Below are 60948 nucleotides of genomic sequence, written 5' to 3' on the forward strand. Positions count from 1 at the left end.
GCCACTGCACTCCAGCCTGGGTGACAGAGCGAGACTCCGTCTCAAAAAAAAGAAAAAAAGAAAAAAAGAAAAGGTCATGAGGATGGGCCCCAAATCCAGTGTGACCAGTATTCTCATAACAAGGGGAAATCTGGACACAGAGACACAGACAGGGGGAAGACCACATGAACAGACACACAGAGAAGATGAATATCTATCAGCCAAAAAGAGAGGCCGGCAGCAAAGCCTTCCCTTTGAGCCCTCACAAGGAACCCATCCTTCAGAGACCTTGTCTTGAACTTGTAGCCTCCAGAACTGTAAGACAATACATTTCTGTTGTTTATGCCACCCACTTTATGGTATTTTGTTACAGCAGCCTAGCAAACCAACATCTGGAGATATACAAGAGGCAGAAAGAGCCCTGGAGAAGGAAGACCTTTTGTGAGAACAATGAAAGGAGCATTAATTCTAGAAGCAAACAAACCAGGGTTGAGACCCTGACCTTGCTATATTACCCACAGTGTCAAGACACCTAATCTCTCTGTACCTTAATTTCTCATCTGTACAATAGGGATAACATTTTCCTCACAGGGGTGTTCTTAGAATAAAACGTGAAAAACTACAGTCTTTGGCTTATGTAGATCCAGGTCCCATAAGGCCCCTCACAACCAGTTATAATCACCACTGTAAATTCTGACCACCTACCAAATACTGACAATAATGAGCATGAGTCACTTTTATAAAATAACTACAAAACACACACTGGCCTGAGGCTGCCATGCCCTCTAGGGGATTCTGTACATGTTATGATGAAAGCTTCCATTCTCAGCTCTTTCTGCTCCACTTAATTTATCACGTGCTCTGTCTCTCTGACTGCAGACCTCAGTTTTATGCTTAGAAGTCCCTCTTCACCATTTCTCCTGCCAAACTTGGGCCAGGAGGGGATGGTCCATTCAGCAGCCCTCAAGGCCTGCCTCTCACCACCTCACTCTCATGCTCACTCTTGTAGACTGCCATATAGACTTTGAGACAAAAACTGCACTTCTGTCTTTTTGCATTGCCTGGTTTAAAACAAAACAAAACAAAACAAAGGTTATTACTTAAGCTCCCTATTTGCACTCAGAAATGGTAATAATCCTCATAAAACCAAATGGAAAATACCTCCAGTGACAATAAAGCCCTATTTTGTTCAGAATTGTGGAGAAATTAGCTATTTTGGTTAACTGCCCACTCCACTTAGAAGTTACCCTATTGGAACTGAAGCCTAACTTTTAAAGAATTAGAATGTAAATCAAATACACCAAATGCCAAGAGGCTGGGATGGCTGGATCTTTACTTGGTTCTTCAAAGGTCTTACAGAATTTGATGGTGTTTTGGGGACACTGTCAGGGCCTTGGTTATTGCTGAAGTGTTCTAATAACAAAAACTGGAGGTGATTTGTGCCTCCTGGTGGTATGAATTCTTTAAAAAGCAGGTTTTTAAATAGATATGCAAATGCAAATATCCATACAGCCAAGGGAAGCTCTCCTGGGACCCAAAATCAAATCCTTTTCATGTTGGAGCTCTCTTGGGTTACTTTCAAGGATGCCCCGGCTCACACCACAAAGGGACCTCCATTCTTTTCTCTTTATTCAGGCTGCATTGCCACACATTGTATGGAGCTCACCTCAAATCAGCCCATATTTATTAAGCTTCTCTTCCCAGCTCCACAAAAAGAGAAACATTAGATGCTACTCCTGCCTTCCAAGGCGCTCCAATTGAGTTGGAGAACTGCCTATGTTATTAAATTCTGCATTGTGTGCGCTGAGCTTGAAGTGCTGAACAGAGTTGACTTTTATGATCCCTACCCTGTGCTGCGTGTTTTACATAGATTACCTCACTTAATCAGCTCATATTCTGAGTCATATTATTATTCTCACTTTACAAATGAAGATTCTCAGTCTTGACAGAGAATATGTAACTGGCCAAAGGTCAAAGAGCTAAGTAAATGTCAACTTAGGTATGAAACCCCAGTCAACACGACCCCATAGCCTGCTTCACCCCCCTAACACTGCCTCTTTCACCTGTCTGCTTATCTAAGTCCTGTAGAGCAGGTGGCCACAGCAAAAATCCCACAAAGGATCAGAACAACTCCTTTATGCCTTTTTTCCCCTTCCCTTTTTGATCCCCACATATTCCACCCACAGCTCCTACCAGTCTCTCCCAAGATTAGATTTTTAAAAAACAGAGAACTAAGAATAAGGGCTTCTCAGGAGCCCTTTTCTTATACTCTGAAGCAAACTTCACTGCAAATTTAAAAAGAAGGTGTTTGCTATCTTTGCTTCATTGGAAGAATAACATTGTCTCTCAATGAGACCATAACTTTGTCTTTATTTAAAAAAACCAAAAACAAAAACGCTGTCATATAGGTCTGCTTCTCCTCCTAAATTAATTATGAACTATTCTTTCTTTCCTTCTTACTACTTTGCTGGCAGAAATTAGTAAAAAAAAAAAAAAAAAAAAAAGCCAAATAAAAACCAAAAAATTGAGAACCTATTGAGTTCTCAGGGACCCCAAGTTAATTTCTCACAAGTTGATAAAGTGAACATTAAACAATCAGGCACTTGGGGTGATTAGAAACAAACAAACAAAAAAATCAGAACGAATACTTCCATATGCATGTCCTGCAGCCCCGCCCAGCCAGCTAGACGAGGTGGCTGGTATTTTTCTAAAATGAACAAAACTGACATAGAGGATTTCAATTCTCCATAAGTTGGCTAGAGGTCCCACTCTGCTAAAAATCAGAATATCCAATGTGATTTTTAATTGCCTTGCTAATAACCACCTTTCAGAAAATTGAAGAAGAGGGAATTTTTTATCCAAAATATCCGTTAGCAAACAATTGCAAATTTCACAGTAGGTGAGGAAGAAGTGATGTGGCCTAGGCATAGGCCCTGGCTTTAGAAAACCATGTTTCAAAGAGCACAGAAAAATGCCAAGAATAATCTCATGGTCATAGAAAGACATCATACTATGGATGAAAAGCAGAGCGAGGAGGGAGGTTTTCAAATGTAAAATATGACCATAAAATAAAATAATACAATGAAAAGCAGGAGTGCAGCTGCAGATGGAAACCAGCAATAAATTCTATAACATTCTATGACAGTATAAACAAGACAACAAACAGTACCTTAGTCAGCAAAACCATAAGAATAGCCTGAACATGGAAAAATAATGACAGGATAATCAAAGGCCAGAAAAGCATTATTTCAAGGAATTTGGGGTGGGAGAAGGGGGTATGGTCAGTGAAAGAAGAGGAACAAGAAAAAGATTATGCCTGAAGTTGATGACTTGAGTTAAAAAAAAAAAAAAAAAAAAGATGCCAGAGGCCTGGTAGAGTGGCTCACTGCCTGTTATCCCAGCACTTCCGAGGTTGAGATGGGAAGATTGCTTGAAGCCAGGACTTCAAGATCAGCTGGGCAACAAAGCAAGACCCCAGCTCTACAAAAAAAGTTTTAAATTAAATAAAAAAGTTTTAATGACAGAAAGTTGAAGGGCTCAAGCACTATTGTGCTTTTATTTTCTATCAAGAATGACCTTCAACCTGAAAAAGCTAGAACAAATGTAGTTGAGAGGAAAATGAAGCCTAACATAAGTGAAAAGATAGGAAAAGAAGCTGGGCACGGTGGCTCACGCCTGTAATCCCAGCACTTTGGGAGGCTGAGGTGGGCAGATCACGAGGTCAGGTGTTCAAGACCAGCTTTACCAACATGGTGAAACCCTGTCTGTATTAAAAATACAAAAATGAGATGGATGTGGTGGTACGTGCCTGTAATCCCAGCTACTCAGGAGGTTGAAGGAGGAGAATTGCTTGAAGCCAGGCGGCGGAGGTTACAGTGAGCCGAGATCGCTCCACTGCACTCTAGCCTGGGTGACAGAGTGAAAAAAAAAGGAAAAGAGAACCTTGGTTTTCAGTGAGTTCACAATACCAGACCCAGAGGAATTATATCCCAGAGGACTTACAAATAAAAGAAACTGCAAATGCAATAACAAAACCATGTTACATAGTCCTTGAGATGAGCAAATACTCTAATTTTCAAAAAGCGGGCAAAAGATCTACTTTGACTTCAGACCAATGCAACTGAACGCAATTTTACAAACAACCATAGAGCAGATTACTACATAAATAGTTGGTGAGCAAAAGTTCTAATTTTTTTTTTAGTTTTAAGCAATAATGTAGATACAGATATGGCAAACTAGACTGTGTTTAGGAACAGAGCTTAGTTTGAAATTAAATGAAATTTATAATAAAATGACATACTTAATGTTATACATAATTTTTTATCATACCGCATGGCAATCAAGCATAAATGGAACCCTTCCTACTAATAGAAATGATTAATATTCTTTTAAAGCATCATTTCTAAAGCAGGGAATGGGGAATGGGAAACAGAAGTCAGCCAGTGGCTGCTCCACTACCGATCATTCCAGACAGATCTTAGGGAAGGGGTAGCTCTGCCTTAAACGACGCCAGTCCCAGACTCCAGCCTCCATCAAGTCCTAGGACTCAGTAGGTGAAACTGGGTAACCATGCCCTCTGGGATTCTCTGTGAAAGTAACCCCAGATAAAGTGGTTCTAAGAGTTCAAGGGATATACTCTGATGAAACAAACAGTAAGAGGAAAGCCTCCCATGCAGATTTTGAACACCCAGAAGCTGTGGGATTGGGTTAGTTAGAGCAAGTGGCTGAGGCAGAGGAAGGAGCAGACAAAGGGGAAGTGGAGGCATGAGTCAGCTGTCAGCTGCTTTGCGGGTGTCTGTTATTTAATACTGAATGTTTGGCCGGGCGCGGTGGCTCAAGCCTGTAATCCCAGCACTTTGGGAGGCCGAGACGGGCGGATCACGAGGTCCGGAGATCAAGACCATCCCCGCTAACACAGTGAAACCCCGTCTCTACTAAAAAATACAAAAAAAATAGCCAGGCGAGGTGCCGGGTGCCTGTAGTCCCAGCTACTCCGGGGGCTGAGGCAGGAGAATGGCCTAAACCCAGGAGGCAGAGCTTGCAGTGAGCTGAGATCCGGCCACTGCACTCCAGCCCGGGCGACAGAGTGAGACTCCATCTCAAAAAAAAATACTGAATGTTCAGGGAATGGGAGTGGAGTGGAGATACTAGGATGAGCCTGAGTGGAGAAGTGCAGCTGGGGGCAAGAGGAGGAAGGAAGACAGCTCCTGGGAGCAGAGGCAAGGGGGAATGGCAAGAGCTGAAGGAAGGATGCCACAAGAGAAAACTGCACAAGAAACAACATTCAGACTATGGAATGAGTCCTGAGTTTCAAATACACTGCCTGGCCCTTGCTTCAACAATCCACTGTGTTTGTGGGTTCAGGGGAAGGGAGGCAGGATGGGCACGATGAAGCATGACTGGCCACGTGATAATAATTGTGTAAGCTGAGTAATGGGTATAAGGGTTCACCATTCTATTCTACTTTTATGTTTTCATTTTTTAGTGTGTGTGTTTTTTCCCCTAAGCTACTAAGGGTTTACCATTTAACTCGGGGTTTAAAACAAACAAACAAACATAAATTCTGTTCTATAAAACCTGACACAATCTTGCCCCTCTCTTCCTGTTACTGCTCTAGCATCCTTTTTGCCTACCTGCTCCCTCACTCTCCGCTATTCCCTGAGCTCACCAGACATGCTCCTCTCACCCTAGGCTTTGCAAGAGTTGGTCTCTTTCCCTAGCATTGACTCCGCTCAGACATCCACACAGCTTACTCAGCTTCTTAAGGAGATGCACTCTGCCCCGCCTATGGAGAACTGCAGCTTGCCCCTCTGCTCCACCTTCTCTGGAACTCCTAATCCTCATCACCCTATGTTTACTTTTTCCTAACACTTATCATCTTCAAACATATATATATATATATATATATATCATGCTTATTATCTTTCATCACTGGAATTACCAGAGGGACAGGAAATTTTTGTTTTGAGGTTTTTTTTTTTTTTTGGTTGTAGTTCAGTAACTAGAATGCCTGGCACCCAATAAATTTAAGTAGAATGAATGTAGAAAGTTTAAGAACTACTCAGAAGCCTGTGGCAAGGGAGGGTGTAGGTGTCTTTGGCCTTGTCTTCTTTAATAGCTAGAGTAGCTAAGACCCAACTACTCCCACCCTACTCTTCTGTGCTAAACAAAAAAACTAGGGCACCCAATTTCTGAAGAGGAGTGAAAAACTTATACATAGCTCATCTGAATTATTGCCCTCCTCCCCAGCTTCTAGGCAGAGATTTCATAACTTGATTTTAAGACATCTAAGGCTATTTCCAGCTATAGCTTGTGATATCACAAAATTCTTAATCAAGCTCTTCATGATAAAGTGAGAAATTTCTGTCTAAATTATAAAATAATTGGAAAACTTCTCAAAACCAGGGCTGTGTAGTTTTTCAGAAATTTTAGGCTTTGGCAAAATGCATATTTTTAAGAGAAAGTTATCACATAACAAATGTTTAAAATTGGTTTTGTGATTTTCTGATTAGGAAGAATGTAGGCATCAAAACCCAATTTAGAACTACCTGGTGCCAAGACTTTTTGTACATGAGACAATTTCCAATAGGCTTATCCCTCCCTGCATTGACAGCTATGTCCCATGGCTACGAAGTTACTCCTACATATCTCCACAAACCAGCTATGGAGTTGAACAAATTACCTTCTTGAGCCGGTTTTCTTACGACACAGAATATCCTGTGTGTGTGTGTGTGCACGCGCGCACGCACACGTCCTCACATATTTGTGTGTACCATTCTACTTTCAGAAGATGGACAAAATCTTGTGAAATCAGATAAACAATAAAATAAAACCCACCCCAAAAAAGCTAGGAATCATTGCCTTAAGTGATAGCATAAGTATTTGCAAGCATGAGAAAGGGATTATCCAAAACTCCTTTAACGGTGTTGTTAATGAGAGAAAATACTATTTGATCTATCCACAAGTGATTGCTGAGCAATGTGCTGCAGCATATAGTACAGATGCTGTTCAGAGTACGGATGACCTTTCCAGAACTGACCAAGGTCAGAATATAAACTCAGGGTAAAATGGTCAGGTTTCTCTGGCTTGCATTTCCACAGATGAGGTCTAGATGCCTTGTGAGGCTCCCAGGCTGAGGTAAGAGTGCCATCTGGAGGATCTCCATTTCAGAGAGAAATGTGTTTGCAAAACTGACTGTAAAACAGGTCACCAAGTCAGGATCCACATAGAAACAGGAACCATTAGCAAATAATTGCATGAATTTATGCTGTTTGCACACTTGCCTTTTTAATAAAACCTTTCCTTTGGGAAACTTTTCTTGAATTTCATCTCTCAAAGTCATTTGTATAGTTCTTGTTGCTCTTGAGGAAGGGGGTCTCTTCTACTTGGCCCATAGATCCACTGAGTCAAGCCTCTTACAGTTCCCCTTCTCCCATAATCTACACACTTTTCCTAAAAAAAGGTTTGATTCCCAGGTGGTACAGGTACCTCAAGATCCCAAGAAACTCTCAGGCTCCCCATCAGAACAGGTACCCTCAAGGGTCATGGAACAGTTGCCATGCCAACTTCCACATGCTCAATTAGATGATTCATCTCTAACCAGAATGAACATGCACTTAATCATCAGCTATCAATAGCCTTGACCAGGGAAGAGGATAGAGTCTGCCTACTCTATGTGCCATAATACATCACTTTTAATGGCAAAAATTGCAGTTACTTTTGCACCAACCTAATATATTCATTAGGTGAAACAGTCCCGAGGGACTGCATCTGCTTTGGCTAAGCGCTGCAATGCAGTTTTCTGTGTTACTGTGAGGAAGGAGTGAAAGGCATGCTTTTCAGTTACAAGAGATCCTACCTCCAAATTACTGTACCTGTCAGGAATAGCTTCTATGAAGAAAAGAAATCTGCCGTTCTGTGTAATCGCCCTGTGATGCCTTTATTTCAGTTCTACCCTTAGTTCCCCATTCTCTCAATTGCTGAGAAAAGTAATGCTAGCTGAAATTACATGAATTTTCAAAAATGGGTATTTTCTTCACCTGTGAAAATGTGCCCTTCTTCCTCTCTTAGAAAGCCAACTTTTGTTCCCCCAAAAAACAAAGCTGATTCAGACAATTCTTTTTTCTGCGTTCTCATAGTAGGACATGCAGAATATAGATAAATAGCTTGTTAACCACAGATGAATTCTTTCACAAAAAGAAAACCAGTCTTCTTTCTTAATAGTTCTTGTATGACCCTTAAATAGGAAAAAGAAAGACTAGGCAACCAGAATGACATGATTAAAGGGGCTGAGCCAGAACTAAGAAAAAGGTTAAGGGCAGGAGGAAAAAGTTTGTTCCATGTCTGCAAGGAATTGGAGGACCATCTGCCCGCAAGGCTGAGGATTAAGGAAGCACACCCACTGGATTAGCAATTTTTTTTTTTTGGAGACAGGGTCTCACTCTGTCGCCCAGGCTGGAGTGCAGTGGTGCAATCTCGGCTTGCTGCAACCTCCACCTCCCAGGTTCAAGCAATTCCTCTGCATGAGCCTCCCAAGTGTCTGGGACTACAGATGCTCACCACCATGCCTGGCTAATTTTCGTACTTTCAGTAGAGATGGGGTTTCACTATGTTGGCCAGGTTTGTATTAGCAACTTTCTTCAGACAGCACCAACTCAAAAGAACCTAAAGGTCATACCCCTTATCCTCTTTTCAGGACAGGAAACTATATTTCAGTAGGAAGAGATACAATTTAGAGTCCTAGACAGGTCCAGAATAACCTTAATATATTCCTCCAATGGCTGCAAAGAGTTAAAAACACAAAAAGCTGAATTGAAGGCTTACCTATGTCCAACAAACAAAGGATTAGGCTATGAAGACCAGAGTCAGCATGTCATGGCACACACATTCCAGAGGAACATTGGCAATTTAAGACCTTTGCCATCTGACAAGATAAAGAAACAGTGTTGAGAAGGAAGAAAAGTCCAACCAAGAAAATAAAATTTAGTTGAAATAGCAAAAAAGTGCCAAAAATGTATGCTTAAAGAAAGTCCTAGGAGTTCCAAGAATTCTGAAAAATTATCAGGTAGTGTTCTGATGAATGAAGATGACCAGTCAGTGAGTCCTGTGTGACGGTCATAAACCTCAATAAAAAGGATGGCATAGAACATAAGAAATCTTGTTGGTCTCTTTTGTCAAAGCTCCCATGTTATTAAAGACACTCATCCTTAATTGCAAAAAGCATTATTTATTGGAAAGAAATATTACAGGAAGTCACCTTAATTCCTGCAAGGCCAAATATGGTGCCAATTCTTCCCTTCCCTCCCCCTACACCCCTAAAATATCACCCATTTGCTCAGAAATTCACTACCCCGACTCCTGGAATCTCCCGATTCCTCACTCCAAAGCCAAGGCCTGCATTTACAATGTATATGTTCCCAGAGGGCTCTGGAAGCAGCATGAAATAATGCTGCCTGACAGTTTGTTAGCTAATCAAAGGAAGATGGCTAGAAAGTCAATGAATTGAGGTGCTTTACTTGACAATTTATCTTAATAAACAGTTCTTAAACAAAGCCTCATACAGGCCAGTAGGTAAGACGTTCTTCTGTAAAGTCAAACTTCCATGATGTACTGGTTCACCAAAACCAATGGGCAATTCAAAGAAGTCTTTAAGGGAGTAATTATGCCAAGCGAAGAATCCACATATTCAAGACATAGCTTTCTTAAGAAGATGGAGCTATTTAATTTTAGCAAGGGCAGCTGCTCTTCTTTCTGTGTTCTGAAACAAGGCACGAATTAAAGCTTTTACTTCACTGGAAGAGAAAGCAGCTGCCAGGGGTCCTTTTCCATCTGCCCACCTGCAAAACAAAAGATAGAGTTTCATTTCCTATTATGTCTCGGAAGTATAAGCAAGACTTAAAAATTGCCTATTTGATCCAAATGCTTATTTGCTTGAAACAGAAATAAAACAAATTCTGGGCATCCTTCCTCTTCTTTATAGAACTACCCCACAATGTCTTTGACCTCTTTGCTCACCCACTACAACTGGTATCAGCACAGCCAGATGAAAAGACCAAGTGAAGAGTATGAGACTGTTCTCCCTTATTCTATACCAAGTCCTCTTTGAACTAATAATTATGACCATACTCTCATGCCTTAGGCTCTGTAACTGTATTACAAAGTAAGCCACAGGCAACCAATTTTAACTGACGAAGGACTAGTGTAAAAATATATAAAGAAGTCCCATGAATCAATAGTGAAACCACAAACAACCTATTAGAATAAAGGGCAAAAAATATGAACAGGCATTACATAATAGAAGAAACATGAATGACCAATGAAAACATGCTCAACATCATTAGAATTTATGGAAATGCAAATTAAAATGACAATAACCTATCATTGTACGCCAATTAGATCAGCTGCAATTTTCCAGTCTGGTAATTCCAAATACTAGTGAAAATGAGACTAAATAGGACAAATAAACTATGAAATATTTGTACAATGGAATGACACAGTGGTGAAAATGAACTGCAGCTACATATACCATCAAGAATGGATTTCAGGCCAGGCGTGGTGGCTCACGCCTGTAATCCCAACACTTTGGGAGGCCGAGGCAGGTAGATCACATGAGGTCAGGAGTTCAAGACCAGCCTAGACAACATGGTGAAACCCCATCTCTACTGAAAATACAACAATTAGCCGGGTGTGGTGATGGGCACCTTTAATCCCAGCTACTCGGGAGGCTGAGGCAGGAGAATTGCTGGAGCCTGGGAGGCAGAGGTTGCAGTGAGCCGATATCACACCACTGCACTCCAGCCTGGGTGACAGAGTGAGACTCCATCTCAAAAAAAAAGAATAAATTTCAAAAACAATAATAATATTGAACAAAAGAAGTTACAGATGATTCTACTTATACCAAGTTCAAAAAAAGGCAAGTCTAAACTTTGTATTATTTAGGAATACATGTAAATGTGGTAAAACTATAAAGAAAGGCAAGGAAATAAATAGCATAAAAGTCAAGATAGTAGTTACCCCTCATGGAGAGCATTTGGAGAAGGGTATACATGGATTTTCAAAATACGGGTATTATTTTTCTTAAGTTGGGTAACAGGTACATGAAATTTATTCTTTTTCTTTACATTGTAAATATAGAGTATATCTACTGTATTCCTTCATATGTATATTTTACAACTTTAGCCTTATATTTACAGAAATCTCTGGGGAAAAAAAATTTCCTAGGCAGTAAAATGAAGTTGAGTTATACTGTTATAATTTTTCTTATAACAAGGAATTAATGATCATTCTTAGACTGCAAGAAGGCCCTTTAACACATAGAAAAATTCTTATCTACTGCCCACTGGAGCCTACTACTTAAAAGCATCTTTGTTACCCACTAAGGACTTGTAAATAATAAATGAATAAATCTAAACTTTCTATGAAATGTGATTGGAGGTATTCTGACGTGATTTTTTTTTCAAATAGAGATCTTGTTTACATTGTACGAATGACTAATATTTGCAGCAAACAACTCAGACACATCTAGGATGACTGGTCCAATATAACCAGACATCTGTAGTAAACCAAGCTAAAGCAGACAGACAAGTACCTGCAGGGATGGAGATGACCTTAAGGCCTCTACAGAGAGTCCTCTATGTAAGGTATACATACCAACCAATAATCTACCAAGACAATATGAAAGCATCCATGAATGCATAACCGACCCGCATCTATTCTGTTTTGTGCAATGGCCTCTGCACACTATGATATGATATAGCATACACTCACTGGGCACAGCAACATTAACTGATGGTGTTGAGAGAAAACATCATCCACTACATTTAAGAAAAGATGAATCTCTACTAGGTACATGGTCCTTAACCTTTAAAACTACTGCACTCCCTGCAGAAAGACTGCGATCAAACAGTAGTTTGATGCTCAATATTTCAGACAGATAAAAGTCACTTCTCTGTTAATATATTAAAATAATTCTGAAAATTCATCCAGGCTGGCTGCAGTGGCTCATTCCTGTAATCCCAGCATTTTGGGAGGCCAGGAGTTTGAGACCAGCCTGGGCAACATAGAGAAACCTCATCTGTAAAACAAAACAAAAGAAAACAAATCAAATCAAATAAAAAATAAATAATAAAATGATAAAATAAAATAAATTAGCCAGGTGTGATGGTAGGCACCTGTAATCCCAGCTACTCAGGAGGCTGAGGTGGGAGAATCCCTTGAGCCCACGAGTTTGAGTCTGCAGTGAGCAATGATTGAGCCACTGCACTCCAACCTGGGTGACAGAGTAAGACCATGTCTCAAAAAAAAAAAAAGCATCCACTGTTCCTTAAAGTGAGCAACAATTTCCATCCAGATGTCAGAAGGCTGTAATTCTTACAGTTGCCAGATCATTTGTACAGCATGCCAAAACCACATATTCAAAACCAAAATAATATGGATAAGAAGTCGTTATGTTATCAAATATGGGAAAGTGGTAATGAGATCTGCACTATGATAGATCATGAAAAGGCCCCAGCTACTCCTACTCATTATGAAAGTCTTTCATGAGTAACATCAGCAAACAGGGAAAAGCCCTGCTATCAAGGGCACTATTACTCTTTGTAGCTATGGAGAGTTATATGCCTCTATAGAAGGGTTACACATACCGATCCCCAATTTCTTGCAAGCTGGCTTGTAGCATCATCATCAATTCCTTGAATGGCATCCATTTTGGCACATAGACTGGAACCTCTTCTTGATATTTCTTGTTCTTGCTTTCTTCAGATAAAGGTGCAAATACTTGGGGTCCTTCATCCATCACTGTTTTGCATAAGGAATATAATCTATCACCATCTTCAGTAGATATGTCCTGGTTTTGCACAGAGGAAAGACAATAGAATAGAATTGGGCCAGCTCAGAAGTGGGGAAAGGGCAGCAGATCTTTGATGTGTGCTGTCCAGGTGGGTTGGCTACAACAATATGTTTTCCAACCAATTTAGCACAACTTACTAGACGCTACTTTTCATCAGCTCTCTGACAATACTTTTATATAAGAATGACACAAAATATGTTTCAACAGATTGTCAGTAATTTAGTTTGCCTGCATGAAAGAGCCCGTTTCTCCAATAGAATGTCGCACAGCTTGTTGCAAAGCAGGGGATGTGATTACAAATAAGGATTTAGTCAATCTATGATTTACAGGCATCAGCTGGCCAAGTCCAGCCAATTTTCCTGAAGAATCACATGTAAAATTTAAACTGCAACAGTGTGTTGGAAAAATGGAACCTGCACAAGACTGCATTCACTTTACTAAATCAAATTATTGAGTTTACTTGCAAATTAAATGACTTTACACTATGCAATGCATCTCAGGACCACTACCCAGTTTCTAACTTCCTCATTCATAATCAAGATGGTATGTTGACAAATAGTTAAATCTTACTTTCGTATAAAAGAGATTAACCAGTTTCTAGTAAAATAGAAATAAAACAAAACTGAAAGACAAAAAATAACAGCATGAGTTAGACATGAAACATGAACAGTTTCTTCAACATCACTTTCTCAGCAAAGTCACAATCTGGGACATGAATTGCATCTGAAGGCTGGGGTAGCATCTAATGGCCCTTACCTCTAGGGCAGTAATTTTGCCAATGATCTCAGAAATTGCTGTATTGAGTAAAGTCCCCATAGCCTTGCAATATATATTCACTGGCAGGACATCCTGCCACACAATTCCAAGTCTCTTTAGTTGGTGCAGTACCTGTAGAAGAATACAGCTATTTACATGGAAGAAAGATTTTTGTGACTCATATTTTCCAGATTTACATTTATCATTTGTGAGTTTATAGCGAAAGTGGCATTATGCCAAAATGAAGTAAAGTAACTAAGGATATATACTTCTTGAACATTTAACCATAGTGATATCCCTGGTAGATGAAAAGCAGATTCATCAACCTGAGGATAGGAAAACTGCAGCAAAAAGATAAATCACTTAAGAAAGGGGAACATTAAGATAAAAGCCAATATTTAAAATTCCCAAATCTAAGTTCAGGAATCAACTACGTGCTACAAGAGACTTTCTAGGTAACTAGTTGCAATCATTGAGTCAATGAAAGGATAGTTTCCTGTTGTCTTGGTGGGAGAGGGGAAGAAAAAGTTCTTAAACATGACTGTAAAAGGTATCTAGATTTTCCAAAGGTGGGGGTGCAGGGAATCAACTGAGTACTTGTTACATATTGTTTTCTGCGTAAAAAAAAAAAAAAAAAAAAAAGGCGTCTAAGGATAGAATACAAATTTCAGTGCTAGCAAGAGCCTCCTACCTGCCGGACTGCTTTACTTGCTACAGAATAATTCTCTTCATCGTCCATATTCGAAAAGTTCCTAGCACTTGATAATCTTTCCAGAAGTTCACCTTTCTGTGCCCGCATTTGGGCCAAAAAGCATTCTGTCCCTGTGATGGAAAAACAGAATAAAAAATTTTAAAAGCTGTTCAATTACACACTGGAAAACCAGGATAGACAAGAGATGCATAAACCATGTATCTGTTCTGCCTATATAAAAATAATTGCTAGATAATATCATAAAGCTGCCCTAAAGCTACTAGAAACAATCACCTTGAATACATTAGCCCATTTCTCAAACCCAACCTCCAGATAATAAGTCTTTTCCAGTAGTTTGCTTAGAGCCAGAGTCAGCTAAGAAAAATTACTATAGAAAAAAGAACTACGTATTATTCTGATATATCTACACCACCTAAGGGAAAAGTCAAGAACTGAAAAACTAAGTGAACCATATAGATTCTCTGCTATGATCAACATATTGATTTACTCCACATTTCATTTCTTTTGCCTTTTAGTAATCCCCAGTAAAACTAAGGGAGGTGTAAGATGGGGGAGCTGTCTTGCGGTTTTGCAAAAGAAACTAGCACTGACATTGGTGAGCTCTTACCAACAATATAAACAGAAATGTCACAATATAAATCCTATTATGTGTCATTCTAATGACATAATCCTGATCTGGCAAATTCAATGCACATTAGCACTGCAGTTTGGAACTCTAACGTACCATGAAATGATCTTACAAAAAAGTAAAAGTTGGCCGGGCGCGGTGGCTCATGCCTGTAATCCCAGCACTTTGGGAGGCCGAGGTGGGCGGATCACAAGGTGAGGAGATCGAGACCACGGTGAAACCCCGTCTCTACTAAAAATACAAAAAACTAGCTGGGCGAGGTGGCGGCGCCTGTAGTCCCAGCTACTCAGGAGGCTGAGGCAGGAGAATGGCGTAAACCCGGGAGGCGGAGCTTGCAGTGAGCCGAGATTGCGTCACTGCCCTCCAGCCTGGGCGACAGAGCAAGACTCCGCCTCAAAAAAAAAAAAAAAAAAAAAAAAGTAAAAGTCTCCCACAAAGACTACACTCACCTTATACAATTAAATAACTGGAAACACTTGCAGATTAAATGCCCTCCCACTTTCCGATACAGCTCAGGACCACCATTCTAATTATCTCATTCAAAAAATATAAAGATACTATGTTGACAAGCTGCATAATCCATATGCTTTCCTACATTTAAGGTATTAGTTACCAAGTCTCCTGAAGCCAGGTACAAGATCCACAAAAGTAGCAGTGCCATCACAAAGAATGGGGGCAAGACGCAATCTGAACTGATGCCCGAGGGTCAACAAGTGGTGAGCAATGTACATACAGTTGTTGTGATGAATAGCGGCCAACTGGGGAAGCTTTTGAAGGTTCTCCCTAGGCCAGAAGGAGAGGTAGACAAACAAAGAAACCACCTGTTACTGAAGCTGGGGTTGATGAAACTCACAACTTCTCTAATGTATTTCTAGGCTTTAATAACTGTCTGGTTTCTAAATGCTACACATAACAAGATACAATCTCATCACTCCCACTCCTAGAGGGAGGCTGTTCTGCCTGAATGGGATCTTATCCTATAAAACTATCCTGGTGATTAACAAAAACGAAAGATTAAGGGAGTCAAGATGTTTGCCTGAGTCAACGTTTTGCTCTGAAAACCTAGCAGAGCTATGTATAATAATGTCCTTGAAGTTTTACACGGATACATCTATGGAAATACAGGTTTACTTCACCTTTCTCCGAATTCCTACTTCATTTATATAATGAAGTGTTCAATTATTTTCTAATTCACTAGTTTTCAAAAACTAAAGATTAGAGTCATCTGGGAATTTTAAAAATATATAGATGTTTAGACCTTACCCCAAACAAATTAAATCACAAGCTCTAAAAGTGAAATCACAGCATTTATGTTTTAAAATTTTCCCAGGTGATTTTAATTTTCATCCAGGCTTGAAAATTACTGCTTTAATTCTTCTACACATATAGTCTTATCTACCTAGCTTGGGAAGAAATCTTATCTTTTATTTCTGCTATCTACCCACTAACAGTCATTCAATTAACAGTTTCTAGTTTGCTAACTCAATATAAAACTAGGATATACAACTCAGAAGCCAACAATCAAGATAGTCCTTATTTTGGCTACACATCAGAATCACCTGTGGGGCTTAAAAACAGAAAAAACAATGCCTGGGTCTTACATCAGTCATAAATCAAAAGCTCTAGGAAGAGGGTAAATATGTATATTTTTAAAGCTCGGAAAGTTATTCTAAAATACTGCCAAAGCTTGGCCGGTGCAGTGGCTCACAACTGTAATACCAGCATTCTGAGAGGCCAAGGCAGGAGGATCACTTGAGCCAAGGAGTTCAAGACCAGCCTGGGCAACATATACAGACCCCATCTTTACAAAAATAATAAATAATATTAGACAGCGTGGTGGTGTGTGCCTGTGGTCCCAAGTAGTTGGGAGGCTAAGATGGGAAGATCGCCTGAGCCCAGTAGGTTGAGACTGCAGTGAGCTATGATTGCACCACTGCACTCCAGCCTAGGCAACAGAGTTAGACTCTGTCTCAAAATATGAAATTAAATGAATGGAATGGAACTGAAATGAAATGACATAAAATAAAATACTGCCAAAGCTGAGAACCATTATCTAAGGACAGTGGTTCTCAAAATGTGGTCCCCTGACAGGCAACATCAGCATCACCTGGAAATCTGCTAAAGCTCTAAGCCCCACTCCAGACCTACTGAATCAGAAACCTTGGGCATGGATTGAGCAATCTGTGTTTTAACAAGACTTCCAGGTGATTCTGACGCACACTAAAGTTCTGAGGTTATACAAAGGAGAAAGAGAGGCAAATCTAACTCCACAACAGTGTGAAAAATGTTTCCGAGCCACGAAATGTCTAAGCCAACTGTCTTTGAATCCCCAAGGACAAGGCTGTCAGCTAATGCAAATATGTTTTCTCTTTACTTTTGCTTAAGTAAAAAATGAAGCAAGAATGTTAATAGTAAAGAGAATACAAATAAAACCAATAAGGTTCACAATAAGCTTTTATAATAAAAACAGGTGAGCCTAGTTAAAAACATCCCAATAATTCAAAAATCTGAACTAAAAAATACTTTAAATAGTAAACAGCTTTTGGGTTTTTTTTTTGTCTGGTTGGTTTTTGTTTTAATTAGAGACGAGTGTCTCACTATGTTGCTCAGGCTAGTCTCGAATTTCTGGCCTCAAACAATCCTCCCACCTCTGCCTTCCAAAGTGCTGGGATTACAAGTGTGAGCCACTATGCCTGGCTGATTCTCGTCTTTGAAATTCAGAGTTCTTGGCTAAGCAATAGTTTTGTTGACATGTTATCAAAAATATTTATGAAAAACATCTAAACATTTTAATTCAAATAATAAAACTGAACTAGAGGCTCAGTGTTGAGTAAAACAGTTCTGAAAATGCTTAGCATCAAAACAAGGTAGTTCTTTTGAGTTTTAAAATGTGCATCACTAACTACACTGCAAGATTATAAAATCCTAATTAATTTAGTAATAAATGACCAAATCCTTTAAATATGCGTTTTAAAATTATTTACTGCATTTTAGTGTGAATGTTAGTAATCAAAATATCTTTAGTGGGAATATAAAATTATTTGTTTTAACTTAACTTACACATCTTAGACATACAATTATTATATAGAAATGAGATACAGTGGTACTTACTTGTGATATGTTGGTACAACATCATGGAATAAATGGAAGATATTCCTCACTGAGTAGAAAAGTTGAACAGCACTAAAAAGAAAACAGACTTAACAGAAATGCCTAAGAATACACTAAAAACAAGAAAAAAAATTAAACTAAGTGCATCTTCAGTGAGAGTCATAAGCTAAAACTATAGTTGCAGAGAACACCTGCTTTGGTTGCTGGAAAACACCATTAATCTAGATGGAAATATAGTCTCAACCAGTATTTACTAACCAGACTACAATTCTAAACACCTGGATCCATTAATAATTGTAAGAAGAGCAGCATTCAACCCAAAGCCTCTTTTCTATTTATCAATTTCTGTTCTGCCAGTACCCAGAGTATCCCTTCAGTAACAAATGGAGCTAAGCCTCAAGCAAATGTCATCTACTCACTGATGCACTCTGCAAAGGGCAAGGTATCAATAAAAGCACTCACTTGGTTCTTTTAGAATCAGTCTGACTTTCAGCTTTCACCTTTTCTCCTTCTTTCCTCAATGCAAGGAGGTGAATCAACATTTCTAGGATAGAATCTAGCCCTCAAGATATTTTGCCCTTTAAATCTAGCCTTAAAACACCTACAGATTATTATTAAAATGCACTTTTAAAAGGCAAACATAAGGTTTGTGTAGCTTACCTCTACATAAGAATATCTTAAGCTATGTACCTTAAAAGCTTACAGGGATTTTATAAATATTTAGGAAAATAAGTCACACCCAAAAACCCTGTTACTATTTGATTATTATAATACCTGATTAAATTATTTCATTTTTGTGCAGAAGCTGCTGTTTGAGTTTGATAATGAAAAAGGGGGTTGTTGTACTGTAGCTGTGGTTTTGTTTGTCCTGTTAAAAACTATTACTTTTAATGGAAAGAATGTCCACAGATAGTCAGTATACAAATACTATTTGGTGTCTTGTGTTCTCAAAAAGTTTAAGAAATATTGCCCTGCATCTCTGGTCTGATATATTTCAGAAGAGTGCCATGTGAAGAAACTGTCCTATATTCATTTTGCCAACGGTCACTCCTATGTTCATTTTATTCCTTCTTACAATTAACTTTGAATGGACATGTGAATGTAATGATTCATTAAAGTCAGAGAAGTATCTTGGGAGACATGTTCTTTCTAAAGCAGAATAAAATAAAGAGGTTTGCTCGTATGTGAGATAAAAACTGAACTCTGGAAGTCCATCTAAAGATGCAATTTGATTGGGTCAAACCCCAACTGAAACTGTTTTCTTTATGAAGATAGGAAGAATGAAATTGTTAAGCACAGATTCAAACTAAAGAAGCTTTTATAAACCTGCGCTGCTATCAACTTGGTCTATGCTCTGCCATTTTCTTCTCAATTTAGTCTAAGAGTAGGGAAGAAGCTTATTAGACAAAAACAGATTCCGTATAAGATAATAGAATAGAACTTAAGGTAACATGAATGCAATATAGATTAGAAGTCATCTTGAAAGAGTGAAGCCAGGTCCTTGGCATGTTCCATTCTTTCCCTTCTACCTTTGGCTGCCTAACAAATTGTTATTGCTTTAAATATAAACATTTAAAATGTAAATTAATTAGGGACTGGGTTTCAAAAGGTAAAAAGAATGTTAGGCTAAAGAGCCCAAGTAAGCTGGAATAGAAGATATGACTATTACCCACTGCCACCACAATAATAAACACTTAAGTATTAATCATTTTCCAGGTAAGAGTCTAAGTTCTTTGCATGTGCTTTCTTGTATAATATCATTCAATTCAAATAAAAAGTAAAAGTAAAAATTCAACGACAATTGAAGAGCTTTTGTTAAAAAGTGATTAACAATTTTTAATGTCAAAAAATCCATTTGTGCATCCATACAAGTGCACCTACTTCTTATACCTTGCTCATACATCTACGCTATTGCAAATAAAAGTCAGAGATAGACATAAATCTGTGTGATGCACTGGGTTTTGTTTTGTTTTTTTCCAGAAAAAGCATTAACTTCTAGGCTAAGAAAACCCAAAGAATTCCAGCTAATTTTCCTGATAAACATCTAGTTAGGTATGCATTTAACCAAGTCATTGCCATTTTCACACAACCCAGAATTCGTACCATTGATCACTACTGGTTGTTGCCTCTAGTAAAGTCTGATAGGCAAGCTCCATTAATTTCTTCACTGATTCACTGATCCGGCATGTGGGCAAGGAAAAGGAATGTTGGTCCAATGTATTTTCAGGCTCTAAATTCACCGCTTCGTTGTACTGAGTATTGGACACTTTCTGTACTTCCAGTTTGTTATCCTCATCAGGAGTGGGTAACTCCGGCACATTTATCTTAGAATCAGGAATAATCTAAGATTCAAACACAGAAATATAGAAAATATATTGTTTTCAGAATAATTCAAATATAAGCACATGGTGAAGAATAAGATACTGCTTGCTTTCATGGTACAGCTACGGCTCTACAGAGTAATTAGAAGATTTCAATAATTATGACAATGTTTTAATGACTGCTGAATCCTAAATGAAAGCATGTCATAAGTGATAAATAATCCCCTTAATCCCCTTTACTGTGACATTCTTCTAAGTGTTCTTTTTGAGATAGGGTCTTGCTCTGTCACCCAGGCTAGAGTGCAGTGGCACAATAATAGCTCACTGTAGCCTCAATCTCCCCTGTAGCTGGGACTACAGGCACCACCACCCCAGCTAATTTACTTTTATTTTCAGTAGAGAAAAGGTCTTGCTATAAGGCCCAGGCTGGTCTCGAACTCCTGGGCTCAAGTCATTCTCCCTCCTTGGCTTCCCAAAGTGCTGGGATTACAGGCATGAGCAAACGCACCCGGCCCCAAGCATTCTTAATCTTGCCTGAAATAGCAAAGCTGTGCAACTGGCCTAAGATTTCAGCTAAATAAAAATACCTTCAAAAATAATTTGTCTCATACTAGACTATTAGTATTACAGAGCAGCATAATTTGGGGTTCCATTGTCTAGATTCTTGAACAAATTATTTTGTACCAGGCACATGTGTTGGTTTAGTCTAAGAAATAACTCATTCAAACTAGCATATCCTCCCATTATTAAAAAAAAAAAAGCTTCAGCTTCAATCAAAACTTTCCTTTGTTGGGACTAAATGAAAGAACAGTAGGCTGTGAATGTGAAAACAGTAATATTTTTTACCCTAACTTTTAACAAAGTCATTTAACCTCTCTGGATCTCAATTTTCTCATTGTAAAATAAATAATATACTAATAATGGCTTTCGAAACTTGTTTCTCAAAGATGCTTCAGGGGTTTTAAAAAAAAAAAAAGATTAAGCATGTAGAGGCAGCAGGTTCCCTACTCCCACTACAAGAATAACAGCTTTGCACATACTGGACTTTGACAGAGATTTTCTGGCAGAAAAGGTTCAAAGTCTAATAAAACTATTTAAGTCAGTGGACTTGGCTTTCTAATCTGTAAAATGGTCTAATAATATCTACTTCAGAGAGCTGTTATGAAGTTTAAATGATAATACAAATATCAGGGGCTGGGTGGTCAAAAACTATGGCTAAGATCAGAATGATGATGAAAAAATTTACTTACAGAGATGATTAAAAATGCTAATCTTTGTCTGAAAAATAGTGGGCCTGGATACATAAAATTCAAAAAAGTGACTTCATGAGGAGGGACAAAGGAAACTAAGATGGAAGAATGTTAGACCTAATAAGACGTCTCTTAAGACAAAATCTAAAAACCACACAACAACAAAAAATATAACTATAGATCTTTTGGGAAAACAGTTAGTACACATAGGGGAATAAAGAGAATTGAGAAAAAGACCATGAAAAGCAATTAAGTTGAAAATGTTTTTTAGAAAAGGGAAGAGGAGCTTTTTCAAAGTTGGGAAGTTTAGAAAATCTAATTCCAGGGCCTAAATGTCAAGAGAAAGAACCAGGTTGGAATCTAAAGCAGTGGTTCTCAATCAGGGACAGTTCTGTCTTCCAGGGGGCATTTGGCAATGTCTGGAGATATTTTTGCTTGTCACAACTGGAAGAGGTGCTACTGGAAACTAGGGAATAGAGGTCAGAATGCTGCTAAATATCCCATAGGACAGTCCCCCACAGCAAAGAATTATCTGGTCCCAAATGTTAACACTGCCACTGCTGAGATATCCTCACCTAGAAGAAGCTACATTAAGACTTGAGTACTCAGGAAAAATGCCGTTTTACATACTCTCAAAATTACTTGAGTAGGAAACTCAGATTATCTAGTTCAATTCTCTCACAGTACAGAAGAGGAAAATGAGGTTCAACAAGGTGAAAAGATTAAGCCCAGAGTCACAGAGCAATTCAGTAGTAATGCTGTTTACATCAAGGAGTTGTGAGATATATATGAATTCATTTACCAAAGGTACTTAGTAAGCACATGAGCACTACATACTAGTAGTATGTATGTACCAGGTATTTTCTTAGTGCTGGAGCTAAAACAATAACAAAACAGTCAAAAAAAAAAAAAAAAAAAAACACAAAACTCTACCCTCATGGAGCTTACTTTCTAGAGGGAGAAATAATAAACAATTCATATAAAATGTTGGTTGATGAAAAATTAAAAAAAGAAAAATACAGCAAGGAAGGGGTATAGGAAGGAAATAGGGGAGGTTATAATTTTTTTTTTAAGTGATCAGAAAGTACTTTTTAAAAAGCAAATCATATGATATGCAGTAAGAATATTCCATGCAGAAGTAACACGTGGTTCAGAGATTCAGAAACCAAGTAGGCCTAGCACATTCAAGGAACAGAAATAAGTCCCGGGTGCCTGCAGCACAGTGAAGGATGAATGCGATAGAAAATAGAGTCAGAGAGGCAATAGGAGGCAGATCAGATAAGGCCTTGTAGTCCACTGTAAGGCTACTGGGTCTTCTCTAAATAAGATGGGGAGCCACTGGACTTTCTGCAGAAGAGTGACATAATCAATTGATATTTATGTTAAAAGAAACCACAGCCCAGTTCTTGGTATTGAGTAGATTTCTGCTCAACAATCCACAATTACTTCAAAAAGTGTTAACATCTGTGCATTTCAAATGGCTAATTAAATATTTTGTCGAAGTGGACACAATAATAGGGTACCCCAAGGAAAATGGGACACAGCAAAAGAAGGGATGAAGAAGAAAAGCCTAGTTCCCTCAGTGATAGCAGAAAATGGCTGAAGTCTGCTGATAAGGGATTGCCTCAATCTATGTTTTGCTTTATACCCAATTCAAGGTATATACATTATTTCATATGTGTAAGATATGAATAAAAAAAAAAAGGTTAAGAGTCTACTGCCTTTACAGGTAATTATTTATATCCTATCTTTTTATTTACCTGTTTTATTATTTTAGCTTTAAAACTAGTCCCTCTATTAGATGAAGTCAACATTTTCATAATAGGATATAATTTCTGGACATAATATAGCCCAAGTGTACCTGTCACAAAGTTGTGTCCTAAAACCTTCAGAAATAAAGATGAGAATAATCTACTGTCTCACTTCAACAATAATAATCCGTTACATGTATGTAGACTTTTTCAATTTTTACAAGGCTTTCAAGTGCATTATCTTATCTGCACTTCATAATACCCAATGGAAGAGGTAGAGATTAGGACGACTTTAACGGGGACAAAACCAATGTAAAAAAGATTAATAACTTGACTCAGCTCAACAACCATCATCCTCTTTTCCACTTTACTATATGCATCTCAAAATGAGTTGCTTTCTCATATACAATGCTTCATATACAATGCAATATAACCCTGATACCTTCACAGTGTTATGAATTTCAGAGGTCATTAGATTTCTGGCTGCCACAATTACATCCTGGCACTTCTTGTTTGCAAAATGAGAATTGATGTTACGAGCATATTTCAGCAAATCTGTAGTATCTCCTTTTAAAAATCTCATTTCCTTTAGGGCATTTTCAAATTCTTCAGTGGATTGTATGATCTGAGATACACAAGAAAACAAAGAAAAGAATCATATACATATATTTCATTACAATATTAGAATTTCAAATCCAATGTATAAAAAATAAGAACCAAGCTGTTCATTTAAGATTTAGAATGGACCATCAATTACTGGGTATAAAAATATACATATTTCCAGCCTTAATTTATTAGAAAGAATATCTTCAATAGAAATGTCTGACTCGGAGATCGAGACCATCCTGGCTAGCATGGTGAAACCCCGTCTCTACTAAAAAAAAATACAAAAAACTAGCCGGGCGCCGTGGCGGGCGCCTGTAGTCCCAGCTACTCGGGAGGCTAAGGCAGGAGAATGGCGTGAACCCGGGAGGCGGAGCTTGCAGTGAGCTGAGATCCGGCCACAGCACTCCAACCTGGGCGACAGAGCGAGACTCCGTCTCAAAAAAAAAAAAAAAAAAGAAATGTCTGACTCTACTTGGTAAAAGTACAAAGTTAAAATAAATATACTTATTTTAGCACTCAAGGAAACACTAAAAAGAAGCAAAAAAGTAAAATGTCACACAATAGCTATTATAGCTAATATAAGTATAAATGAACATAAAGAAAATATATTTAATAAGAAAACAAACTTCTGCAGTTAAAGAGGTAGGAAGTCAGGAGAAAAACGAAGTTATATGGAATTTGTCTCTATTCCTTATTAACAATTTGCTTAAAGGTATAACTAAAGAACAAACTATCTCCAAGGAAAAACAAAAGACAGCAATAATAATCAACAGTGTCTTAAAACCTTCTGTGCTATCGCGACTCTTTACCTCTTCATATTGCTGTAATTTGCTGCTATTTGTTGGAATAGAATAAACCAAACAGTTTTTGATGAGGCACTCAGACAAGTCCTCCCAGATCATGTCTCCAAGCATCTCAGCCAACGAGACAGTAGACGTTTTTTCATTTTCCAGGTCAGAGTCAAGTGACAGATCTGAATTTTTTAAAAAAAGAAGTTTTAAACAAGAAACCATTTGCAGTCCTGGAATATTCTTAGGTTTTCTAGAATTCTTTAATTTTAAGATGATGGGGAAGAAAACAGCACAGATAATTCTACAGCCTTCTCAACTGACTGCGTGGGACAAATCATGACACACAATTATTATTATTTTATTTTCACTGCTTAAATGAATTGTCTGTACTATATTACTGCCTGTTCTCTGTAACAATGAGGTATTAAGCCATCTACATTATAATCATCTAGTGCTAAGCTGCTGATCTGATTTGACAAGCACTCAGAAGTTCTGCATTCTAACTTGAAACTAGTTTAGAATAAAATCTCACTTATTTAATAATGAATAAACATACTTTATTCATCTATGCATAGAATCTGAGTGTTTGTATTTTATAGTAAAACATAACTAGTCTATAAAACAGAGTATTTCAATACCTCCTCTACAGTATATGTTATGGTGGTTTTTTCCAACACATATTGAGGATGATGTTTAGAACATCCTATTAATCAATTAAATAATAGTTAAGAACCAGTGGCCAATGTAGAAGGAAGAGGACTCATAAAAGAGACTAGCTGTTATGAACTAGTTCTGATTCACAAAGGAAGACTTAGGGGATTAAGAGCCTTAGAAGAGCAGGGCACAGTGACAAAGCCATTCCGGAGGCTGAGCTGGGAGGATCACTTGAGCCTAGGAGCTCAAATCCAGCCTGGGCAACATAGCAAGATCAAGTCTCTTTAAACACAAACACACACACCCACACACACCTGAGAAGAAAGTGAACATATTATCTCAAAGCCTTTAAGATACTTCACAACGTCTAAAGTCTAGTCTGCATTGTCCAATATGATAGCCACCAACCACATTTTGCTACTAAACACTTAAAATGTGGCCAGTGTGACTGAGAAATTCAACTTTTTAAAGTTTTGATTAATTGAAATTTAAGTTTAAAAATAGAAGCAGGGGTGTGTCCTTATAAAGGGGCAGCACAAAGGAGCCTTGTGGTTTTGGAACAGTTCTGTATCTTGACTGTAGTGGTGGTTACATGAATTTACACATATGAAAAAATTGCACAGAACTACACAAACACACACACGAGCATGTAAAACTGGTGAAATCTAAATAAACTCAATGAATTGTACCAATGTTAATTTTCTGGTTTTGATATTGCACTATACTGCACTATATATTACTATATAATATTTAAGATGTTAACACTGTAGAAAATTGAGTGAAGGAGGCACAAGACCTCCCTGTAATTTTTGAATGGAAAAAAAATTTTAAACCAGCAGGGTAAAATACTTTTCCATTAAACACAATTTCATTGTTTTGATAGAACTACATTCCACTGCATCACATAAAATATTACTGTTGTATTGTCAAGCACTCAACAGGCACAAATGTCATTTCTAGCATTTCATATAATACATTGCCAAACCAGTCAGTGTCAATAGACTGATTCCATCATCATTTTTTCTCCAGACTGATCCTATCACAGTTTTCTTTCCTCTATGCACTAGTATAACACTGTAATGTGTTTATTTGAATATTTTATGCATAGAGCACAAGTTATGGTGATACCTACATAAATGGTAATAGGTAGTTAAATTGAAATACTTATTTTAGTTATGATATTACTCTTTTTCTAGATTAAGAAAATATGTACAAATTTTAAAATTTAAAACAAAGCATACTATTGATACAGTCAAGTAAAGATGGAGAAGCTGGTAGTACCACTGAAAGAGCAAAGGTAAAAAAGACTAGAAGAAAGCATGTCACAAATTTCACAATCAATGGCAGCTGCAATTTGCTACAACAGGGTAAAACAAAAAAGCTGCTTGCTTGTTGTATACAAAACTTTTTTTTTTTTTGAGATGAAGTTTCGCTCTTGTTGCCCAGGCTGGAGAGCAATGGCGCGATCTTGGCTCACTGCAACCTCCGCCTCCCGGGTTCAAGCGATTCTCCTTCCTCAGCCTCCCGAGTAGCTAGGATTACAGGCACCCACCACCACGCCCAGCTCATTTTTGTATATTTAGTAGAGACGGGGTTTCACCATGTTGACCAGGCTGCTCTTGAACTTCTGACCTCAGGTGATCCACCCGCCTTGGCCTCCCAAAGTGCTGGGATTACAGGCGTGAGCCACTGCACCTGGCCACAAAACATTTTTTAAGACAATAAAGTGAACAATATTAAGGGACATTTTCAGCAAATACGTTAGGAATTTGATGCTTCCTGTGAAAAAAGAATTGACAAAATTAGTCACCTGGAATCAGAATTAAATGTCCAATAAAAAGTGTGATTTTAACAGGGCCTGAACTTCTAACTTTCAATAACTTGGATTCTTGTATTAAAAAAAAAAAAACCCTTTTTAAATGGAAAGCTAGCAAAAGAAGTGATTATTTTTTAATTTTCTTAAAAATTATAAGGAAAAGACATGTTTTTTAAAATGTAAAAGATCTTCAATGAAGCAACCACAGAATACAGTCCACAAAATATAATATCTTTCTAACAATATCAAAGATCAATTGATTCAATTTCTGGAAAATTGCAAATACTTTCCTTTTGTGTGTGTGTGTGTGTGTGTGTGTGATTTTATGTACAAAGAGGCATCATGGTTTTGCATTAGGTAGATGCCTTGGATAATCCTTTCAAGGAAGATCATTTAGTCCAACTTAATGAAACCAATATCCTTCGCATACTGACGGAAACACTGGTGGCACATATTGAGGCCATATTTTCAGATCAGACCATGCTGGTTTGAGCAGACACGACAAAAGCAAGAATTCTGGCCGAATTTTCACCAGTGGCTCCAGTACAGCTGCTGGTGACCTATCTTGCTCTCAGGAGTGTGATGAGGTAAAAAGGCCAAATACTTTTCTTTAGCTGTAAATTATACTTTGGGTACATTTTTTCTAAAGGGACTTCCAAATTTGCAAAGAAATATTATCAATTCACAGCCTAAAAAATCAATCTCACTGCACAGTTTTTGTCTGTTTTGCATAGATATTTTTAACCTTTCACATTTGTCAAAGAATTTCAGCAAGATATGAAAAAATAATTTTTATTACAACGAATAGTGTTCTAGTTCTATGTTAGGGGAAAAAAAATCCAGATTCATTGGAGTTTTAAAACAAAAGACTGGCTGAGCGCGGTGGCTTATGCCTGTAATCCCACCACTTTGGGAGGCCAAGGCGGGCAGATCACGAGGTCAAAAGTTCGAGACCAGTCTGACCAACGTGGTGAAACCCCGACTCTACTAAAAATACAAAAATTAGCCCGACGTGGTGCCGTGCACCTGTAATCCCAGCTACTCAGGAGGCTGAGGCAGGAGAATCTCTTGAACCGTGGAGGTAGAGGTTACAGGGAGCCAAGATCGCACCACTGCACTCCAGCCTGGGTGACAGAGTGAGACTCCATCTCAAAAAAAAAAAAAAAAAAAGACTAATGATTTCCTTATTGCTTCATTCCATCACGTGACAGATACCTGTGTTCAGTTTTTTATCTGAAACATACTCTATAAAAAGTTTAATGAACATTGTTAAAAGTATTCAGTTTACATACATGCAAATACTATTAATTATTACTGGTTAATGGAACTGTTGAAAGAAACAGAAGACAATAAATATGATGAACTTATGTTCTTTGCCAATGCTCATTACTTGAATCTGGAAGGGTTTTAGAAAGATTTACTACATTGTTATCTTCAAGGCTTTGTTAAAACAAAAAAATGCTTGCCAAATATTCAAATAATCAAAGATTTAAAAAGGCAAAAAACTTGTTTTCGTACTTACATCATACTGCACATGAACAAGATGTGTGTGTGTGTATGTGTATTTGGCAAATACTACTATGGACTAAATACAACTACTATGGACTAAATTGTGTTCCTGCCCAAATTCATACGTTGAAGTCCTAGCCCCCAATGTGACTAGATTTGGATATACAGGCATACTTCATTTTATTGTGTTTTGCTTTAATGTGCTTCACAGATAATGGTTTTTTGGGGTTTTCAAATTGAAGGTTTGTGGCAACCCTCCATTAAGCAAGTCTATGAGCACCATTTTGTCCAAGAGCATGTGCTCACTTCATATATCTGTCACATTTTGGCAATTCTTACAATATTTCAAACTTTTTCATGACTTTTGATGTTACCATTGTAATTGTTTTGAGATGCCATGAACCACACCCACGTAAGACAGTGAACTTAACAAATGTTGGGTGTGTTCTGACTACTCCACTAACCAGTCACCCCTTTCCCTCATACCCCTACCCTTTCCAATCACGTCTCTGTCTCCTAGGGTTTCCCTATTCCCTGAGACACAATACTGAAATTAGACCAACTAATAACCCTACAATAGCTTATACGTGTTCAAGTGAAAGAGTCACACACCTCTCACTTTATATCAAAAGTTAGAAATGATCAAACTTAGTGATAAAGGCATGTCAAAGGCTCAGGTAAGTCAAAAACTAGACCTCTTGTGCCAGTTAGCCAAGTTTTGAATTCAAAGGAAAAGACTGGGTTTTTCTTGTGTGTTAACATTGCTTTAAATTCCTTATTTATTTACCTTTACTTTTTTTTTAACTTTTATATTAAGTTCAGGAGTACATGTGCAGGTCTGTTATACAGGTAAACTTCTGTAATGGGGGTTTGTTGTATAGATTATTACATCACCTAGGTATTAGGCCTAGTACCCATTAGTTATTTTTCCTATTCCTTGCCCTCCTCCCACCCTCCACCCTCCAACAGGCCCCAGTGTGTATTGTTCCCCAGTATGTGTCATGTGTGTTCATCACTTAGCTCCCGCTTATAAGTGAGGACATGCAGTATTTGGTTTTCTGTTCCTGAGTTAGTGGGAAAAGTTCTTGAAGGAAATGAAAAGTGTATTAAAAGTGTATTGCTGAACAGATAGATTATAAAGTAAAACAAGCTTATTTATGGATAAAGTTTTATTTTTTGTTTTGTTTTGTTTTTTTGAGATAAAGTCTTACTCTGTCACCCAGGCTGGAGTGCAATGGCATGATCTCAGCTCACTGCAATCTCCGCCTCCTGGGTCCAAGCAATTCTCTCACCTTAGCCTCCTGAGTAGCTGGAATTACAGGCACGTGCCATCATGCCCAGCTAATTTTGGTATTTTTAGTAAAGACAGGGTTTCACTATGTTGACCAGGCTGGTCTTGAACTCCTGACCTCAAGTGATCTGTCCGCCCCAGCCTCCCAAAGTGCTAGGATTACAGGTGTGAGCCACCGTGCCTGGCAATTTATGGAGAAAGTTTGAGTGGTCTATGTGGAAGCTCAAACCTACCACAACATTTTCTTAAAGCCAAAGCCTAATCCAGAGTAAGGCCTTAACTCTCTTCAATTCTATGAAGGCTCAGAGAGGTGAGGAAGCTGCAGAAGAAAAGGATGAAGCTAGGAGAGTTTGGCTCAGGAGGTTTGAAGAAAAGAAGCTGTCTCCATAATATAAAAGCTCAAGGTGAAGCGGCAAGTGCCAATGGATAAGCGACAGCAAGTTCTCCAGCAGGCCTAGCTAAGATAACCGACAAAGGTCTCTATACTAAACAACAGATTTTTAGTGTAGACAAACTAGCCTTCTATTGGAAGATATGCCATCTGAAACTTTTATTGCTAGACAGAAGTCAATACCTGGCTTCAAAGCTTCAAACAATAGGCTGACCCTCTTGCTAGGGACTAATGCGGCTGGTGACTTTAAGTTGAAACCATGTTCATCAACCATTGCAAAAATCCTAGTGCCAGGCCGGGCGCGATGGCTCACACCTGTAATCCTAGCACTTTGGGAGGCCAAGGCAGGTAGACTGCTTGAGGCCCGGAGTTCGAGACCAGCCTGGGCAACATAGTGAAACCCCATCTCTACTAAAATTATAAAAATTAGCTGGGCGTGGTAGCACACACCTGTAATTCCAGCTACTCAGGAGGCTGAGGCAAGAGAATCGCTTGAACCCGGGAGACAGAGGTTGCAGGGAGCTGAGATCATGCCACTATACTCCAGCCTGGGCAACAGAGTGAGACTTGTCTCAAAAATATTCCCAGGGCGTTAAGAATTATGCTAAATCTACTCTGCTTGTGCGCTAGAGATGGGATAAAGCCTGGATGGCAACACATCCACAACAGCATGGTTTTTCAGGATATTTTTCAAAAACAGCATGTTTTATTTTGTTTTATGAGACAGACTCTTGCTCTGTTACCCAGAAGTGCAGTGATGTGAACACAGCTCACTGCAGCCTCCAACTGGGCTCAACTGATCCTCCTGCCTCAGCTTCCGAAGTAGCTGGGACTACAGGCACATGCCACTATGCCTGGCTAATTTTTTATTTTTTTAATAGAGGCCAGGTATCACTATGTTACCCAGCCTGGTCTCAAACTCCTGGCCTCAAGCAATTCTCTTACCTTGGCCTTCCAAAGCTCTTGGATTACAGGTGTGAGCGACCATGCCCAGCCAATAGCATGGTTTACTGAATATTTTAAGGTCTCTGTTGAGACCTACTGCTCAGAAAAAAGATTTCTTTCAAAATATTACTGCTTACTGGCAATGCACCTGGTCGCCCAAGAACTCTGATGGAGACAAGCAAGGAGATTAATGCTGTCTTCATGCCTGCTAACACACCATCCATCTGTAACCCATGAATCAAGGAGTAATTCTGACTTTCAAGTCTTATCATTCAAGAAATAAAATTAAAGCTGCCACAGTGATTCCTCTGATGGATCTGAGCAAAGTAAACTGAAAATCTTCTAGAAAGGATTCACCATTCTACATGTCATTAAAAGCATTCACAATTCATGGGAGGAGGTCAAAATAGCAAAATTAACAGAAGTCTGGAAGAAGTTGATTCCAACCCTCATGACTTTGAGGGGTTTGACTTCAGTTAAAGAAGTAACTGCCAATATACTAGAAATGGCAAGAGAGCCAGAATCAGTAATAGAGCCTGAAGATATAACTAAATTGCTGCAACCTCATGATAAAACCTGAATAGATGAGGAGTTGGTTGTTTCTAGTGGATGAACAAAGAAAGTGGTTTCCTGAGACACATTGTACTGCTGGTGAAGATGCTGTGAACATTGTTTAAATGACAACAAAGGATTTAGAACAGTCCATAAATTTAGTTGATAAAGCAGTGGCAGGGTGAGAAGAATGACTCCAATTCTGAAAAAAGTTCAACTAGGGGTAAAATGCTATCAAACAGCACTGCATGTTACTGAGAAATCTTTCAAGAAGGGAAGTCAATTGATAAGGCAAGCTTCATTGTTGTCCTGTTTTAAGAAATTGACACAGCCATCCAACCTTCAGCAACCACCATCCTGATCAGTCAGCAGCCATCAACATTGAGGCAAGACACTCCACCAACAAAAAGATTATGACTCACTGAAGGCTCAGATGAGTTAGCACTTTTTAATAATAATATATTTTTAAATTAAGGTATGTACACTGTTTAGACATAATGCTATAGCACACTTAATAGACTACAGTACAGTGTAACTACAACTTTTATATGCACTGGGAAACCGAAAAATTTGTGGGACTCGCTTTACTGGGATACTACTTTATTGCAGTGGTCTAAAACCAAACTCACAATATCTCTGAGTATGCTAGTAGTCCCTTTAAGGAGGTAATTAAGGTTACATGAGGTCATAAGGGTAGAGTCCTGATCCAACACAACTGGTGTCTTTATAAGAGAAAGAGACACCAGGATGCAAATGCAGAGAAAAGGCCATGCAAAGACACATCAAGAAGGCCATCTACAAGATAAGAGAGGCTTCAGGAAAAACCAAACCTACCAATACCAGAAGAGCAATGAAGATAAGGAGAACTTAAAACTATGTCATTCAAAAAATAAAAATGTTTACACTGGTGATAAGATGTAGGGGAAATAACAGCAACTGTAAAGAATATGAAAATCCATCATGTGTAATAGGAATTAGACTCATTCTATATGGCTCCACACTATAAAAACAGCATCAATAAAGTAGACATTGCAGGGTAGCATATTGTGACAAACTTTTAAAATAACTACCCTAAAGATTTAATTTGCAAATTAGCATTTTTGTAGTAGTATTTAAGAGTACAGGTAAGAAATGTGAGTTTTAAAAAACAAAACAAAACAAAAACCTGCCTGGTACTCAGAACTGCCCAGGGGCAGGATAAAATGCCTCAAGTTCTCTCTCACTGAAAGTGTTCAGATTGGCTATCTGACCAGTTGATGGAATATTATAGAGGAGATTCAGGCATCTGAGATATTTGGACCAAATTATCTCTCCAATTCCTTCTAATCTTTGGATGCTTTGTTTACAACTTCATTTATATCTAATGAAAACAAAATTGTATTCCTCCCCAAGGGGAGGATCTGGGAACAAGAAAAACTACCTTGGATTTCCGAAGTTTATGCGAGCCTTAGGATTTTTTCTTCTCTGCTCTCATCAAAACTATAGAAAAGTCCTTGCTTTACATATAAATTATTTATATATAAATATACAGTATATGACTACCAGGAAGGCCCACAAACAATAGGAGCATTTCTTTTTTACTTTAGCCACAGCAGGAATGGTTAGCCAGGCTATTCAATATGACAACTGAGAAAAGTACAAAGAAGGTAAGTCAAATAGACTTAAAAAAAAAAAAAAAAAAAAAAAAGCAGTATTGAAACACAAGAGACTTCACTTTTAATGGTACAATAACCAAAAACACAATTTAAGGAATACAGAAACTGGCTGTTTCTAGTGTGAATACACAAAGATCAACAGGCTGAAATACAATTTATTTCCTATGTTAAACCAAGTTTGTTTTTATCAGATTAACAGGAGTTTCTATGGAAATATGTAAAACAACACTTGGTTCATTTCTTCTTCTCCTATAACTAAAGTACGAGTTCCAATTTGTGATGGTACTGGGAGTCCAGTGAGAGAAGTGCATCCTAGAATTCAACTAAAATAATATTACAAGTACAGAATCTGGGGTACCACTGATGGCCCTACTTGTCAATATAGTGCAGAGAAGGAATGCAAAACAGGCAAAAAACAAGACGGCAACTCCTTTGCCCCTATGGCACAATTTACCCACTTCTGAGCCTACTTTCTCACACATTATAGGCATTTCTACTTTAAAATAATATTTACTTTTAAAAACAATATTTACTTTTCCAAAATATAAAAACACTGCCTTGGAGATACATACCTAGAAGCTGTTTCTGGAGTACTTCTAGTACCAGTCTGATCTTTGTAAAAACTTCAGATGGTGATGGATATTCCAAGTTAGTCATTATAGATTCAAAACGAATAACTATGTTAGGCTGGCTTTCTATCACAGCGTGAAGGGATGGACAAGATGCCAGAGGCCTAAGGATATACTTCAGCAGCATCTGACCTGAAAAATCATATGAACATTCACCAAAAAATCACTGTAAGACACTTCTAGGCCAGGCACGGTGGCTCACATCTGTAATCCCAGCACTTTGGCAGGCCAAGGCAGGTGGATCATCTGAGGCCAAGAGTTCGATACCAGCCTGGCCAACATGGTGAGATCCCATCTCTACTAAAAATACAAAAATTAGCTGGGTGTGGTGGCAGGCACCTGTAATCCCAGCTACTCGGGAGGCTGAGGCAGGACAATTGCCTGAACCCAGGAGGTAGAGGTTGCAGTAAGCTGAGATCATGCCATCGCAGTCCGGCCTAGGTGACAAAAGTGAAACTCCATCTAAAAAAAAAAAAAAAAAAAAAAAAAACTTCTAAAAAGTAAACCTGTCAAAAAAAAAATATGAATCTTTGAACCTAACAACCAAAATACATATACCATGACATTACACACCAACCATTATGCAGTGTAGGTTTTACCACTGAAGTTTCCCAGATTGTCTACAGATTTTTATTTAAATTATTCAAAAACCAAATAAAATAGGAACAGTTTTAAAAAACAAAAAAAGCCCAATCCCTTAATAAAAAGGATCATATTTATGACAATTCCCTTTGATGAATCAAGAGGCCAGACCCTATATTAATACTCTCCAGAGAATATTTTATCATCTTTTCTGTCTTCCCTTTAATACTGGGCCTTAGGAGATTTTGTGTAAATGAAACAAAGTAGCATGCCTTACCAAATGATTTAAGCTTGCTGTGTAGTTCTCCAAGAACAGAAAATGCCAAGAGGACAGAACTGATGGGTGGCATAGGGGTCTTCTCCTCTTTGTGTGATTGTTCAGTGTATAAATGAAGTTCAGTTTGTAGGTAAGATTCCAAACTGCTGGTATCTAAGAAAAAGGAAGAAAAACATCAGCTGTCTCACCAATATGAGATGTTCCCACTTCTATTCCTCAGAGTTCATTCTCTGATATTTCCAATGCAGTTCTATTACAATATACTCCTAATGCAACCAAATATGAATTATGACATACATGTCCTTGGCATCACTTTAAAAAAGGAAATGACTTTTTGAGGTCAGGTGAGGGGACTCATGTCTGTAATCCCAGCACATTGGGAGGCCGAGGCGGGAGGATCACTTGAGCCCAGGAGTTCAAGACCAGCCTGGGCGATGTAGTGAGACCCTGTTTCTAACAAAAAATTTAAAAATTCATCAGGCGTGGTAGCACACACCTGTGGTCACAGCTACTGGGGGCAGGGTGGGAGAAGTAGGTGTCGCTGAGGCAGGAGGATCGCTTCAGCCCGGGAGTTTGAGACTGCAGTGAACTATGCTCGAGCTACTGCACTCCAGCCTGGGCGACAGAGCGAGACCCTGCTTCAAAAAAAAAAAAAAAATGAGGTCCTAGTTTCACAGGCCTTACTTTCTATGTTCTTTCTGCCAAACAAGTTTAAAAAGTAGGGTGTGTTATAACAAATAATTCAACACACCTGCCCTCTTCTCTTAACTAATATTCTACTTGAGAACAGAATCTAAAATTTCCAGGATAACTCCCTTCAAATACTGATATACATACACATATGCACATGTGTCTATGTACACACATAAGTACACAATGAATTTGTAGGCCAAAGTGGACATAGGAAAGGGAACGGGGGAGACAGTTTCTCCTGAAATACACTAAATTTCAAAATCCAATGTTGGAAAATACACCAGGTACAACAGCATGTCCTTTAAATACAGCCTCTGAAGTTTTACTCTAAGGGCAAACAACACACCAAAGAGGGCTCATACCCAGAGGTAGGCAGAAAGGCTGAGAGCCAAGTAGCATAAATCAAAGCCAGGGCAGAAGTAATCCCATTTCTTCACCTTGCAAAGCACTCCCTAGCTCATTATTTTCCCCAAGGACTGGAAAGAAATTGAACAAAACCCCTCCTCTACCCACAAGCCTACTGATTCATCTTCTTTCCTAAGCAAGAGAGAGAATGGGTAGATAGCTCCTCTACATTTTCCAGCCAAGATAAACTGCTGGGATTAGGGCTGTCAGGAACGAGCACGTCCTACAAGGCAATGGAAGCAATGCTACCACCTCCTCTAGCACACTCTCACCACATGACCCCAACTACCCTATCATCTTTTCTCACATTTCCAGGGAACGGGACAGCTAAGAGGGATGTAAGGGAAGCAAGGTGAGAGCACTTTAGGGACTCAGATGAGCTGGTCCTAAGTAAGCATCTTGCTAACATGAACACTCAATACAGATATGGAAGATTATGAATGAACCCTCATCTACCAATACAAAACTGTAGAGCATATTCAGACACTACACTGGTTCAGGCAGATGAAGCAAAGCAGTCCACCTGAGGTCAGCAGCACCTTTTGATGGTGGGAACTTCCATACAATCAGCTTCTGCCACTCTTCTCCAAGGTGATAAAGTATGTTCTGTTTCTGTATTGTGAGCTCCATGCTGAGAGATTTCAATATTTTTAAATCAAAGCATTTTCTGGATTTTAATAACTTCAAGCATTTCTGTGCCTGGTAATGAAATGAAATCACTGTTAAACATTCAATCTGGGCTCAGGGCAATTAGAATATATTTGCATAATGATAAAAAATACAAAATTTACTGAAAACAAGAAAAGCACTTATTGCTCATGCTTTGGGGAAAGCATTTAGTACCTCTTCCAGATGCTGAGCACCAGTGACATATTTCTTCTCTGTTAATGCACAATTATATTCTTCAATAGCAGTGGAAAACTGAAAAGTGAAGTATAATATTTTATACATCCTATTATTTCAAGTCTGTTTGCTTTTAAAATATTAAGAAATGCTCCCACTTTCCCTCCCTCTAAAAAAAAAAAGAAGAAGAAAAGAAAATATGAAGATAAAAAAACCCCATTATAGTCAAGAGATAGCCATTGAATACTGAGACCTTCCCACCACCAAAATACTAAGGTTCAAGTTGAGTTTACTGACCTCCTGCAACTGTTTAAGCAAACTTAGGACAACTGAGTCTCTTTCCAACTGCTGCTTTAAGTCTGTAAATTCACCAGTTGATACATGAAGATCCCGGCAGACCTAATTCACACACCAAAGACAAGTACTTTTAAGCTATACCATACCGAAGAAATAAAACATTTACAGCAAGTCAATAAGCTTTACTAGGTCAACATAATTCATGTTGAAATTTAAATGCTAGTTAAGACTGGAATAAAAATCACAGAATGTAGTAGGAAGATACCCTAGTATCCAACTAGTCCAAACCTTTATCCTATTGCAAGAATACCCATTTCTTTCAATATAATATCCTCAAGTCACCATCTATTCTTAATTTAAACAGGTATCTTTCATCAGAGAGCTCATCCACCTGGATTACTAGAAAGGTATCCCCACTGCCAAGTGATAACTCATTTTAGAGTCAGACAGCTCTATTAGGATTTTTTTTTTAATTGAAACAGGGTCTCACTCTGTTGCCCAGGTTGAAGCACAGTGGTGCAATCTCAGCTCACTGCAGCCTCAACTTCCCTAGAATCAAGCGATCCTCCCACCTTAGCCCTGCTGAGTAGCCAGAACTACAGGCACGCACCACCATGCCTGGCTAATTTTTGTATTTTGTGTTAAAGATGGAGTTTCGCCATTTTGTCCAGGCTGGTCTTGAACTCCTGGACTCAAGCGATCTGCCCACCTTGGCCTCCCAAAGTGCTGAGATTGCTGGCATGAGCCACCGCACCTTGTCAGAAAGATTTAATATTGAGGCAGAATCTACCTCTCATTCTGTCCCACCTTATCAAATGACTTTACATGATCAATTATTCCCTGTCTCCTAAAATCTCCAGTTAACCTCTCCCTAATTTATCTTCACTCATTCGTGAAATATATATTGACTGAATACCTGTAAGTGCATGGCTTATCCCATCAAATTTAAATATGTTAAAATTTCTCCCATCTTTTGGAAAAATATCCCTCCACCTCACCAACTACCCTATTGCTCAGCAACTGCTTTATTTTTCTCCTCCCTCTCACAAACAGCTTCCTGAAATAGTGATCTATATTCACTGTCTTTACATTCTCACCTCTCAGTCACTCTATACCTCACTGTGATCTGGTTCCTAACTGTTCTTGCCAAAAAAAAAAAAAAAAACACTAAACTCCTCATTGCTAAATCCAAAGCATACATTACTAGTACAGTCGTGTGTCACTTAACAATGGGGACACATTCTGAGAAATGCATTGTTAGGTGATTTTGATGTCATGCAAACACCATAGAGTATACTTACACAAACCTAGATGGTATGTCCTACTATGTACCTAGGTTACATAAAACTATTGCTCCCAGGCTACAAACCCATACAGCATGTCAGTATACCATTTACACAATGGTAAATATTTGTGTATCTAAACACAGAAAACATACAGTAAAAATACAGCATAAAAATGGTACACCTGTATAGGGCACTTATCATGAATGGAGGTTGCAGGACTTGAAGTTGCTCTGAGTGAGTCAGTGAGTGAGTGGTGAGGTAATGTAAAGGTCTAGGACATTAGTGTACTCTACTGCCAACTTTATAAACGTTAATACATTTAGGTAACACTAAATTTATTTTTAAAAATTTTCTTTCTTCAATAATAAATTAACATTATCTTACTATAACATTTTTACTTCATAAACTTTTTAACTTTTTTTTCTTTTTTTTGAGGAGTCTCACTCTGTCACCCAGCTGGAGTGCAGTGGCACAATCTTGGCTCACCGCAACCGCTACCTCCTGGGTTCAAGCAATTCTCCTGCCTCAGCCACCCAGGTAGCTGGGATTACAGGCGTCCACCACCACAACCAGCTAATTTTTGTATTTTCAGTAGAGATGGGGTTTTATCATGTTGGCCAGGCTGGTCTCGAACTCCTGACCTCAAGTGATCTGCCTGCCTCAGCCTCCCAAAGTGCTGGGATTACAGGTATGAGCCACTGTACCTAGCTAAACTTTTTAACATTTTGACTCTTGTAATAACACAGCTTAAAACGCAAACACAGTATATGCTGTACAAAAATATTTTGTGTGTGTTTTTATTTCTTCTAAAAAAAAAAAGGGATACATGTGCAGAACATGCAGGTTTGTTACACAGGTATAGATGTGCCATGGTGGTTTGTTGCACCTATTAACCCGTCTTCTAAGTTCCCTCCCCTCACCCCTCACCCCCCAACAGGCCCTGGTGTGTGTTGTTCCCCTCTTTGTGTCCGTGTGTTCTCATTGTTCAACTCCCACTTATGAGTGAGAACATGCGGTGTTTAGTTTTCTGCTCCTGTGTTAGTTTGCTAAGGATGATGGCTTCCAGCTTCATCCATGTCCCTGCAAAGGACATGCTCTCATTCATTTTTATGGCTGCATAGTATTCCATGGTGTATATGTACCACATTTTCTTTATCCAGTCTATCAGTGATGGGCATTTGGGTTGGTTCCATGTCTTTGCTATTGTAAACAATGCTGCAATAAACATATGTGTGCATGTGTCTTTATAGTAGAATGATTTATACTCCTTTGGGTATATACCCAGTAATGGGACTGGTGGGTCAAATGTTATTTCTGATTCCAGATCCTTGAGGAATCACCATACTGTCTTCCACAACGGCTGAACTAATTTACATTGCCACCAACAGTGTAAAAACGTTCCTATTTCTCCACATCCTCTCCAGCATCTATTGTTTCCTGACTTTTTAATAATCGCTATTCTGACTTGCATGAGATGGTATCTCATTGTGGTTTTGATTTGCATTTCTCTGATTCAGTGATGCTGAGCTTTTTTTCATGTTTGTTGGCCACATAAATGTCTTCTTTTGAGAATTGTCTGTTCATATCCTTTGCCCACTTTTTGAAGGAGCTGTTTTTTTCTTATAAACATGTTTAAGTTCCTTGTAAATTCTGGATATTAGACCTTTGTCAGATGGGTAGATTGCAAAAATTTTCTCCCATTCTGTAGATTGCCTGTTCACTCTGATGACAGTTTCTTTTGCTGTGCAGAAGCTCTTTAGTTTAATTAGATCCCATTTGTCAATTTTGGCTTTTATTGCAGTTGCTTTTGGCATTTTTGTCATGAAGTCTTTGCCCATGCCTATGTCCTGAATGGAATTGCCCAGGTTTTCTTCTGGGGTTTTTATGGTTTTGGGTTTTACATTTAAGTCTTTAATCCACCTTGAGTTAATTTTTGTATAAGGTACAAGGAAGGGATCCAGTTTCAGTTTTCTGCATATGGCTAAACAGTTTTCCCAGCACCATTTTACTGAATAGGAGATTCTTTCCCCATTGCTTGTTTTTGTCAGGTTTGTCAAAGATCAGACGGTTGTAGAAGTGTGGTGTTATTTCTGAGGCCTCCGTTCTGCTCCATTGGTCTATATGTCTGTTTTGGTACCAGTACCATGCTGTTTTGGTTACTGTAGCCTTGTAATATAATTTGAAGTCAGGTAGTGTGATGCCTCCAGCTTTGTTCTTTTTGTTTAGGATTGTCTTGTCTATATGGGTCTTCTTTGATTCCATATGAAAACTAAAACAGTTTTTTTCTAATTCTGTGAAGAATGTCAATGGTAGTTTGATGGACCAGCATTGAATCTATAAATTGCTTATGGCCATTTTCATGATACTGATTCTTCCTATCCATGAGAATGGAATGTTTTTCCATTTGTTTGTGTCCTCTCTTATTTCCTTGAGCAGTGGTTTGTAGTAAAAATATTTTATTTATATTTGTCTTCTACAAGCTTTTTTCTATTTTAAATTTTTTGTTTTAACTTTGTAAACTTTCCTGTTGAACACTAAGACACAAACACGCACATTAGCCTAGCCCTATGAAGTCAGGATTATCAATAGGTGACAGGAACTTTTCAGCTCCACTATAATCTCACGGGACCACACTTGTATATGTGGTCTGTTGTCGACTGAAATGTATTTAACAGTACCGTGTTAACTTTCCTTCCTTCTGAAACATTCTTTCCCTTAGTTCCATGATACCATTCTCTACTGATTTTCCTCTTAGTTCTCTAGCCCTTCCTTTTTCACTTTCTTTTGGGAGCTTCATTATCTGACCACTCCATATACATTGATACTCCTTTCTTCCTGATTGTCTTCTTATTCCAAACCAGTGGTTTTTAACAGGAAGTGATTTTGCCCCACCCTCAACCAGGGACATGTGACAACGTCTGAAGCCAGTGGCTGCCACTGGTTGTCACCATGAGAGAGTTCTATTCACATCTAGCGAACAGAGGCCAGGGATACTGCTAACATGATACGATGTACAGGACAGACCTCCACAACAAAGAATTATCCAGCCCAAAACATCAATAGTGACAAGGGTGAGAAACCCTGCTTTATATACTCTTTCTGGGCAATCTTGTCCATTCCCATGGCTTCAATTACTAAGTGCTGCTATCTCAAGTCCACATTATTTTCCTCACCTCCAAACATGTATATGGGTAAGATGATGTGGAAACTGTCCACTAAAATCCATTCTTCTTTTTTCCATATTAATAGCACCCAACCAGATTATATATTTTAGCCTCCTTCACAGTTGGGTGAGACCATGTCTAAGATCTTACCAATTACTAACAGAAGTAATGTGTACCATTTCCAACTCTGAGTCTTAAGAAAATAGATGTGGCCCCTACATGCCCTCTCTTTTCCCTTTATCTCCAGCTATGACCTGGATACCAGAAGAGACCAGATTGAATCACGTAAATAATGACAAAACCCTAAGAGCAATACTTCTCAAACTGTAATGCATATACATATCACTCAGTGACTCTCAGTAAAATGCAGATTCTGATTCAGTGGGTCTAGATTGAGGCCTGAGATCCTGCATTTCTAATAAGCTATCAGGTACTGCCAAAGCTGCTGCTCTACAGACTTTTGGAAGACAATTCTCTAGATGTCTCTCACATTTTTGCACCATCTTACAAGTAAGGCAATTACTGTCTTTAGTTCTGGGCTATCTTTTCAAGAACGCCTATATAGTAAACAGCCTTGGAAGACAGAGATGGTGTCTCCCTCCAAAGCAAAAGGGAGGTATGCTTGCTACCCATTAAAAAGATTCAGGTTCCTTAAACTCAGGAGTCCTTTTCTATTAATATAAAGCTATCCACTGCACAATGTCCTACAGGAAGCAGGACTGGGCAACTGATGCAAAAATGCTGATACTCTGGCTACTGCTGTAAGTAATAAACTGTCCTTCATCTCGCACCAAGGAGACTCATGTCTTCTACAAAAATCCATGAAACTTTCCAGGAATGGTGACTCAAGCCTGTAATCCCAGCACTTTGTGAGGCTGAAGAAGAATTGCTTGAGCCCAGAAGTTCTAGACCAGCCTGGGCAACATTGTGAGACCCTGTCTCTACAAAAAAATTTAGCTGGGCATGGTGGCTTGTACCTGTAGTCCCAGCTACCTGGGAGGGTGAGGTGAGATAATCAACTGAGCCCAGGAGGTTGAGGCTGCAGTGAGCCATGACTGCGCTATGGGCAACAGAGTGAAACTGTCTCAAAAAAATAAAAAACAAGAATTTTTTTTTTAATTTTTAAAAATTAAAAAAAAAAAAAAAAATCCATGAGGCCGGGTGCAGTGGCTCACACCTGTAATCCCAGTTACTTTGAGAGGCAGAGGTGGGTGGATCACTCGAGGCCAGGAGTTTGAGACCACTCTGGCCAACCTGATGAAACCCTATCTCTACTAAAAATACAAAAATTAGCCAGGCATGATGGCACATGCCTGTAATCCTAGCTACTCAGGAGGCTGACACAGGAGAATTGCTTGAACCCAGGAGGCAGAGGTTGCAATGAACCTAGATCACACCACTGCACTCCAGCCTGGGCAACAGAGTAAGAGTGCATCTCAAAAAAAATGTAAAAACAAAATCCATGAAACTTTAGCAGGCTAACTTACTGACTTTCAAGAAAGTTAAAATCCTAGATCCCCTTCAATTCTTGACACACACTATGCTAGAATAGCTGGACCCTAGATTGTAGAATCAGCCTGCTTACTAAAGTATTATGATTTTTTTTTTTAAGTATCTTGTTTGAGCCACTGCATTTCAAGGTATCTCTTTTTATTTATTGTTTTTTTTACAACAGTCTAGCCTTCACCTTAATATAATCCAACTGTCTGTGAAAGTGCATTTGATATTCCATAGGCACCTTAAATTTAAACTCCTCAAATCTCTCACAAAAACCTGCTCTTTCTCTAGACTGTCTCAGTGAATGGAATGAAACCATGACCTAGTTCCCCAGTTATCCTTGACTCCTACATCCTTCACTCCACACATCAACAAGTCCCAAATATCCTCTCTGAAATGTCACTAGGATCCATCAATTTTTCTCCATCCCCACTGCCACTGACTTTAAGGCAAATCACCACCCTTTTTTTCCTCGATTATTTTAACTGCCTCTGAATATTTTAACTGCCTTCTCATATCCTGGACTCATTTCCCTCAAGTTCTTTCTTCAAACTGCAAGCCGAATAGAATTCCTGAAATTCAAATCTGATGTCACTCTCTTGCTTAAAAACCTCTATGGGTTCCACAGTGCCATCAAGATAACGTCCACACTAACTTTATCATGTTACTACTAACCTGATATGCAAGGTCTTTGCTTACCTTTCTAATTCATCTTATGTTCCTTCCCACCACAATCTCTAAACATTTGTCTTATGCAATACTTGTAGCTCCCCAAAAGTGACCTCTCTCCATTACCTCCATGCCTCTGCCTAAAACTAACATTTATGGCTACTTACAACACTCTTCCTTCCCCTGTTGCCTATCACTTCCCGTCTTGGTTTGGATGTCATTTCCTATAGTAAGCCATCCTTAGCTATATCTCCTCTCTCTAACTGTATTACTCCTATTTATTGTTATGTCACACTATTATTATCAGGTATGAGATTCACACCTTGAAATAAAAAACATTCTTATTCAGCAACTATCATAGTACCTGGCACCTTTTAAGTGCACAACAAATACACCAAATGCCTGAATAAACTTCTAGCATACACCTATTGAAAAAAAATTCTCTATTACCAACCATAAATTTGAATATTTCTCCCATATGACAGAGCTTCAAATATTGAAAGTGTTTCTTCCCAAGGCTAAACATCCTCAGTTTATTTCATAGTTCTTCAAATGGTACAGTGTTCAGGGCTAAACCTTCTCATCCAGACCAGCCATCTTTCAAAATACAACAACCAAAACTAAATGAATTTCAACAGGCAGGATGTGACCAGTAAAAGGTACAGAGAGCCAATTACTGTCTTGTTCCAGACACTTCATTTCTAATAGCACAGTCTAATATTGCACTATTGATACTGACTCCCTAATCAATCAACTAATTACAAATACACTCTGGGGATATTTTTTGTACTGTGCCAGAGGTGCAAAATAACAGATTGATCCACTCGCTTTGGCCCCCACAAAGTGCTGGGATTACAGGCGTGATGCACCAGGCCTGGTCAAATTTTCTTCCATAAAAAATAAGTTATTTAAATTACACTTCTGGAAAATACTTCTATTTCAGAATTGAAGTCACCCTACAATCATTTAGTTCAATCACCATTTACCAAACAGAAAAGTGAGGGTTTAAAAAGTTGTACACAATTAAGCTCTCTTAGGAATCAGGAAGCTGAACCACCTCCCTACAAACCTACCCAATTTAACAAATTATCCTTACCTCGCTCTCTATCCTGGATTTCAGCAGGTCAATGTCTTCAGACAGTTTATCCACCTGGGTAATCAGGCCCTGCGCACTCTGCATGCTAGGCAGGAATTCACTGTACTTCTTGCTAATCATATTGCACACCTCACCCTGAAATATAAAACAGAATTACAATAAAAGACAGTGAAATGAGAAAACTCTGATAAAAATATATTCATCTTCCACGAGGCATTTTCCATGTTAGAACCTTCTTGCCAATTGCCCACAACCATTCACTTTCCCTCCAAGCCAATGAGTTTCTTTCAAAAACACATTTCTCCCACCATGAGGGGTCTCATAACACTATTAGGGTGAAAGAAGACAACAATATCAAACATCACTATGTACTCCAAGAGTATGTACCACTATTACTGGTCGATTAAAACATTAATTTAAAAAAAGAAGACTATGATCACCAAACCCCAACAGTGCCCAAGAGTTGTACAATTGCTGGAAAAGAGAAAGGTGGAGTCAGAAGTTCTCATATTGAACTATATCAGACTGTGGTCACCAATTTTAATGATAAATCTAATAGAAAAGAAAATAAATGGATAAATTAAATCCATAATCTATATATCTCAATCAATTTCTATTTTCTTGCCTATAACATTTTATGGCCTGATCTTAAAACCCTACATTGATTTGAGTTTCATCATCTCCTTTAATGCAAACTAACTTAAACAAAGTACTGAATACTGTGTATTGAATTATTCAATACCTTGAAAGATACAAGAATAAATTATGGCTCCTTCTCTGGGGAGGTAATGAAGGCAGTAGATGTGGGAAGCCGGACTCCAGGCATCATGTACCACAAATTATAGTGGCTTCACGTTCAAGTTGGTGGGAGCATGGATTTAAGAGGCCTATAGCCCACAGGGATTAAGACCTGTGGTTTCCACAGAAGCACCACCTATCATATTTGCCATACCAACTAAGCTGACCTGATTCCACTGCAGACTATTTTGCTAGGAAAAACAAAGTTCCAGAGCTGAAGAAGTTTCTCCGGAAAGCTGATGATGTGCCCATCCACCTGAAATGAGGATTCCCTGACCAAATGCTATACTGGACCACCATGGTGCTGACTATGGGCGGGATACTGCCTGATCACCCCCTACATGGCTTCACAGCCCCAAAAGAAATGAGTTAGCGCCAAAACAAATAAGGACTGGTTTGCTTTTTGGCATAAACAGTTTGAATTATCTTTTTCATTGTTTCTGTTAATTTTTGTTTGTTTGTTTTTGTTTTTTTTTTTTTTTTTGAGATGGAGTCTCGTTCTATCACCCAGGCTGGAGTACAGTAGTGGAATCTTGGCTCACTGCAACCTCCACCTCCTGGGTACAAGCGATTCTCCTGCCTCAGCCTCCCAAGTAGCTGGGACTACAGGCAGGCGCCACCATGCCCGGCTAATTTTTGTATTTTTAGTAGAGACAGGGTTTCACCATGTTGGCCAGGCTGGTCTCGAACTCATGACCTCTGGTGATCCACCCACCTCAGCCTCTGAAAGTGCTGGGATTATAGGTGTGAGACACCATGGCCAGCCTAATTTTTTGTTTGTTTGTTTTTTTACTTGGATGATACATGTTTCCAAGAAAAACAGAAAGATATGAAGACAGTATTTTGGCTTGCTTATGAAATGCATATGGCTTGTCAGAGCTCATTCAACAATTAAAGCCATTGTTTAAAGAAATGATGTATCCCAGCATTGTGGCTCACACCTGTAATCCCAGCACTTTGGGAAGTCAAGGCAGGTGCATCACTTGAGGTCAGGAGTTCAAGACCAGCCTGGCCAACATGGTGCAAACCCATCTCTACTAAAATACAAAAAAATTAGCCAGGCGTGGTGGTGGGTGCCTGTAGTCCCAGCTACTTGGGAGGCTGAGGCAGGAGAATCACTTGAACCCAGAAAGCAGAGACTGCAGTGAACCGAGATCTCGCCACTGCACTACAGCCTGGGCGACAGAGCAAGAGAGACTCCACCTCAAAAAGAAAAAAAAAAAAGAAAAAAAAAAATGATGCTGCACTCTGTGTTTGTGCTCCTGATTTCCCTGGAGGTTCTAGACCTCAGGCACTTGAGGAAGCAATTTTTTTTTTTGTTTTTTTTTTTTGAGACAGAGTCTCACTCTGTCACCCAGGCTGGAGTGCAGTGGAGCAATCTCACCTCACTGTAACCTCCACTTCCCGGGCTCAAGCAATTCTTCTGCCTCAGCCTCCATAGTAGCTGGGATTACAGGCGCCCACCACCACACCCAGCTAATTTTTGTATTTTTAGTAGAGAAGAAGTTTCACCATGTTGGCCAGACTGATCTGGAACTCCTGACCTCAGGTTATCTACCCACCTTGGCCTCCCAAAGTGCTGGGATTACAGGCATGAGCCACCGCACCTGGCCAAGGTTGCATTTTTGAGCATAGGGTACAGAAGCCTTTCTGGATTTGGATGTAGCTGAGGAAAGACGGCAGAAGCCAAGGCCGTGCACATAAAATGAGGGGTTTGAGTTAGTACTCACCTGAGCGGGGAGGGGGTAGAGCAGGGAGTGGGGGTTCCATCTTGCAGTAAAATTTTAAAAGAAATTATTTTTAGCCTGCCTCGATTCCTTGGGCGGTTCATTTCAAAGGGTTATTTGCCTCATCTCATATCTTCAGTGAAATTTTATGTGTAATTGTGTATATTTATGCCACCATGGGAAGAGAGAACACCTGTTTAGTGTTGCACTTTAGATTGGTGTCTTGTTTTGTTAATGCAGCTGTGCCACAAATTCTCCTTTATCTTTTAAAAATGTTATGACTTTAAATTGATTTTTTTTTCTCTCTTTTTGAGATGGAGTCTCACTCTGTCCCTCAGGCTGGAACGCAGTGGTGCAATCTCGGCTCACTGCAACCTCAACCTCACAGGTTCAAGCAGTCCTCCTGCCTCAGCCTCCAGAGTAGCTGGGATTACAGGCGCACAACACCACGCCTGGCTAATTTTGTTAAATTATTATTTATTTTGACCGTGGAATAAATACATGAATTAAAATAAAACAAATTGCTTGCCCTCAAATTTCTAGGTAGTAAAGATACTATATACTTGGGCAACAAGAATACAGGACTGAAATGTAATACAACAAAGTTACAAAGCCTTCCAGCAGCACAAATGAGAAAGAGATCCCCTCTCCCTGAGGGAAGATAAAGACTTTTTTTTATGCAGGAGACATTTGAAATGGAACTTGAAAAATGGGTAGAAATACTACAGGTAAAGATGGAAAAATGGCAACATAAGCTAAATATGGGATCAAAAAAAGAGGGGACAGCAGAGAAAGTAATTTTCAATTGGCTGAAGATCCAAGTTGGTAAAGGAAACTAGTGAAAGGAAAGAAAGGCACGTTGGGTTCAGAACACATAGGAGCTAGGGTAGCTTGCCATGCTGGAGTAGCTTAAAAACCTCTCTTCTTTCCATCACACTAAACAGTGGTGAAAAATCGGAAAGCCATATTAAAGAAGAGATGTCAGGGATATGACTACTTAAAATTCAGGAAACTACTTTTGTAAAATCAAGAGCTGTTAGGAAGAGTTATACCTGTGCCTTTATTGTGTGTGCCAAACTTGCCCCCTCGAAACCCTACTTGACTCAAATACACAAAATTTTAAATGAAAGCAACTGAAGATGTGGGCAAATACTGGCAAGGTAACAATATTGGTACAAAGCAAAACTGTGTGTGGCTACCTGCTTCCAGTTTTTGTATCAACCTCAAAGCAGCAACGTCTACCTAAGTACCACTGACACTCAGAACAGCTTCAAGTGCTTGTAGATGAGGAAGTTTTAAAAACACATTAAGAGGCCAGAGACGGTGGCTCACGCCTGTAATCCCAACACTTCGGGAGGATGAGGCGGGTGGATCACCTGAGGTCAAGAGTTCGAGACCAGCCCAGCCAACATGGTGAAACTCCGTCTCTACTAAAAATATAAAACAAACAGAAAAAAAATTAGCCAGGCGTGGTGGCGCGCGCCTGTAATCCCAGCTACTCAGGAGGCTGAGGCAGGAGAATCGTTTGAACCCGGAGGCAGAGGTTGCGGTGAGCCGAGATCACTCCAGCCTGGGCGACACAGCAAGACTCCATCTCAAAAGATAAATAGATAGACAAAAATTAAAACATACTGAGGGTTTGGGATTTTTTTTTTAATGTCGGGGAGGAGAAAGGTGCAATCCTCCAGGCTATTTTATTCATCAACAAATCAAGGAGTGGGTGGAGGAAATACACTCATCGATGGAAGAAGGGGAAGGGGGGATCCTGTCTTTTCTACTCCTCTCCTGCGCTCGCTCCCTAGCTTCCTCGGAGCTTCCAGTTGCTCTTCCCGCTCTGCTGGTCTCTTCAGTCTCCCCATTCCCGCGACACATCCCTCCCCAACATAACTCCACTCCCCAGTGCTCTCCAGCCACCGCCTCTTCGTCCCCACAGTCCCAGGCCTCCTCGCCTCCTCAGTTCCCAACCCCTGTCTGGGCTCCGCTCCAAGATCCCTCCTCAATCCTCACACTCTGGGCCTCCCCACTCCTCATTCAGCCCCCACAACCAGATCTCCCCGACAGGCCCCACTCTGCTGGTCCCCACTCTGTCTGCCCTTAGCCCCCAACTCCTCTCTCCAGTCCCTTCACACAGGGACCCGGCGTCCCCTTCCAGTCAGCATACAGCTACCCCGCTCTCACCTTAATCTCCTCCACCCGCCGGGTCAGGCGGCTGATCCGGGTCCCCAGATCCTCCTTTTCCAGCCTCCCGGAGTGTGCCAAAACTTCTGTCACGAACGAGGCCATGGCCAAGACGGGAATCAATGCTGACTGGGTCACTCTCGTAGCCAGCGCGGCGGCTCCCGTCCCGCCGGCCGTCTTGACGCGCGGCCTGCCGGGAAACGGAGTCTCGAGGGCCTCAGACCGCCGCCCGGAAGGCGAGGAGCGCACTACAACTCCCAGCAGGCACCGCTCCAAACCCGGGATGGGATTTCCACGGTGTCCCGTAGTTGGCAAACTGTATGCAGACGCGTTTTCTTCCTTAGTTGTTTTCAAAGTTTGTCGCTTCCCGCCCGTTTTTCACTGGAGGAAATTAAACGTTTTTAATGACCAGGTCTAACTGAATCTTTGTAAACTTCAAAAGGCTTACGTGTAAAATTACCTAACTGAAAGAGCCAACGAGCCCATCTCGATCTTTTTTCCTCAACTTTTATTGGGCCGCTGTGGCACCAGAAGCTATGAACGGCGCCCTCTGGAGTTGTGTAAAGAAGTGGCGTCACCTCATTATAAGTAAAAGATTGCCTGTAATTGCATCTATGTACATATATTGCATCTACGTGATACATTACACATTTACATTACCTACATTACATATTTATATTACTTAGATAGACGTAATATTTGTCCTGTGTGAACAAGAACAAGGTACTTAGTACTTTCTGTCAGATTATAAATATGTAAATGTGTCAAAAGCTTTTAGAAATGGTTTATTTTAATGCATTGCATATAGAAAGATGTTCACCATATTCTATGTATAGTGTGGTTCCTTTTCAAAAACGTAAGTCTATAGCCATTGTTTGGTCAAAAAACGAAAAGTAGGTAAGTAGGTATGTAAATGACAGACATCAAATTATCCTATGGGTGGTGGATTTATGGTGTTTATGCTCTTCTCTGCCTTTGCTTTCTCTATTTTTCTACAGTAAACATACAGTCCTCCCTTGGTATGGGGGGATTGGTTCCAGAAACCTCCCCTGCCCCCATAGCAAAATCCATGGATGCTCAAGTCTCTTACATAAAATGATGTAATGTTTACAAGTAATCAACACACATCCTCTCCATACACTTTAAATCATCTCTAGATTACTTATAAGACCTAATACAAATCAATCTAAATCCTATATAGTCGTTATATTGTATTTTTATTTGCATTATTTTTTGTTGTTGTATTGTTATTTTTTATTAGTTTTTTCCAGAATATTTTTGATCTGTGGTTGGTTGGATCCATGGATACCAAGAGCCAAATGTACTGCTTTGATTAAAAGTAAAAGGTTTTTTGTTTTTTAAAATGGTATATTGTGAGGGTTGACCCCAAATAGGCACTGACCCTAAGATCCCTGACAATTTTAAGTGTCTGCGAGATAATCTGCTTATCCCAGTGAAGCAAGGGCTGATTCATGTGCCATAAGCAGAGGAAACAAAACTGGGATTGAGAGAGGAAACGCTGAAAACAGTCAAAACATCAAGAGAAACTCCTTTCCTTGGAAAACCAAATCAATTTCTTTTTGGTAGACCTGTCAACTTTACTTTGAATTCTAACTGCACTAATAATAAATGCCCAATGACAAAGAATGACTGACAGATGAAAATTCTGAAACTTTGTACTGCATATTTATTAAGCAATTATCACATAGCAGACGTTGTGCTAGGTCTGGGGACCCACGACATGTGAATATATAATCACAGAAAAATATGATAATTACTAATCTGTAGGTAGATGAGGGATGGATCTAGATTTAGTGGAACCTAAATCTTATGCCGTTGCAGGGAGGGGAAGGACTCTTTAAGAAAAAGAATATAAAATAATGAATACAAAATTAGATGCCAGTCTTAGAAGGGACCTGTGAAAGTAACGAACCCCGAAGTTTAATCTGCCCCTGAGGAAGGTGCAAATGGCAGAGGAAATGTTGGAGGAGAAGCACCCAGTCTCTGACTGAGTCAGAAAGGTTTCACAATGTTAACATTTACAGGAGACCATTGCTTTGGACTGAGTTCCTGCACTAAGCCCAACAGACCAAACCAAAATGGAGTCACTCATGCTAAAGCTCTGCTTCACCAAACCAAAACTAAGCTGTCTATCTGACCTTCTGAGAAATCAGGAGAATGAGAGATAATCACCAAATTCCCAAACCTGCCAGTTTCAGTCAGCGTGGTAACGAAGTTCCCTCTGTTTTAATTCTTACAAAAAAGTACCTGAACTAAACTGATGCCAATCAATCAGTTATTTTCGTATTGTTCTGTTTCTCGGTTCCCACCTTACAAGGAAATTAAATTTGAAAAAGCCAATCTGCTTTATGTTCTTTGTTTCTCTTTTCTTCAGCCTTTTTCTTTCTATGAAACCAACCTCCTCTCTTCAGCTCATCAGGACACTGATTCTACTTTATGGAATGAAGTGTTGCCTGATTCTAGAATCACAAATAAAGTGAATTAAGATCTTTAAACTGCCGGGCGCGGTGGCTCACGCCTGTAATCCCAGCACTTTGGGAGGCCGAGGCGGGCGGATCACAAGGTCAGGAGATCGAGACCATGGTGAAACCCCGTCTCTACTAAAAAATAGAAAAAAATTAGCCGGGCGCAGTGGCGGGCGCCTGTAGTCCCAGCTACTCGGGAGGCTGAGGTAGGAGAATGGCGTGAACCCGGGAGGCGGAGCTTGCAGTGAGCCGAGATTGCGCCACTGCACTCCAGCCTGGGCGACAGAGCGAGACTCCGTCTCAAAAAAAAAAAAAAAAAAAAAAAAAAAAAAAGATCTTTAAACTAAATTTGTTGTAATTTTGTCTTTCAACAACGGTAATGAGAAATCTGAAGTGAGAATGAAAGGAAGTGCTACTTTGAGATTGAGGTTCTGGGACCTCCCTCCAGAAAACCTGTCTGTACATACCCACAAAACACAACTGCCTAAGCTCTTGCTTCTTCCTGAGCAGAGAGACTACTGGGTAAGGTGAAGACCGCTCCTCAAGGTCCAAAGAAAAGTCAGGGAAGAGCCAGAGTTAGGCTGAGAAAGGAGAAGAAAGAGCATGCAGCACGGACTGCGATGGCTACACACAGTCAATGCATGCAACAATGAATGAATACTTGAATTTTAAAAAAGAAATTAATAGATGCATGTGTTCTGTATTCCCTCATTAACCTCATCTTCTTCATAGTTCACATTTATCATGGCTTATATGTCTCCCAATTCACAGATGTTCACAAATCATCAGGATAAGGCAAGGAAGTCAGGAGCAAAGTCTGAAAGGATTCCTCCTGGCCTATCATGACTCACATACACATGACATACCTGTATTCAAGAAGCAAAGTAGCGAATGCATTATTTCTGGCAGAGGACAGTATAAGCAGACAGCGTTTCCAAGTTTGCACAGTATTTTCCATCATGTTGCTATAATAGCAGCATAAGGTGCCTACAATTTGAAAAAGCAACCCATTTGCTTCAAAATAGTATGAAAGGGAAGGAGTGGGTGCAGGTAGAAATGAAGCAAGATTGGGACGAGTGGATAATTTTTGAAGTGGAACGATGCGATATGGGATTTCTTTATACCATTCATTCTACTTTTGTATATGTTTGAAGTTTTCTGTAATAAAACATAAAAGAAAAATGAGCACTTCAAATGATTCTGTGTGCCTTCCCCCAAAACCTCACACCACTGATAAACACTGGTATACCAGATGTCTTAGGTGTTGAGCCATCAGTTAGACAAAGTCAAGATCCTCCTTTCTCAGGATATGTCTCTTCCTTTCAGGAACATCTTTGCTTTCACTTCATATCTACCACACAGTGTGGAGTAGGTTAATTTGTGAATAGGGAAACACATGAGTCAGACATTCATGACTCCAACAGAATAAATCCGTTTTCTTCTCTGTCTTACTATAAAGACTAAGTCTCACCCACATGCTGTGTCACCAGTGTGCAGAGGCAGCTTCTGCAGCCTGGGGACAAGAACATGAAATGTCCGAGTTTGAGCTGCCTGGCTCACATTGGATCTGTTGTTTACCAGCTGGGGGACCTTGGCAAGTTACCTGAAGTGTATCGTATAGTGACAGTGTGAAAATTAAGTAAGGATAAAGCGTCTAGCCAAAAGTCTGGCATTTAGCAACACGCAGTAAATGCAAATTATTTCCTTTCCTGTCAGAACCTGCTACTTGGCAGCAGCAACAAACAGGAATGGAAGCTGGTATGATGACCATTTATTATAGCTGCTGTCCTAGCAGCAAGGGGAGCCTGGGGAGGGAGCACCTCCCTCTGCGGATATTCTGGGTTTGGGTAGCTTCCTTGGATTGAGGAATTTAAAATTATTTTGTAAAATTAATATTTGTGGACTTTTGTAATAAAAATATTAAGTGATAAATTTATAAAATGTGTAAAATGCATAGGTAAGCACAAATAAGGAAATAAAAAGTATGCATAATTTTATCACCAAAATAATCATGTTAACATTTTGTGGTCTACACAAACACACACACACACACACACACGCACATATTTCTATATATTCTTTGTCTTTTTCTTTTTTTTGAGATGGGGTCTCACTCTGTCACCCAGGCTGGAGTATAGTGGCGTGATCTCGGTTCACTGCAACCTCCGCCTCCCAGGTTCAAGAGATTCTCCTGCCTCAGCCTCCTAAGCAGCTTGGACTACAGGCGTGTGTCACCATGCCCGGCTAATTTTTTCATTTTCTTAGTAGAGGTGAGGTTTCGCCATGTTGCCCAGGCTGGCCTCGAACTCCTGGCCTCAAGTGATCCACCCACCTCAGCCTCCCAAAGTGCTGGGATTACAGGCCTGAGCTACCGTTTCTGGCTGCATTCTATATATTCTATGTACTGTTTGGTCACTCGCTTTTCTCACTTAACGATATATCAAAAATATTTTTCATATCATTAAAATTCTTTCTACAAAATCACTTTAAAATGACTACCTAGTATTAACAAAAACTGACAATTCTTAACAACATTTCAATGGACATTTTCATAAATCTTTGTACATATTCATGATACATTAGGTAGATTTCTGGAGATAAGGTGCTGGGTCAAAGTATGCATATGTTTAAAAGTATGAAACATAAAGTCATGTTGCCCTTCGAAAAGATTATATCGACATGTATTTCCAGAACATCGATCATTCTTGTGATCTCAGAGCTGAGGAGTGATTTTAGTTTATGAATTTATTCATCAGGTATGTATTGATGGCTCCCTGTATGACTTTTTTGCCTGTCATGGGACCCTCCCCTAGACTCCACACCCACATCTGATATTGGACACACCCCCTAAACCCAAACATTGCCAATTCCTGGCACCTGCCTCAGCTGCTGCTCAGAACACTGAAATAAGAACCCTCTCCCAATGTGAAAGATCTTCCACTCAGGTAGTCCCTGCTAACCAGTCACTGACCCACTCTTGCTCCTTTTCTTTCTGCATCTGTGGTGGGAGTGACTATGGCCTGGAGTTTCCGTGGGAAAGTCCAGCTCGGGGGGCTCCTTCTCTCCCTCCTTGGCTGGGTCTGCTCCTGTGTTACAACCATTCTGCCCCAGTGGAAGACTCTTAATCTGGAACTGAACGAGATGGAGACCTGGATCATGGGGATTTGGGAGGTCTGCGTGGTTCGAGAGGAAGTTGCCAGTGTGTGCAAGGCCTTTGAATCCTTCTTGTCTCTGCCCCAGGAGCCCCAGGTAGCACACATCCTCAGGGTAGCCTTCCATGGGTTGGGCCTATTGGGGCGTTTGCTCTCCAGCTTTGGGTCTGAATGCTTCCGGTTTCACAGGATCAGACGGGTATTCAAGAGGCGGCTTGGCCTCCTGGGAGGGACTTTGGAGGCATCTGCTTTAGCCACTACCCTCCTTCCAGTCTCCTGGGTGGCCCATGCCACAATCCAAGACTTCTGGGATGACAGCATCCCTGACATCATACCTCAGTGGGAGTTTGGAGGTGTCCTCTACTTGGGCTGGGCTGCTGGTATTTTCCTGGCTCTTGGTGGGCTACTTCTCGTCTTCTCATCCTGCCTGGGAAAAGAAGATGTGCCTTTTCCTTTGATGGCTGGTCCCACCGTCCCCCGATCCTGTGCTCCAGTAGAGGAGTCAGATGGCTCCTTCCACCTCATGCTAAAACCTAGGAACCTGGTCGTCTAGGACTGGCTTCTGCCAAGGATCTGTGGAATAAAGGAATGTCCATAGAATCCTTTCTTACTCTAGGTTTGTTTGCTTCATTTTGGGGGTGGTGGTCACTGTCCCACTTACCACGGATGTGATTGTCTTGATGATATGGTAGTCTTCATTTCAGAACAAAAACTCAGGGCACAGTATCTAACAAACGTATTTTTCTGATTTGAGATTTTATTTATATAAAAATGCTTTAAAACTCATAATCTTAATTACATATTTGATTCTTTCATTACTAAGGAAAAATATATTACAAAATTGCAACCATCAGAGAAAAATCTAGTGTGAATAGGCACTTACTGTTCTGTATAGGTTAAAAAAAAAAAAAAAAAAAGTTGAAGAATGTGCCTTAGCAAAGGAAAATGAATTACTGGCCCAGAACAGCATCTTAGGACAGAAATCCTCTTTGTGTCCATTTTCAGTCTCAGGTGTACAATTTGAAAGAGAGCTTCACAATACACCTTTGCTGTTTTACAGATCCTTAATATCCCAAAGGAGAGACAGAGTCTTGTTTCTGCTACATGGTGAGGCGATGAGCAGTCTACTCTGTCTTCCCCACCTGAAGGTTAACAGTCATTGTAAGTGAGTGGTAGGGTGACCAACTCTCCTGGTTTGCCCAGAGCAAGGTACTTTCAGTGCTAAAACTAGGCAAGTCCCAAGCAAACTGGGACACAGTGATTACCTTAGAATGACTGTGTCCAAATACTGCCCAATGTGAGCATGTATATGAAAGAAGTAGCTTCTCAGAAATGTCTTTTACCATGTGCAAAATCACAGTATAACTCCTTGAATTATTGTTTTGTTGTGTTTTTTTGTTTGTTTTTGAGACAGGGTCTCACTCTGTTGCCCAGCCTGGAGTGCAGTGGCATGATCATAGCTCACTGCAGCCTCAAACTCTTAGGCTCAAGGGATCCTCCTGCCTCAGCCTCCCGAGTAGCTGGGATTACAGGCGTGAGCCACCAAGCTCAGCTAATTTTTAAAATTTTTTGTAGAAATGGGGTCTTGCTATATTGCCCAGCTGGTATCAAACTCCTGGCCTTCCCTTAAATTTTAACCTGAGTGTCAGCAGACCTACCCAGGTTGCGGCTACAAATCAAGTCCCTTCCTAACCTAAGTTCCTTTGCCTGCTCTGCCTGCAATGGCAGGCTCTCTCCTGACTACCCCACCTTAGGTCTTCCTCCTGCATTTCTGCAGGTCCTCAAGGAGGAGCCTCCTGTTGCTCATAAACCTGTTTGTCAGCTGCAATCATCCTGCAGCATCCACCTTGGTCCTCTCCCTGCCACCTGTCCTCCACTCCTGTCATCAGTTCAAGAATCACCATTGGCCCTGCCAACAATTCCCTCAGGAGAGCAGCTAAAGGGGATGGCTCCTAATGCCCCAAGTAGGTCACTTCTGCAGGTTCAGAGGCATGCTGGATTCCTCACAGTACAGGGGACATTCCTCCCTCCCCAAGCTGGTGCTGTGCTTTGTCAGCTCAACTCTGAGGTCTCACAACGCTTCTCACCTCCTGATACAATAGCCCCAATATCACGAGATAGCCACTGCTCAAGCAAGAATACACACACTCAGACACAAGAGTAAACAAATCTGCCAAAGTAGCCCAGGACAGTTCCCTCCTTAGAAAAGTGCCTTTTTTTTCCCCCCTGCAGAAATGGAGTCTGCACAGGTGCAACTTCATCTTCTGCAACTCTTACCTTCTTACCCAGAGCAGATTTCTCTGGAAGTCACAGTTTCTCCAGAAAGCTCCTTCTCCTTTTATGGCTGTCCTTTTATGTATGTCTACTTGGCACGCACAAATCAAAATGATCCCCAGGCAAATACAGCTCTGAGTACAAAGGGCCAGTTTGCATCAAAGGTGTATCCTGGCTTTCCGTGTCTGGTAGGTCAGAAAATGGTTTCTAATGCCTGTTATATTAGCTACTCCTTCTCAATAAAGGTTCAAAGCTCTTTGGACCAAGTTTCAGTCAGGGGTGAGGCTCAATTATCTAAGCATTTTCTTGACCTCCCAGTGTCTACATGAAAGAATCATTTCATTATTCATCCATCTGATCATTTATTCACTCACTTAACAAACATTTATGGAGCACTGACCATGTGCTAGGAACCAGGATAAAATGGTAAGACAAAATATATTCCTGTCCCTCATTCAGGCAAATTAGGGAGACAAATTTTTTTTTTTTTTTTTTTGACGGAGTTTCGCTCTTGCCCAGGCTGGAGTGCAATGGCGTGATCTTGGCTCACTGCAAACTCCGCATCCCAGGCTCAAGCAATTCTCCTGCCTCAGCCTCCCAAGTAACTGGGATTACAGGCGTGCACCACCACACCCTGCTAATTTTGTATTTTTAGTAGAGATGGGGTTTCACCACAGTCAGGCTGGTCTCAAACTCCTGACCTCAAGTGATCCACCCGCCTCGGCCTCCCAAAGTGCTGGGATTATAGGCGTGAGCCACTGCCGAGCCAGGAGACAAATATTAATGTAAAATCACTCAAATAAATGTAAATAGTAACTTTGACAACCTTTACAAATTTGGAAAGGTACATGGTTCTATAAGATCACGCAATAGTTTAATCAACTTTTATGAATGTAAAAAAGAGAAAAATATATATACATAAAAAAGATCATGCAATAGGAGGAGTTTAACCTAGTCAGTGGTTCACGAATCGATACTCAAAGGAAGCAATAACTGGCTGAACAGTAAAGGGTGGGTAGCAGTTCCAGATGAGGAGGGGAGAGGAAGATGCATAAGGTGAAGCTGGCAAAGCAGGAAGAAGCCAGACCTTGTAGGGCCTTGTAGGCCTCAGTAAGGAACATAGTCTCTATTCTCAGGAACATGGGAAACCAAGCGCATGGTCCGGGAACAGGAGCTTGGCAGCAGTAACCTGCTCTCCCTTTTCTAATGACTTGTCTCTATGAAATTTCCTTATCACACAGTTGTGTTGGGCTTACAGGTTTACAAAGCACTCCTACAAATGTTGGTAGTTTTACTGAACATATCTTGAAAATTTTTTGAGTTTTGGAAGAGCAGATATTATTTGTTTTGCTACTGAGGAAAATGAGATTCTGAGAATTTAGGTGACATGCCCATGGTGAGAAATTAACTGACTCAAGACTTGAAGCCAGGGTTTGGCACCATGGCAGTCTTTCTTCACTTTGTCCCATGACCTCATGGGATGGGTTGCCTAGACAATCGACCAGACCAAAGGAAAAACTCTCGCTGAAGGCCAGGCGTGGTGGCTCATGCCTGTAATCCCAGGACTTTGGGAGGCCGAGGCAGGCAGATCACCTGAGGTCAGGAGTTCAAGACCAGCCTGGCCAACATGGTAAAACCTCATCTCTATAAAAATACAAAAATTAGCTGGGCATGATGGTGGGTGCCTGTAATCCCAGCTACTTGGGGGGCTGAGGCAGAGGTTGTAGTGAGCCGTGATCGTGCCATTACACTCCAGCCTGAGCGACAGAGCGAGACTCTGTCTCAAAAAAAAAAAACTTTTCACTGAAGTCGATAGAAAAACCAAAGACCTTCAAAATAAAACCCTCCTTTGTGCTTATGCTGAGGTGTAAACAGGGTCTTTGTTGCCAGGTGGCTCACCTGCTCCTGCTGGAGGTTTGCAGCCCTCACCTGAATCCCACATTTGCAGGTGCTGATGATATTTTTTCATCAGCAAGTGATTATGGCTTCCTCTGCAGAGAAATGGACACTAACGATTTGTTAAGAAAATATTCTGTCTTCCCAACTCTCTTTATAAAGGACAAAAGGAATTTTTAAAATAGGTGTGGGCAGAAACTCTTGATGACATACTGGCCATGTGGCCAACAGCGTATCCTTCCCCAAAAGGGAATGTGATCTGCATTCTAGTGGGAATCCGCATTTAGAGAAAGAGTCTGAGGAAGGAGATGCTGTTCACCTAAAACCGCCACTGTTTTTAGCCACCTGCTTTGAAGGGGGAAATAACGAGAAATGAAAATAGAACTCATTAAATCACAACTTCAACACAGCTTTTTCTCATCTGGATCTGTGGCAGCTTATTCTCACATCAAAAACATTTCTTTATTGTGGTTACACATGGAGAGGTGTGTAGTCATATGTATCGGAAAGAGAAAGAAACATTAATCAATCAATATTTCAAGCCAGAAGTATTTATTATGTGCAAGGTAGTGGAGGAAAATAACTCAGGGACTCACCGAATTTGATGCAGTTAGAGTTTAGGCACTTGGTGCTATCTTCTCCATCAAACTGTCTTTGGGTTTGAAAATTTCACCACTGGGAGTGAAGGCATTCCAGAAGGTCTCTATTAAAATACTCATCCATAACCCTTCTGAACTTCTGAATTAGCTCTAGGGAAAAGTCCTAAGGGAACGTGATTTGGGGATGCGAAAGAAGTCAGAATGGTTTCAAGGGCTTCTAGCCAGGAGATGTGTCCTTGCAGCCAGGATTAGGACAATAAGAAACTCACGAAAATGTTTGTTTGTAGTCACTGGTCTCATAGGGAACTAAAAGAACAGGTAGTTCCCTTTCTACTGCATCAATCGATGGATCTATTATTTTTTAACCCAGTTGTTCTTCTCATGACCCCATCTACGTTTATAGGATGTGGAATGAACTTTTCTGTTGCCCAGAGTTTTGAGTAAAGCCTCAAAGCCCTGTCCCATAGGTGACAGTGCCTTATATTCTAAAGAGATGGGCTGCTAAGAGGTGTCCAAACGGGTCCACCTTCACTCCCAACATCCCACAGGAGAGAAGAGTACAGACTCATCAAGGGAGGATTCCTGGAAGGGATATCATAACAGTCTAGACTATTATTATGTTCTCTATCCTTCCTAGCGAGGAATGGGATGGAGGTGGACCTTGAGAGAACCACTTGCAGGTCCAAGTTGTTCCCAGGAGGGAAGACTGGCATCTGAGACACCCCCTATCCCAAACCTGCTGAGCCACAGAAACTCCATGGGCCCGCTCCTGCTGCAACCAGAATGGAGCCCAAGAAAGCTCTTGGGAAAATCTAGGCAGAGGCCTAGAGGCAGG

The 60948-nt window shown here is 39.9% G+C and overlaps 2 protein-coding genes and 2 pseudogenes across 2 annotated transcripts; 2 read left to right on the forward strand and 2 right to left on the reverse strand.

Annotated features, from left to right (window-relative positions):
• Positions 1 to 9189: 9189 nt before the first annotated feature.
• Positions 9190 to 49895, reverse strand: ZW10 (zw10 kinetochore protein). Its single transcript, XM_038005188.2, has 16 exons — positions 49707 to 49895; positions 45004 to 45138; positions 37292 to 37393; positions 36995 to 37072; positions 36691 to 36850; positions 35054 to 35206; positions 34138 to 34326; positions 24771 to 24934; positions 23798 to 23980; positions 20137 to 20375; positions 18034 to 18105; positions 15536 to 15705; positions 14274 to 14404; positions 13583 to 13714; positions 12621 to 12823; positions 9190 to 9815 (listed from the first exon to the last, which is right to left on the reverse strand). The coding sequence occupies exons 1-16, from the start codon at positions 49809 to 49811 to the stop codon at positions 9695 to 9697; spliced, it is 2337 nt and encodes a 778-aa protein (XP_037861116.2). The 5' UTR covers positions 49812 to 49895; the 3' UTR covers positions 9190 to 9694.
• LOC140713189 (small ribosomal subunit protein uS14-like) lies at positions 27511 to 28489 on the reverse strand (annotated as a pseudogene).
• LOC119626521 (cytochrome c oxidase subunit 7A2-like, mitochondrial pseudogene) lies at positions 45805 to 46481 on the forward strand (annotated as a pseudogene).
• A 5312-nt stretch (positions 49896 to 55207) lies between the features above and the next one.
• Positions 55208 to 55897, forward strand: CLDN25 (claudin 25). The gene has a single exon (XM_008020928.2). It carries the CDS (start codon positions 55208 to 55210, stop codon positions 55895 to 55897), a length of 690 nt encoding a protein of 229 aa, XP_008019119.1.
• Positions 55898 to 60948: the final 5051 nt, after the last annotated feature.

The sequence above is a fragment of the Chlorocebus sabaeus genome, chromosome 1 (assembly GCF_047675955.1).
Source record: "Chlorocebus sabaeus isolate Y175 chromosome 1, mChlSab1.0.hap1, whole genome shotgun sequence".
Taxonomy (NCBI): domain Eukaryota; kingdom Metazoa; phylum Chordata; class Mammalia; order Primates; family Cercopithecidae; genus Chlorocebus; species Chlorocebus sabaeus.

Bases quoted from the DNA above. Each gene is read 5' to 3' on its own strand.
- ZW10 (XM_038005188.2), bottom strand. From the start codon at position 49,811: ATGGCCTCGTTCGTGACAGAAGTTTTGGCACACTCCGGGAGGCTGGAA. The intron at 34,327-35,053 runs GTAAGGCATGCT...ATGATTTTTCAG, and splicing joins CAGCAAGCTTAAATCATTTG to GTCAGATGCTGCTGAAGTAT. The intron at 12,824-13,582 runs GTAAGGGCCATT...GTGCAAAACCAG, and splicing joins GCAAAATTACTGCCCTAGAG to GACATATCTACTGAAGATGG.
- CLDN25 (XM_008020928.2), top strand. From the start codon at position 55,208: ATGGCCTGGAGTTTCCGTGGGAAAGTCCAGCTCGGGGGGCTCCTTCTC.